The sequence below is a fragment of the Herpailurus yagouaroundi genome, unplaced genomic scaffold, assembly GCF_014898765.1.
Source record: "Herpailurus yagouaroundi ecotype Mexico unplaced genomic scaffold, PumYag 186, whole genome shotgun sequence".
Lineage (NCBI taxonomy): Eukaryota > Metazoa > Chordata > Mammalia > Carnivora > Felidae > Herpailurus > Herpailurus yagouaroundi.
Window position 1 is genome coordinate 32582633 of NW_024412417.1, and position 66706 is coordinate 32649338.

General features: G+C 39.4%; 1 protein-coding gene and 1 pseudogene across 1 annotated transcript; one reads left to right on the forward strand and one right to left on the reverse strand.

Annotated features, from left to right (window-relative positions):
- Positions 1–1143: 1143 nt before the first annotated feature.
- LOC121043210 (tetraspanin-3-like) lies at positions 1144–1938 on the reverse strand (annotated as a pseudogene).
- Positions 1939–10801: 8863 nt separating this feature from the next.
- On the forward strand, positions 10802–55357 carry FAM91A1 (family with sequence similarity 91 member A1). The gene is made up of 24 exons (XM_040494367.1): positions 10802–11112; positions 16044–16128; positions 17628–17779; positions 19389–19446; positions 20148–20215; positions 20784–20897; positions 22158–22248; positions 22587–22649; positions 27706–27812; positions 28817–28855; positions 29384–29496; positions 30006–30121; positions 31388–31500; positions 31858–31944; positions 33887–34019; positions 38375–38523; positions 39823–39957; positions 40117–40230; positions 44125–44197; positions 46918–47067; positions 49020–49124; positions 49631–49754; positions 51025–51094; positions 52415–55357. Exons 1-24 carry the CDS (start codon positions 11041–11043, stop codon positions 52598–52600), a joined length of 2517 nt encoding a protein of 838 aa, XP_040350301.1. The 5' UTR covers positions 10802–11040; the 3' UTR covers positions 52601–55357.
- The last annotated feature ends 11349 nt before the right edge of the window (positions 55358–66706 follow it).

The window sequence follows — 66706 nt, forward strand, 5'->3', positions numbered from 1 at the left end:
TTTTTTTTTTTTTTTTTTTAATTTTTTTTTTCAACGTTTATTTTATTTTTGGGACAGAGAGAGACAGAGCATGAACGGGCGAGGGGCAGAGAGAGAGGGAGACACAGAATCGGAAACAGGCTCCAGGCTCCGAGCCATCAGCCCAGAGCCCGACGCGGGGCTCGAACTCACGGACCGCGAGATCGTGACCTGGCTGAAGTCGGACGCTTAACCGACTGCGCCACCCAGGCGCCCCAACTACAGTATATGTTTTTTTAAAAGGACACAGACTAGGGGCACCATCCAGTGTTAACTTCAACCACAGCTTGGGCCCCCTCTCCACAAAAATCTTCGGCCGAGAGTTCTCCGTCGTCGTGAAGACTGAAAGGGCCCAGTGATACTCTGGTAGCATGGTGGTAACAGAAGCAGGCCCGGGCCCTCCTTTGATTCTCCCACACTGTGCAACCTGCACATGGTTCTGAAATTGGAACATATACCACCATACTTAAAAATTTTGGGACATGGACCATCAACTGATGAATGCATAAAGAAATTGTGGTGTATATACACAATGGAGTACTACGTGGCAATGAGAAAGAATGAAATACGGCCCTTTGTAGCAACGTGGATGGAACTGGAGAGTGTGATGCTAAGTGAAATAAGCCACACAGAGAAAGACAGATACCATATGTTTTCACTCTTATGTGGATCCTGAGAAACTTAACAGAAGACCATGGGGGAGGGGAAGGAAAAAGAAAAGGTTAGAGAGGGAGGGAGCCAAACCATAAGATACTCTTAAAAACTGAGGGTTGATGGGGGGTGGGAGGGAGGCGAGGGGAGGTGATGGGCATTGAAGAGGGCATCTTTTGGGATGAACACTGGGTGTTGTATGGAAACTAATTTGACAATAAATTTCATATAATAAAAAAAATTCAGGTTAAAAAAACAAAAAAACCAAAAAAACTTAGGGACATGGAGAGTCAGCTAGAATAGGGGGAAAGAAAGTCATAGGTGGTGGTGGGGGGGGGGTAGGTGGGCACATGTAGGGCCATGCTGATCTGTCCAACACCTGCGTGCGTGAGCTTTAACTAAATGAACTCAGGAGGCCAACAGCAGTAGACCTGCTCAATTCACCTTCCAAATCAGAACAACAAGACTTAAAAGCTGAGGCTTGCACTTTGCACCAGGCAGAGGTTTAGCCGGTGATGGGGGGCTCAGAAGCAGGATCTCTACTCGTCCTGCACAATCTGATGCATGCACACAGCACGCCCAGCAGCTGAATAGCTGTAAATGCCCGCACGACCCAGATGATACGCATCATGATTTCTCGTAGCTCCTTCGCAACTAGAGCCTCACATCCCTCGGCGTAGAGGTCGGAGCGGTGGGCCAGACCGTTGGAGCTGCTGGTGGTCTCTCTGCACAGCTAAGAGGGACACTCTGGTTTTTGGTTTCCTTGAACCGGTCTGGATTGTCCCAGTCTGAATAGTTGTGAATTCCACAAGAGTGCAGCTATCTCTGTACGTGATCAGCAGCCGGGCTAGTGTCACTGGGGTTGGTTCCACTGTAGGCCTTATATACACTTTCTGAATGCTGCAATCAACCTCATTTTTCACCTTTGCTCTGTAAACGTATCCCCAAACCACTACAACAACTTCTGTGACAAAACCAAGAGTAGGTTGATGACAAACGTGGCGAGTCCGCATGGCTTTCTCGGACCGTGACCCGCGAGCCAATGAACCCAATAATGACGAGCAGGGCTCCTACAGCTATGATCACTACGGCGGGGATGAGAGAGTTCACATCTTCAAAGAAACGGTCTGGTTGTAGTCCTTGGAGGTGATAAAGTCATAGCTTCCCGTGTAGCATAAAATGTCAGCTCTCCCCCCCCCCCCCCCCCCAGAAGATGAGGTTGAGAAACACCAGCATGGTCTTGGAGGAGGTGATGTTGTGCTGGCCCATGGTGCCTGCAACCTGCTAGGAAGTGGACAGCATGCAAGGCACTCACTGCAGCCCCAGTGCCCTTGGGCGGGCCCCGCCCCAGCCCCGCCCAGCCCCAGCTCCAGCAAGCTCCAACACTCCCGGCTTGGGAGAGTCACTATTTCCTGGTTCCGCTTTTGACCAATGGGAGGCTGAAGACAGGAAGGAGCCAACAGATTCTTCACCGCTCTGCCCCACAGTAACTGTTTTCAGGTACAGTCGTTTCATATTGCTTCTTGAGAGGCATCACACAGGACTAAGCAACTCACTGTGTTTCCTTGAGAAGCTGTGGGCCTGTTGAAGGAACACTGTTCCTTATATTTGCTTTCTGGCCTTTCCTGCCTTATGTTGTTTCTCTTGTACTCTCAGTGCCCTGGGATTGTACTCCCAATACAGTGTTAGCATGCACTGTATTCACCTGTTTGCTATAGAATTGGGGCTAAGACATCGTCTTTTAAAGGTCTGGAATATTATCCTATCCCTTGGTGCTATGAGGGGACCTAACCTAAGGTGCATGAGTAGGGGAGGAAGGAAAGGGAGAGGAAATCAGGGAAGGCCTCCAGAAGGAGGTAACCCTTGAACAGAGTTTAGAAGGAAAAGTAGGGTATCATCGGGCAAAGTGGGGTTAATAAAGGAGGATGAAACAACGCGAGCAAAAGTACAGAGACATGGAATTGTGTTATATTCAGGGACTAAAGTTTCCCCTTGGAAGGCTAGCAAAAAAATCTGGAAGTTCTGAAGTCTTACTAATATTGATTATTTATTATTGTTACTGCTACTTAATAATGTTTATAATTAATAGTATTATAACTAATTTTGCAGGAGTAGAGACAGGCTGCTTTAACTGCTCTCTCAGTTAAATCTTCCACTGAGGACACAGTAAGAGGTGAGAGCATTTAGGAATACCCTGGAGTTTGCATACGGTGGCCTGACAAATGAAGCTGACTGATAGGCATGTCCCCATCAGTATTGCCCACAGCCTGGGTTATTGTCTAATTTGAATGGGTTGCCCATCAGATTCACACAAAACTCTAAATCCCTGTTTCCCTTGAAAAATCAGACCAGATAGCACAGGGTTTGTATCCCCACATGGATCTGATCAGCAGGTGCCTTCGTTAGGTGAAGTGCAGATGTTCAGGCTGACAGGGTCCTCACTACCCCCTGACTGGGCTCACGTTTCTCTTCCACATTCGTCTTGAAGTTCTTCTAGCATTTAAGTCTGCAATTCTGGGCATTCACTTGCTACTGGGTCACTTGAAGTAGTGAGAACATTTCTGCCACCTTAACCTCCCAGGGCTGGATGCACCTGGAGCCATGAGAGCTCATGTTGTTGAGACTGAGCCCATGGACCCCATGCCTTCTTCTTTTGGTCACCAGCTGCTGATTCAGGCCCAGACAGGAGCACGTCTGTATGTTGAAGCTGAAGGCGCATGCTCACACCTCAGCTGCGAAGGCAGCTGAGAAGGAGAATATTTGGCATTTATAGCTCCTCTGATGGGAGGCGGGCTCTGCCTCCAAGTAAGATCCGTAATGTTTACACATTCAACAGTCAAATGAATGATAAAAGTCTGCTAGAGAGGGGTTGGCTCTTGAAGAATGGAACGTCTCCCAGTGGAGCACACGAGATGATCTTATGTGGAACACAAAAAAAAACGTTGCCACCCAGGTGCCCCTAGAGTACTTGTTTTTGTTCCAAGTGGTTTGTAGTCTAGGGGACAGTTCTCAGTGTTGACATTATTGACATTTTGGGCCAGATAATTCTTTCTGTGTGTGTATGGGGGAGGGGCTCACCTATGGATTTTAGGAGAGCATGCCAGCATTCTACCCACCAAATGTCAGTAGCATCTTCTCCAGTTGTGACAACCAGAAATTGCCAGATCTTCCCTGGGGGCAAAAATTGCCCCCTGGTTGAGAACTTCTGGTCTTGAGAATTCTGAAGTATCCCAGTGAGGAGATAATACCCGTAGGATGAAATGAGGTGACTAAGCAGTTCTGGTATGTTTTCCTGGGTGTTGTTGCACGATATCATGTCATTATTTGTTATTTGCAGGTGTGTCTACCTTCTCATATCAGAAGTATGCAGTACCAGCTTGTACCAGTTATCATCCTTTTAATGCCGTATGTGATAAAACCTATGTGTTTTACTTACAAAATGAACAGCCAGCTTCTTATTTTTCTAGAATCCAGTGGCATTATCCTTGGCAGGAAAGTACAAGTGATCTCAATCTCTTTAAACATTTCCTTCTTTGACTGGGTGTTAGAAATTCTTTGAGGGGGGGTTCTCTGTAAAAATAGGACAGATTATAAACTAGGTCCATTTGTTTATTAGTATTTTACTTATTTATTTATTGAGTTTTTGTGGTTTTTTTGTTTATTAGTATTTTCAATACAAAGATCAATATTACGATCATGATATATTAATATAGCATAAAACACTGAAGAGCTAAAGAAAGACAGCTCTTCCCTCAAGTGAGGTTTTCTGGTCACCAGGGTCTAACAAGAGCATCACTCAATCCTTTTTATTTTAGCGTGTTCTGGCCTCCATGGCATCTTCCATACCATTTCTTGCCAGCCCAAACACCTTCCCCTCCAATCCCTTAGGATCTCTTCAGGCAAAAACACTACCTCCTCTGTGATTGCCTCCAGAATCCTTAATCAGAAGAGCCACTTTCTTCCACTAGACCCTTTATTGTCTTATACTCATCATTGTATTCTACTTTGGTTTCATCAAATTAAGAACCTGGATTCTCAACCCTACAAAACTGTAAATCACTTAAGGGAGAGGATCATGCTTTATTCATCTCTATTCCCAAATAGTTACTATAGTTCTTCGCACATAGAAAGCACTTGGCAAATTTTTCTTGAAAGAATGTATCCTTTTGTTAAATTAATATTTCTCCAGAATCGGAAATCAATATTTGGCAGTGGGACAAAAACCAATTACTAACTCTATTTCTGTTGTTGGGCTGCAAGAATCAGGAGGGTGGTGAGATCCAGGCGGAGAATCTTCCCATCTTTCTCCCTGATGTACAGAGTGAGAGATTTTCCTCTGGGATTTTCTTTAGTCCCAATTGTTGTTTGCTCTGTGTTTCTTTCACACTCGGGGATTAATTGCAGTCTTTCATGTTAATTTCGTTGATCGAATCCATGAAGCAATCTTGCCCTCTATGCTCTTTTAGCCCCGGTCAGGGTTGTCTGCCTAGACAACCTGCCATAGGAACTTAATCCCTCAAAGGACTCTCATAGTTCCCTTAGATACAGGCCCTTGGTAAGTCACAGTTTGGGCCTTCTTAGCCATCCCACTTTCTCAGTGGCCCATGGAACCTGCCATGCTTCCCCCCTTGACAAACCCTGCTGTTGTTTACTACCTGGGATCCTAATATGTGGCTACTGATACTATCTTGGAAGGCAGATAGTGAGGGACGGTCCCTCCAGCTCAGCCTTGCTCCTTCTTATCCTCCATGTGCAGAAAGTAAATCACGGCTCAGATTAAAGCTGGCAGGTGTTTGGGAGGTGAAAATGTTCACATGTGGCTTTATGGACAACAAAAATGTAGCTGTTTTATTTTTGAAGATGGATTTTATTATCTTCACATCCTCATCCCACTGGGTAGTGTTAGGGGTGGGGAGTGGGGCCTTAAATCTACTAATTAAGATGCTCTTAAATCAACCTCTTTCTGTTTAAGTCCAGTCATCTCCCTGGGGTGGGAGGGGTGGGGGTGGGGGTGGGGGTGACTATTCCGGAAATACTCTACCTTGAAGATTTCATCTTCCCTTCTGTTTTTCCTCAAGATGTGCCAGTGGGAACTAAAATAATTTAAAAAACCTTTCTCAACCAAGCCTAGCTTCCAAGACTACTACTGTCTTGCTCACTCAAAAATCCTACTTTTTATTTCCAATGGTGAACCTTGACTTTCTCTTTCCCTTTCTTTGTAGTAATCCTTATCTTCTCAAAGGCAAATGGATGATGTTGGCCTTTTAATTGATTTTTTTCCCTGACGTTTGCTTTCTTGGGCCTACCTTTTACCTTTTACTGGGTACATGGTTCAGTTGGCTTCCTATTAAAAAAAAAGAGAGAGAAAGAAAGAAAAAGAAAATCACTATGCATTAAATCTATACCAAGTCTAAGAAGACATGTCACTAACCACATTTAACTATATCTTCACAAATTCTAAAAGAAAAGAGAATTCCACATTTTTGCAAAGTAAGAGAACAAATGTTTACAAAGACCTGGGCCAAGAAATAGATGATTTACATTGTTCTGGGATCAGTTGTAGATGTACCCAAGAAGGTATCTATCTCTCACTCAAATCTCACTAATAGGGGTCATGAAGCAGTTCCACTATATGTGAATTTAATCCCTGATCACAGTTTACACCAGTACATAAACTCTTATTTCTTGTTAGACAGTCAAGAGATTACGTGTTGCTAAAGGTATAAAATTTGGATGACATAATGTAAAAGGAAACAAAAAAATACTTCATTTCAGCCAAGTTCTAAGCCACTGTGACAATACACCCAAATAAACTAAAACTATCTGAGATGGACCCAGGTGTAACACAAACTCAGATAAGTTCCATTAGTCCAAGAGTGTGTAATTCTTTATTTCTCTCAGGGCTCTCCCAACATTATCAAGAGAAATTATGTCCTTAGTCTATATGAATGTGGAACAGATGCTTGTATGTATTTGTTTACAAAAAAGCCTGGGGCAGACTGGGAGAATTTTTTTGCATATGCAAAGTAAATTATTTTGGCTGGTCATGGAATTATTGTGTTGTAGAGTTAGAATGCGCGTTAGATGTCATCTTTGTTCATCTCCTCATTTTATAAATTCAGCAAATTGCTTATTGATTACCTGAAGCCCGAAAAGCCCTGATAAGTGGTTACCAACCTTTGCTGTACGTTGAATCATTTGGGCTCCAACTGAGGAATTCTGATAGGATTGATCTGGTGTGAGGCCCGGACATTGGTAATTTTAAACACTTCTCAGGTCATTCTCATGCTCCTAAGACTACTCCCTTCCCTTCATTGAAAAAACACAAAATCTGGCATTAAAAACTTTCATTCCATATCTTACCCACATACGTAAATGAACTTATTTGATGAAGTAAAGGGGACAAAAAATGAGAAGAGCTCTCCAGATGGCTTCTCACTTTCATAGGCTTTCATAACTTCCTCCCTTTGACCTCTTTATTTTTCCAGCGAGTGCTACCTTTTTATTTTTTTTTTTATAATTTTTTTTTCAACGTTTATTTATTTCTGGGACAGAGAGAGACAGAGCATGAACGGGGGAGGGGCAGAGAGAGAGGGAGACACAGAATCGGAAACAGGCTCCAGGCTCTGAGCCATCAGCCCAGATCCTGACGCGGGGCTCGAACTCCCGGACCACGAGATCGTGACCTGGCTGACGTCGGACGCTTAACCGACTGCGCCACCCAGGCGCCCCAAGTGCTACCTTTTTAAAAAGATACAGTTGAGGGGCATCTGGGTGGCTCAGTCAGTTAAACCTCAGACTCTTGATTTCGGCTCATGATCTCACAGTTTGTGAGTTTGCGCCTGCATTGGGCTCTGCGCTGACAGTGTGGAGCCTGCTTGGGATTCTCTCTCTCCCTCTTTCTCTGACTGCCCCCCCCCCTCCTCCCCAAGCTTACAAGCGCTTGTGCTTTCTCTCAAAAATAGATAGATGATAAATAAATAAGGAAAGAAAATAATTTAATACCAATGGTAGAATTCACAAATCCCATTCACCCAAAATGTAATTTTACTCCTCATCATGGATACCATGAAAATACTTTCAATTAAGGATAAACCATGCTTTGTAGCTGATGGATTTTCTTGTCTCCCTGGCCTACCAAGAAGCAGAAAACTTGAGGCTCAGGGGTGCCCTTGAGATTGTGCAAACCTCAGTTGGACCACTGCCCCACAGTCCTCACTGCATCAATTTCCAAGGAAGAACTGACAACATTTGGTGCTATCAGATATGGGAGAAAAGCTCCAGTAAATGAAAAACTTAAAGGACTTTCAGGCCTGAGAGATTGGTTTGGAAAAAAGTCAATAAAAAAGGAAGTGAAGAATTTGCAGGTTTTAGGTATAGAAATGTTGTGTGAGATCAGCCCCTAGTGGGCACTTTAACTATTACAACAGTTCAGCGTTTTAATTGTGTGGAATGTTCATTTCCACACCAGACATGTTCTAAACGCAGACTGACTTCAGATGGCAGAAATGTGTCATTTCCGATATTATAGATAAATATAGAATATAAATCGTTCACAGGCTCTATGACTCTGCCTCTCTCTAACACAGACTTGTAACTCTCAGTTGCTGTCCAACATTTGCGGAGGAAAATCCTAGAAACTCCCTAACGTAGAGAAAAATGGTCCCACATTTTTCTTGCCCCTTCCTGCTTCTCCAAGCTTGCCTCTTGATTCTTTAGTACTCTGTTCACAGTGTCAGGATGAGAAGTTTTCAATGTAAATAAAGTAGGGGGAAGCACACAAGAGAGGGGTTATCGTATTTGGCATATTTAGGCAATGGCAAATGTCTTCATGTTTCTAAAGTGTAAAATGCAAGAGAGGATGGACAGCTGAGCCTTTCAGTGTTTTTCTTGTCTTTTCAACTTTCAACACATAATAATACAGAAATATTTCTCCACTCCAAAATAAATACAGTGCAAGTGGGATATTTTCACAACTGATAGTCTCCATGACAGAGGTGGTAGGAAAGAGTCAGGAGTGTGGTCCATGGGAGAGTCCATGTTCCCTCTGAGCCAGATTACCTGTCCTCAGCTTCACTGACTGGTGGGAGAAGGGGGTCTGATGCTGTGGGATTTTTCACATTTGTATTTTAAAATAGGGAATAGATCTGGGTTTGTTTCAAAATAAATGTTGTATTTCTGAACTCTTGCTTTCTTAAAATATTTTCCCACTGATTGCAAGAGATCGAATTTCTCGGAAGACTTAACTAAACTTTATAGCATTTAAATATATTGATTACATGTGCTATGTTATAATTTAATTTTCATAATTAAAGAATATGGGGATTTATGTTTAGCATTACTTGTCGTACCCATGAGGAGTTCCCAATAATGTGCACATGAAGAAATCTGGACATTTTAGAAGACTTTAAGAATAGGTAATTTCTCTCTCTCTCTCTCTCTTTATTTTGCATGTTTCTAACAATGGTTGTGGGCTGTAAGAATAGAAAGTTAAGAAGTTTTAATGCAATTATAATTAGATTAAATGTTTTCTATTGAAGCATAATTGACATACAATAGCTTATGAGTTTCAGGGGTACAACATAGTGATTCAATATTTTTATACATTACAAAATGATAATAAATCTAGTTACCATTGTCAGAATACAAAGTTATTACGACATTGTTGACAATATTCCATATGCTGTACCTTATATCCCTGATTTACTTATTTTCTGACTGTAAGTTTCTAACTCTTAATCTCCTTCATCTAATTTGCCTGCCCCCACCAACTTCCTCCTTCTGGTAACCAACAGTTACCTGGACCTATGAGTCTGATTCTGTTTGTCTTATTTGTTCATTTGTTTTGTTTTTAGATTTCACATACAAGTGAAATCATATGGCATTTGTCTTTCTCTAACCTATTATTAGGTAATTATAGTACCCTCTAACTCCATCCATGTTGTCACAAATGGCAAGATTTCCTTCTTTTTATGGCTGAGTAATATTCCATATGTGGGCTGTTGTAAATAATGCTGCAGTGAACATTGGGATGTATGTATCTCTTTGAATTAGTGCTGTTATTTTCTTCAGATAAATACCCCGAAATTGCTGGATTGCACGGTAGTTCCGTTTTTAATTCTTTGAGGAACCTCCATATTGTTTTCCACTGTGGCCGCAACAATTTACATTCCCACAAGCTAGGGCTCCTTTTCCTCCACATCCTCACTAACACTTGTTATTGTCTTTTTGATAAAAGCCAATCTGATAGACGTGCATTGATATCTCATTGTGGTTTTGATTTGTATTTCCCTGATGATTAGTGGTACTGGGCCTTTTTTCATGTGCATGTTGGCCATGTGTATGTCTTCTTTGGAAAAACGTCTATTCAAGCCCTCTGCCCATTTTTTAATCAGATTTTTTAAAAAATATGAAGTTGTGTAAGTTCTTTATATATTTTGGACATTAACCCTTTATTGGATGTATGATTTGCAAATATTTCCTCCCATTCAGTAGGCTGCCTTTTAGTTTTGTTGATGGTTTCCTTTGCTGTGCAGAAGCTTTTAGTTTGATGTAATCCCATTAGTTTATTTTAGCTTCTCCTGCCCTTGCCTGAAGAGACTGGTCCAAAAAAAATACTGCTAAGACTGATGTCAAAAACCTTACTGCCCATGTCTTATGGTTTCGCGTCTAGCAGTCTTTAATCAACGTTGAATTTGTTTTTGTGTATGATGTAAACTAGTGGTCCAGTTTTCCCAACACCATTCATTGATTGAAGAGATTCCTCTTCAATGGGGTGGGGAGGAGCTCGCCGCTCTTTCATTATTTGAAGCCAGCTATGACTCCCTCCCCAAGCCCATCATTCTCAGACAGCTTACCCCTGTGCCTGAAACGGGAGCTACCTGGGTTCACACACGGAAATGAAGACATCCAATGGCAATGCAGACCCAGGAATGTATCTCAATTCATCCGGAGACTGACAGCCTGAGCCAAGCACGTGGGTAGGGGGCGGTTACCCCTTACTTTTTCCTGACCACCTTCTTGCCCCGCCCCACAGAGGGCAGGGGGCGGGGCAGGAGGCCTCTCGGCGCCCCGCCCCTCCGGCCTCGCGCCAGTGGGCGGAAGTGACGCAAGTCCAAAGCCATTTCCGGCGGGCCGAAACTAGGAAGAAACTTGGAGCTGCCGAGGCGCTCCTGGCGCGGGTCACCGCTGCTCCTGTGCCCCGTGGCCCGGCAGCGCGGAGCTGTCGGGAGCCCTGGCCATGGGGCAGCCCCGGCTCTCCGCAGTGTGAGGTGCGAAGCCTCCCGCGGGCTCCCCGACAGGCCGAGGGCGGGCAGGCGGGAGGTGTCGTTCCAGCTGCGGTCGCCGCTGCCGGCCCGGGCTCCCGGCATCATGAATATAGACGTGGAGTTCCACATCCGGCACAACTACCCCTGGAGCAAGTTGCCGGCCAACGTGAGGCAGGTACGGCCGGAACCTGGGACCTGGGCCCCGCCCTGCCGTCACCTGCTTGCCGTGCCCGCGGGGCCGGCGCTGCTGCTCGAGGCCGAATCCCGCCCTTCCCCCGCCCCGGTCTCGGGGAAATCGACCTGCAGGTCAAGGGTTAGGGAGGGACGGCTCTGGGGCCACAGGGGCAGGATGGGGCCGTTGCTAAAAGGGATGGACTCGCCTGGCACCTTTGCCCGCAGCCTCCTTTAAACTAGGCACTGGGCTAGGCGCTTGCGAAATCTGCTTAATACGGTTCTTGACCTCCAGAACTTTAGGATGGTGGGGAATAGACGAACGTTAAATAAATACGTTACAGGATGATAGCAGCTCATACGTATTTGTATTATAGTATATGTGGGTACACAGAGGAGGGAGTAAGAAATTGTCCAGGGAGTGTCTGGAGGCTGTGTGGTGGAGGCATTGAAATTGGGCCTTAGAGGACGAATGAGAGATAAGAGGAAATAAGATTTTCCGGGAAGTGGGAAAGTTGTTTTACGAGGCTCGCACGAGTGAAAGAGCATGTTCTGAGAGTAGCTAGCAACTTAGTATCACGGGAGGTGGAGTTGTGGGTATATTGGTGTTTGGAGGTGGGATTTTGTGAGTGCGTGGAGGTTGTAGCAGATGAGTCTGGAAAAGCAGGCAGGGCCAGATTTTGAAGGGGCTTTTGTACTTGGTTTTGTGGGACTTTATCCTCTAGGCAAGATAGGTTTATTAGAGATGTTGCAACAAGAGACTGACAGGAGGTTTTTTTCTGAGGGTTAACTCTCAACTGCTTGAGTGTCATTTCTGTTCAGCGCTCAACAGATAGTAATTGAACACCTGCACACTGTGCCTTCTTGTAGGTGCTGGTGGTTCATTTGCACCAGTCAACAAGACGGAGACCCTGTTTTCATGGATCTTACATTTTAGTAAAGAAAGACAGTAAACAAATAAATGAACCAGAGCCTAATACAGCAGGTGGTGTTGAATCTTAGGAAGGTAGTGATACGTGCTGCCTGTAACGCACTGTTTCTCAGACCATAGACCATAGATTGACCTTCAGGTTTCCTCCCTTTCCACTTGGTTGAGAGTGAAATTCTGGTTTCCATTGGTGCTGGAGAGTTATAATCGGAGTTTCGGGTGGTGGTGGTGATGGTATAAGGGTTATTTGCTTTTTCCCTCAGCTTGGGGGCTTAGTTCTAAGAAATGAATAGTTTAAGGTTCTGGTGATGCGTCATGTGGCAGGGAAAGTGCTTTCACTGTGAGATACCCAAAAAAACTAGAAGGTAGAAAGACAGAGAAGGAATTCTTGGTTGTCAGTGGCTGCCCATGTGGCATTTATCTTGACTTGAAAGAACAAAGCTCTAAACTTGAGTAAATTTCTCTTGTTAAGCTTGAATGAGGGCTTTGGTACTTTTGTTCTTTAGGGTTTTGTGGTGTATCCAGAGACAACTGGAGGAACCAACAATCTTTTTCTTTGTTTCCATCTTTTCTCTACGCTTTTCACAGAAATAAATGTAGCATAATGGAAGAAAGATGGATGATTCGATTATGTTCAGCATGAATAATTGATCCAAATTTGTATTGGCAAAAGCATATCTAATACTTAGTCATGACTATTAAAAATAATCACAGATCAGAGTTATAATTAGGTACAGATGTGACATTAAATTAAAATTAGTTTTGGTAAGATCACTTAAAAAAGAGTAGCCATTTTAGCTTAGAAGGAGCTTCCGCTTATAGAAGGTGTTGGAAAACCCATCTGTACAAGTTGCTTCCTCGGACTTCATGTAGCCATGCCACTGTTGGCCTAGGTCAAGCTCGGCCTTTGATTACTACATCACCTTTCTACTCGGTCTCTTGTCCGCAGGATGGGACTCTCTCCCATTCATTCCTCACATTACACCGGAGCGAGATTTCTAAATGCCAACTCAGTCCTGCACTACCTGTCTCCTCCTAGAGATTACTTGTAGCTTCTTGAATGTCAGAACTCTCCAGGGAGGTTTCCCTGACTTTCTACATGTGGAGCAGTTGATTCTCCACAGTGCTGTGTTTCTCACCCACAGCACTGACCCCACTGTGTTGCATTTGCTGCATACATTACTTGTGTTTTGCTTTTGCATTTTGAACACCTATCATGTGGTTGGCTTTTAGTAAACATTTTTGGAGTGAATGAGTGATGGTATCAGTCTGAGATTTCAAGGAGCTAAAGCTCAGTCACTTTCAAAGTGGGAAGTAGTCCTTGTATGGAAAGAATTTGTTTTTTTGCCATTATAATATTAAGTAGTTTGATAGCATTTCCAGTAAGCTTTGATGAGTTTAATTTGGAAATGACTCATTTCCCACTTCTGAAAACTGGGGGAAGGTGATTTCAGATTTTTTTTTAAAAGGTATGTCAAGCCAGAAGGTGATTTCAGATTTTTCAAAAATGTGTGTAAAGCCATTAGTTTTTATATGGGTGGGATGAAATGTTTTTATGTGATATGGCTATACAAAAACTTAAAAAGTACATTAAAAAGTTATAGATAAGGCCATTATTTCAGGATATTTCTGTAGTTTATCAGTATTTTGTATTCATGATTCAAAAACAATTTATAGGTGTTTTAACGGAAGTCTTATGATGAGGTTCTGTGTCATGTGAGAAAGGTCAGTTAAAGATTTGGTGTATTTTTGGGTGTGTGTGTGTGTGTGTGTGTGATTGGGGTTTGTAGGAGAAAAGTCCGTAGAAAAAAATTCCTTATGCTTTTAGCATAATCTGGTGCACAGTGGGTATTTTATAACCAGTACCTATGTCACTCTTTTCATCTGTTATAGTTCCCGTTATATGCAGCTCAACTTCATTTGTCAGATCTGGTCAGTATTTCTGCAGGGTCAGCGCATCTCAGAGTAAAATGACCTTTCTTTTAGTTTGCCTCCTGTAGTGGTAACAGTGTTTTAGTATGCGAATGGTGGGAAATTTGGGGTAGGAGTGGGAGGGAAGCCAAAGAATCTTTGTGAACAAAGCAGTTATATTTTATGTATATGGGTAGTGAAGAATAAAATCAACTTTTAATGTAGTTTTTAGATATCTGTGGGTACACATATGTATTGATTGATCAGGACCAGTCATTACTTTGAATGCCTGGCACAGAGGCTTGGGCATTTAAACACTGTATTCTCTAACTAGCTTAGAAATAACAGACCCTTCCATTTTGAGCGGCGTGATTACACTCTTTGTTCTCGAGTTACCAGGGATGAAGTTAGAAAGGGAGAAAATGCTTGTAAGTCATGATAAATGAAGAGATTTATTTTAAAACAGAAGCGCAAAACCTCATGTTGACGTTGCTGAGATTCTAGCAAAGTGGTGCTCTGTGTGTGTGTTTTGTGTTCCTTGAGAAGGAGACTTATGTGGCAGCGAAGCTGGAGGAGACCCTTTACAAATTTCACAGCAAGCCCAGTGTTTAACTCCCCTCAATGTCTTAATTACTGATCCTGGCTTTGGTGCTGGGTGGAGGATGTGGAGCGGTTTCTCCATAATAAACTTTGTTACTAACCACTTGTAACTTTAAAGAAGAATGAAACAATTTAAGCACATATATTCAGGCAGTAAAATGAGTCACGGTTTAGCCTGTGATAAACTAATTAATTTAGATGAAGGAAGAGAGATGTTAGTTTTCTCACATCACCTTTTTCTTAAAATACATCCCACCAGTGGGTCCAGTTAGGTGCTGGTTTATTTAAATATGAGTTTTATCTGTCTTGTAAGATGGCCTTTGGTGAAAGCGTGTGCGTGTGCGTGCGTGCGTGTGTGTGTGTGTGTGGACGTTTACCTCAGCTTTCAAACCTATGAGTAGGAAGTATAATAACTGAATCTTCTGATCTTTTTGCCATTAGTCTCCTGTGATGTCTAATTTTATTTTACAGCGTGTTGGGAAGATCATACCCAGTAATTAGAAGGGGGATAGCAGTCATATATTAAATTAAGTTTATGGTCGCACATTGAATATAATGTTGACTGTAATCAGACACACTTATGCTTTGCTTTCATGAGAATCTATCTTTGAGCTTAAAACACTAAAGCACAGTGGGAAAGTTTTTTGCTCTTTAAAAAACATCAAAATTCTGAAATTGTCTGGATTTTTTCTAATGTTTATTTTCAGACACACACACACACACACACACACACACACACACACGTGCATGCAAGTGGGGGTAGGTAGAGGCAGAAAGAGAGGAAGAGAGAAAATCCCAAGCAGGTTCCACGCTGTCAGCATAGAGCCCAACATGGGGCTCAGTCTCACAAACCCCAAGACATGACCCGAGCTGAAGTTGAGTTGGACATTCAACAGACTGAGCCACCCAGGCGCCCCTAAATATTTTTCAATGAGGCCATAAGGAGATGATGTTTTTAAGAAGTTATCTTATCATTTAGAGGTACATTTGAAATGTACATTCTCCAGAAATGTTAATTTTTGATAATTATAGCCATCAGCTGTAAACAATTAGCAGACAAGGTCTTTTGTTGACAGTCTTACATTTTAGAAAAATGTAGGTGCATGAAGCCATCCGTCCATTTATCCATCTGTCTATTCAACACACGAATTAGGAACAATCAGGAACGAAGTCTTTGTAAATAGAACTTAGTTTTTTGTTAATGAAGTTATATGCTCTCAGACTGCTCTTTTATTTGATAAGCACTTTAGGTAATTTCAGTAAGTCCTTTAAGGAAGGCAGGCTAAAAATAATAAACACATTGAATTTTTGCTCTAATGTCATAGCATAAAAATTAGTATAATAACATTTAAGAAAATATTCTGTATTCAGTTCTGGAAATTAGAGGTATGAGGATAAAATTAGAGGGAGTAGTTTTGAAATTGTATGAGGAAAAAGTACTGTTTAGTTCAGAGGCTATTTTTAAAACTTTGAAATTTTTATTTTATTTTTTTTAGAGTCTTGGAAATTCACAGAGAGAATATGAAAAGCAGGTTGTTCTGTACAGTATCCGCAATCAGTTACGATACAGAAATAACTTAGGTAAGTAGAGACATTTTTATACTGAGGTGGAAACGACTATTGCTGATTTACCGTTTTCATTAATCCTATCTTTAAAAAAAATTTTTTTTTAATGTTTACTTATTTTTGAAAGAGAGAGGGAGAAAGCACGCACGAATGGGGGAGGGACAGAAATGGGGGGGACAGAGAACCTGAAGTGGGCTCCGCCCTGACAGAGAGCCATATGCGGGGCTCAAACTCATGAACTGGGAGATCATGACCTGAGCCGAAGTTGGGTGCTCAACCAACTGAGCCACCCAGGTGCCCTATCCTGTCTTTTCAGTACATGTTTCACAGTACTGAAAGTATTCCATGTACAGACTCTAAGAAGCTCTGTACTGGGGTGCCATCTTCGGCTCAGGTCACGATTTTGCGGTTTGTGGGTTCAAGCCCCACATGGGGCTCTGTGCTGACAGCTCAGAGCCTGGAGCCTGCTTCAGATTCTGTGTCTTCTTCTCTCTCTGCCCCTCCCCTGCTCGCACTCTGTCTCTGTCTCTGTCTCTGTCTCTGTCTCTCTCTCTCTCTCTCTCTCTCCCCCCCCCCCAAAAATAAACAAACATTAAAAAAAAAATTAAGAAGCTCTGTACTGACCCATCTCACCAATAATTTGTAGTAGCAAGTAGATTTTTCTTTTGAGTTCTGATTAAAATTATTTTTTAGAGCATAATTTATAGATTCATTTTACCTTTACAACATTAATTTCAATTCAGATGGTAGTTTTTTCACTTTAGGTGAGAATATAAGCCAGAAGGGAAGTACATTCGTTCTTAATAGATTCTGATTTTGAGTATTGTGGGTTTTTTCCCATAAATTTTCCACACATGAGTTTAATGAAAACTCTTTCTGTAATTATTGAAACAAATTTTAAGCATAGTTGGTTCCATGTTTTTGTTTTTGTTTTGTTTTCTTTAACTTTTCTTTTTAACTGCTTTTAATTTGTCAGATGACTTTGATTAGTCTGGTCTATTCCCCTGCTGGTCTTCCCCTCCATGTGTTACTCTCATATTAAACACAGTATTTCAGAGAGAATCTTTTTATTTAAATGCATTTTGTGAAAGCGGGAGGTGTTTTTTACATTTTAGAAACTATCCAATAACTTTTTGAAATAGACTTCATTGAAAATTACCATTCAATTTGGTTCTCTTGTAAAGTCACAGAGTAAGGAATTTGATGAATTACAGGTTGCGTTTTACATCTTTCAGAGGGGACATTCCATGATTACTTTCTGTGCTTTCTGCTCTGGTAAGAATTAGTTCTCTGCTTCTCTGTCCTGTTACAGACTTTGCTTGTGTACTCTGAAGGGGGCTTCTTGTGGCCTAATTGTTTCTTTGTTCCAACTTGGAGTGTTTCGTTTGCTCTCTTCTAACTACTGTGCTTTTATTTTTTATTAAGGTTGGTTTATGAAGTAGTTCCTATTGCATTTGTAATTATATGTAAGTGTAAGACACCTGACAAAAACTGGATAATTTCTCTTTCCCCAGTTAAACATGTCAAGAAAGATGAGCGCAAATACTATGAGGAGCTCCTCAAGTACAGTCGCGATCATCTCATGCTGTACCCTTACCATCTGTCAGATATTATGGTAAAGGGCCTGAGGATAACACCCTTTTCATATTATACTGGGATCATGGAGGTGAGTTGGCAGTGTACATGGGCCATCACGGGCTACTTGTCAGGGACTCTGCCGACAGTGACCGGCTCTGCACATCTCAGCCACGATGGCCATCATTCTTGAGTTTACAGCAGAGAGGGGAGTGTTCGTAACAAGTTAACCGCTTGCACCACACTCATCTAAGCAGCTGCTGGAAGTTCCAGGTGTTCACGGCGGAAGAGTATCTGTTTCTCTTCTGGGTTCTCGAAGGCATTTGTTGACCCTTTGTGCTATTGTAGCATTAATGATTTATGTTAGCAGCGTCTCTATAAAACAGACTGCTTTTAACACATGATGAAGGTCGAAAATGCAGGTGATGGAACTGACCACCTGCTCAGAAAAACCATGCGTTTAACTCTTCACTGACTACAGAAAGAGTTAATGATGTAAATACGTGTGTCAGAAACAGAAATATGTTTCTAGTTCCGGCCTCTAATTTCTTTCCTTTATTATTAACTTTTAGATGTTAGCCTTTCTCCAAAAGCAGGTTTTTAAATACCAGTTATATACTGTTTTTAAGTGAGCTGTATGTAAAGATTGGCAATGTTTATGTAGTATTCATTTGCTACTTAATTTTATGTGAGTGCTGCTGTTTTGGGCCCACTCACTGCCTCCAGAGCAGAGAGAAGCCTAGAACTAAAGGAGTTGGGAACCTACGAGTAACAGTGAGGTTCCTTTCCATTGTGGCTTCCTTTGCAAGATGTCCCTTTGCTTTTCTCCCTGAGCCCCTTCTTCACGGGCACTTATGCTGTCCTGTGTCCCCATTCGGAAGGAAATACTAGAGAAATATTGAGGCCTGACAGCCCAGGTTTCTGTCAGTTCCTTTTCACTAGAACCAAGGCAGCATAATGAAGGCGGTAGCTAATCAGTAAGTAGCATCGTTATGGCCGTCTCTTTATTATTTTGCTGGTATTGACCACAAGGTTTAGGAGAGAAAATGGAGGTTTTTCCTCAGTTACCCGCTTTCGGTTACATCCACGTGCTTGTTGCTCTCTGGTTTCTGTTCTTACACCATGGGGTATAGCTGCTGGGCTGAAAATGGGCCCTATCTCCACAGTAAACAGTTGGTTTGTTATTGGAGAAACAGATGGGAGTTGAAAAAAGCTGAATACTGCGTTTAACTCTGCTTCTGGTTGGGTCTCGTAGGAGCAGAGATGACTAAGTGGTTAAAATCTTGGTTGGTAGCACTTGTCTCAGATGCATATTGATGGAGCTGTGAACCATCCTGCCCCTTGTTTCGGGGTACGCCTCTAGGGTTGGGTGTGAGGTGTGGAGAGGCTGGAGCCCAGAGCTCTAAATGCGGTATTCCTGGCACAGCTTCCAGAGGGCAGAGGTTACAGGGCAAATGTTTGGGGTTCATAGAGAGTGCTGTGAGAAGCCAGACCTGAAAGTCCGATCTTCAGTTACTAGGTTCGAACCACATAGTGAGTACCACAATGTGGCATGCGTGTTTTAGGTTGCAAACTCTAATCTCAGGGCTTCGTGCCAATAATTAATTATTATTCTGTTTGGCTGTAGTAATACATGTTTATACAAATTTTTATCTAAAGATATTTTGCATTTAGGATTTTTAATTGTTTTTTTTTGAAAGGACATTATGAACAGTGAGAAAAGTTATGATTCGTTGCCCAATTTTACTGCTGCTGACTGTAAGTATTTAATTATGCTGAAGGTAATGATCAGAGTCTGTCTTTCTGTGTGCATGCTATAGTCCGTATCATCATGTGTGTTTTTAACCTAAAACACTTGAAACATGGGAACAGCAGGCACCACTGTTGATAGGAGTTTTATCAGTTTTATACCAGTCAAGTGTAAGATGTAGTCTAAATGTCTACGAGGAATATTTTGGAGTGGTAGAAGGAGAAAAATGAGACTAATCTCTGTATTTCTAGAAAGTGAAATTCTTTCTGATGCTTGGGCAGTGTTGTGTGCCGAATGAGGGAAGAAGATTTGTGCACGGTGGTTTTGCAGCATTGACACACAGTTGTTACTAATACAACCTGCTGTGTTATGCTCATTTTAAGGAAGTGTGTATCTGACATGTGACACAGTTCTGTTGTGTAGGAAGAAACTTTTGCTGAGAAGGATGTCCTGACTTCCTGAAGTCGGGAGGGCTTCTGCTCTGTAAAAATTGGCCCATGTGACATTGTCACAAGTGTCAGCTTGAGTTCATCTTTCCCAGTTTGGGTTTTCTTTTATATTTCATTTGAGAATTCCTTTTAATTTGATATTGATTATCAATCAGTGGCCAAAAGGTGAACAAAAGCCAAGGGGTTTTTTCCTAAAAGACCTGAGTGTCCTGGCATTTTAAGATGCATTACATGTTTTTAAAGGAAAGGCTTTCTTTCAGGTCTAAGGCTCCTTGGCATAGGAAGAAACCAGTACATTGATCTGATGAATCAGTGTCGGTCATCAAAAGTGAGTTACTTGTTTTCCTTCCTTTCTCGTTTCTTCCTCCTTATCATACAGTCTCATTAATTGTTTTAAGTGGTAAAAATAATGAATTGAATTTCTTCGATCAAGTAAAATATGCATAATATAGAAATAATACCAAAAACACCTCTTCGGTATTCTCTAGGTTATGCTTATGCGATAGCTGAATTTTAAAACATTTAAGGAATAAAACATTTATTCTTAAAAATCAATTTTGCTCTGCTGGTCTTTTTACCTGCTGATTCCACTCCCAGGGTTCACTTAATGGTTGAAATGAGTACACATTTTTCAAATTTGTTTTCACTTGCTAGATTTCCTTTGGATTTCTGGATTTAGATCGAGACTTAATGATTTGTGTTTTGAAGTAATTTACTCTGAAATAATTTAAGAATGACTTTTTCTATTGAGTACATCTAGAGTACTTCAGATTTTAAAACATGGGAATTTAAAAAGGTATTTAGCCTGTTGGAAACAGTCTTACACTGTGATCAATAAAAAAGAAAGTAGTGATATCAGGGTGACTGCAAATTCTTAAATGTTTGTACTGTTGCAGAAATTTTTCAGAAGGAAAACAGCTCGTGATCTTTTGCCAGTGAAGCCGGTGGAAATTGCCATAGAGGCTTGGTGGGTGGTGCAGGCTGGGTATATCACAGAAGATGACATAAAGGTAGGTCTCTTTAGAAGTTAAACATGACTTTTATTTTTTAAATTGTAATTCTTCATCATAGTTCCATAATTTTTCTGAGAAGTAACACCGTTTGGTTTTCCTGAGAAAATTAAACTTAAGTTCAAAGTTAAATGACTGTAGTAGGGTAGCATATGGGTGGATTTGAAAGACACTCTTTAATAATGAGGAAGACTTGACTTGGTCCATGTACAGTAATCTGGGGACTTTAACTAGAAGTTTCATGTGAAGTGAAGTGATGCTGCCATGACACCGGCCAACACATCTTGAGCACTTGCTGTGTGCCGGCTCCACCAGGCTCTCCTGCAAGCACTTTTATAGCGTCTCATGTGATTCCTACAACACCCCAGAGTGGTGTATTATTCGTACTCCATTTCACATAGGAGGAAAGTGAGCACGGAGAAGTAAGGTAACGGCTCAAGTCACAGTGGTAGCGAACGTCCAGGGTTTTAACTCAGGCAGTTTGCTATGGAAGTTGTGCTCTTAATCACTCTGCTGAAGCACTGTGCTGACCAGGTAGGTGCTTTGATGAGGGATAGTGTCAAGATCAAGGGAAGTGATATTCCCGGTGGTCAGACCGCATTGGACGTAAGCCTTGGGCATGGTAGAAGAGATGCTAATTTAGAGGTAAAGGGGCAGGGCCGTGGACCAGAGGGCCTAGAGACTAGGTCATGTCTCTCTGTGGTTGAAGAAATGGAAGTGAGCAGGTGGACTTTTTTTTCAGTTTACATTTTATTTTACTTCAGAGGACAGATTAAATCCAGTGAGCAGAAGGCTTAGAAATTTTGCTTCAGTGTGAGAACAGAGCTATAGTGATGTACTTCCTGTGCTGATAATAGCCGTGTGGAATTTGAATAAACTTGTGATCTGAGAGATTCAGAATCAGCAAATGGATCTGATTCCCATTCAAAGACGATGATTAAATATTGGTATTTATTAGGTAACACTGCTTATCAGCAAATATTGGTACTTACAATTTGTCCTCGATTCTGTTGGTGGCATATTCTGGCACCTTAATCGACAGCTGTGTGCATAGGTTTTTCTTCTGAATTCCAGAGCAATAAGAGAAAAAAAATATGTAGTACATTAGCTAATGGCACCTAATGTTACAAGCATACATAATAGATAATATATAATCATATATAATATCATGATAATCCTTGACTTAAACATGAAGAGATTTCAAGAGACTTATAAATTAATTTGGACAGAATTTAATTGAAATTATTTTGTTTTTCTTAGATATGCACTTTGCCTGAGAAATGTGCTATTGATAAGATCATCGATGCAGGCCCTCAGCTGTCTGGATCACTAGATTACAATGTAGTACATAGTAAGTGGTTAGTAGAAGTGGTCTTTTGTCAACATAAAAACGAATTTTAAACCATCAACAATCAATAGCAATTTTTATCAATCTTTTATTCACATACACTGCAAATTTATACAAATGAATCATAAGTAAAAAAATGTTTTTAATTTTGTAGTTCTGAGCATATGAAGGAAACAGATTTGAAAACTTTAATTCTTTTCCTCTTCTGTTTATTTTTTTTCTCCTTTACCTAGTATTCAGTTGTAAGAATCTTTGCAGAAAATCAGGAATCAATTTTGGTTTCTTTTTAAATTTACTGTTGTTTAGTATTCCATCTAAAACAGCTACTTTTGCTTCTGTAGGCTTATATAACAAAGGATTTATTTATCTGGATGTACCAATATCTGATGACAGTTGTATAGCAGGTAAGTATATGCTAACACTTTCCAGGGTTTTTTGAATGGTTACTAGGTGCTGCACATTGCATGTATCACCCTAATGAATTAGACACATAATCTAGGATCTATGATGTTAGAATCTTTCAAAGAAAGACATTTCTCTTTTGTTACGTTGTAACACATTGTGGTGGTTTTATTTAAATTCCTTAGTTTTTATCTTCATGTTATTGTACATGCTATGTTAAAATAATGGAAGTCTGAAATAAATTTCTCACATCCTAAATCAGGTTAATGTTTTTGTAAGTTTATGTCCTTTTAGTCTTTGTTCAGTGCATAACTGTTTTTACAGATGTTCAGTCCTATCATAGCTATTATTTTAACTCCACATACCTGTCTTATTTTGTCATGTTGAAGTCATCTTTTTTGTCTTTATCTACTCCTCCCTTCATCCTTCATCCATTCCCTAAGTTAAACCAATATTAAGGCCCTTGTGTATTTCCTTATGGATGTATCAGTTTATTAGAACATCCTCCTATTGCTGGTTATTTAGGTTGCTTATAATTTTTCTTTTTCTTTCTTTCTTTCTTTTTTTTTTTTTTTTTTCCTGTAGTAGTGATGTGCTTAACATCCTTGAACACAGTGAAGCTTTTTTCCTATAGGTTAGATTTTTTAACAAATTTAGGTTGTGTGTTACAGGTATGTTTTTATGTTTCCCAGCATATCTTTGAGCTATGGTTCTTTTTTTTTTTTTTTAAGTTTATTTATCTATTTTGAGAGAGAGGGAACACAGGAGGGGCAGAGAGAGAGAATCCCAAGCAGGCTCCTCACTGTCAGCACAGAGCCTGATGTGGGGCCAGAACTCACAAACCTGTGAGATCGTGACCTGAGCCGAAATCCAGAGTTGGAGGCTTAACCGACTGAGCCACCTAGGCGCCCCTGAGCTATCGTTCTTATTTGTTGGTATCTTTTACCATACTAAGATACTTAATATTTGTGTAATCAAATATAAATGTCAAGAATTTCCAGGGAATGACTTTGAGTGATGGTAGGGGCTTATTGCAGAAATCCTCCTTCATGTCAGTGTTGAATCTTTACAGGTTATCATGCTGTATTGTATCCTGACCTTTATCTGTGTTACCATGTGTTTGCAATTCTTTAATAAATGGATTTTGAACCATGTACAGACATGAATTCTTTAAATTTGGAAAGAAAATCAAAAAGGAATGAGATACCAATTCTTGTTTATATAATTGATGCTATAGCAAATAAAATACTAGTTTTACAATTTGAAAGGTTTCGACAGGGAAGAGATTTCTGGAGGACAGGGCTGGTAGTGGTTTCCTGTCACTATGGGAAAATATGAAGGCATTACTCTAGTCTTTACTGTCGTCGATCAACTGATATTGACTCATTTGAGAATCCCCTGAAAAGATAGGTTTTTGATGAGTTCATTTCAGTCCCTGTTGACTGATAGTTTGAATATTGACTCACGTTAGCACTAAGTGCATTTAAAAGATGTAGTCATAGAAGGGCCAAGTGGATGGCTACTCCATTACAGTGATGGGTTCTGCCATGCTTTACCTACTGTCTAGCAATGTTTGCTGGTGCGGACAGACTCAGGCTCTTATTACTGCTGAATTTACCTTCCTTATCACCGTGGAACATGGAATGTTCACCAAATTGTAATAACCTATGAAAAGCAGTTTGACAACGTGGAAGCCATCAAATTCAGCACAAAAGACACCTGCAGTTGATTTCAGAGAAAGCATTTCAGCTGTGTTTCAACAAAACCAGCACTGTGGTTGGTGGAACAAATAAATTGGGGGAGACAAATACTTTGAATAGTCACTAAAGGGTCTATGGTTTTTTAAATTTTTTTAATGTTTATTTTTGAAAAAGAGGGGGGTTGGGGGGACAGAGAGAGGGGGAGACACAGAATCTGAAGCTGACTCCATGCTCTGAGCTGTCAGCACAGAGCCCAGTGCAGGGCTTCAACTCACAAACCGCGAGGTCATGACCTGAGCCAAAGTTGTTCGCTTAACTGACTGAGCCACTCAGGTGCCCCTAAAGGGTCTATTGTTAAAATATGTTTAGTCCATCATTCATCAAACTGTATACTTGTTCAACTTATGTCTTCCCTTTTGCTTATAGATTCTAGATTTCTGTTATGCTTGAATAGAGTACTTTTAAGATATATGTGTATGTATATGTGTGTGTGTGTATGTGTATATATGTACACATATATGCGCATATATATGTAAATAGTCTAAAAATTCTTAAAAACTTTTGTCATACAAATTCAGACCTGTAGTTGGAGCTTATTTTTGTATTTGATGTGAAATAAGGGTCCAACTTGGTTTTTTTTTATTTGGAAAACCAATAGCATTTGGGATTCCAGGACTGTTTATTCAGTAACCCATTACCACGGGGTGGAAATGTAACTTTTGTCATACATTGAATTCCCCTCTCCACTGGAGCTAGTTCAGATAGTCTTTTGTCTTCACGGATTTGTTTTTATTTCTATACCATATTGTTTTGATTACAGTGACTCAAAATAATCTTTAATGTTAGTTATTGCCAGGGGCACCTGAGTGGCTTGGTCGGTTAAGCATCTGACTCTTCGTTTCGGCTCAGGTCATGATCTTCCGGTTCGTGAGTTCAATCCCTGCATCAGACTCTGCGCTGACAATGTGGAGCCTGCTTGGGATTCTCTTTCTCTCCCTCTGTCTCTGCCCCTCACCTACTTGCACGGTCTCTATCTCTCTCAAAAACAATACACTTAAAAAATTTTTTTAAAAAATATATTAGTTACGGCCAGGCCTTCCTTGTGAGTTTTTTATTTTTAAACTTTCTAGGCTATTCTCAGGTATTTTTCTTTATACTTACTAATTTTTATTAACATGTTTAAAATTTTTATTTTGTTATTTCTTTATTGAGATATAATTGACATACACACTGTGTTAGTTTCAGATGTAAATTGTAATGTTGATAGTTATATATTGTGAAATGATCGTCATGGGCCTGGTTAACATCCATCACCACACATAAAAGCAGAAATCTTTTTTCTTGTGGTGAGAACTTTTAAGATCTATGCTTTTAGCAACCTTGAGATATGCACTGTGGCATTGTTAACTACAGTTGCTGTGCTGTACGTTACATCTCCATGACTTACTTATTTTATAATTGGAACTTTGAACCTTCTTATTCCTTTTACCCAGTTTGCCCATCCTCCACCTCTCATTTCTGGCAGCCACCAGTTTGTTCTCTGTGTATGTTAGCTTGATTTTTTTCAATATATTTTTGAGTAGGCAATATTATGATATAATATTCTAAATTTATAAAAGATTATAAAAACATCTGCTTCTGACCCCTGTGCCTGGCTACACAGTTTCTCTCTCAGTGGCCACTCTCTCAGTGGCTCTCTTAAATTTCTTGTTTATCTTTCCAAAAGTATGCTAAGCACATAGGCATGTATGCATATATCCTTTTTTGTATGGTTTTTGTTTTACGCAGATGGTGTGTTGTAATTCATACTTTTTTTTAACTTTGTATTGGAGACTATTCAGTATCTCTTTACCTAGATGTAAATTGTGTGTTTGTAACCTCTTAAGTGTCTTGGTTTCTTCGTCTCTGAAATACAGAGGTATAGTATTAGACAACTCATGAGGTTAAGAGGATTAGATGAAATTGTGTGTGTCAAGTACCTGGAAGTCATCTGGCACTTAGTATGTGCTCAGTAAATGTTTGCTATTATCCACACAGCTGATAGTGTAGGAAAAGAGTTAAGGATATCAAATAGGGGGTTTCTAAAATATTTCAAAAGAGAAACCATTGATCCTTAAAAGTACTTGGATGACTAGAACTATAGGTAACACTAAATTAGAAAATGACCTGAGGGGCGCCTGGGTGGCTTAGTCGGTTGGGCATCCGACTTCGGCTCGGGTCATGATCTCACGGTCGGTGAGTTCAAGCCCCGAGTTGGGCTCTGTGCTGACAGCTCTGGGGCCTGGGGCCTACTTTGGATTCTGTGTCCCCCTCTCTCTCTCTGCCCCTCCCCTGCTCAAGCTCTGCCTCTGTCTCTCTCAAAAATAAACATTAAAAAAAAAAAAAAAAAAAGTGGCATGAGCCAGATCTAGAAAGTGAATAATCTGTCATTGTGATTTTTTGCAATGTCTTCGTTTTGACCACTTAAGTTTTGTCTTAACTTCTCTTTGTTAGGAATAATTTAGGTTTTGGGTGCAATAGATGCTATTAGGTCCAGGAGACACAGGACCCCCAAGTCCTTTGATGGCCTAAATACTCTTCCTTCCCAGAATATTTTCAAGGGAAACGTGCACAGTGGAGAAGGGTAAAGGAAAGCATAGTGCCTCTTTATTATCAGCTGGGCAGAGTGCTCTAGTAAATTGGATTAGAGTTTCTGGACCAACGAGATGGAGAGAAATGAGTATGAATCCACTTTCAGGTGAACAGCACCTGCTAGGCTGCCTCCTGTGATGAAGAAGGTCTTGCCCTTCTTAATACTGAGGCCACTGAAGAGGGTATAGAAAGAAAGCCCCAAAGAATGAATTAGTGATTGCTGGTAAAAGTGGCCGTCGTGCAGGTGAATTTCTTCTCTTCTCAGCATGGAGCGGGGATGGTGGGAGAAAGGCAGCCAGTGCAGTCTTTGTATAGTCTCTCAGTCTTTTGCTTTTCTGCCTTAGCCTAGTCACCCCTGCTGTCTCTCAGGCATTACAACACACCCATTGCAGCCTTCCCCATGCGGAAGCAGCCCCAGTGCCCCTGCCTTTCTACCAAGTTCGTGTCCTCCAGCACTTCCTTTGCCTCAGTAATCTGAGAGTTCCATGGGATTAAATTAAATTAACTCTTTGTAGGATTTGTGCTCTACTGTCAGAGTCCTCTGTGTAGACTGGGTTGTAAATGTCCTTAACTTTGGGGGTTTTAGAAAACTTGCTGTGGAGTGGATAAAATCAAAAGCTGAATTCAATCTCTAAGGTAGAGGTTTTTTTTTTTTTGAGTAGATATTTGAATTATGCTTTCTTATTTTATAAAATTGTATCACTAAACTAAGTCTATTTTGTTTTAGTTCCTCCTCTTGAAGGTTTTGTAATGAATCGGGTACAAGGTGATTATTTTGAAACTCTACTTTATAAGATATTTGTCTCAATAGATGAGCATACTAATGTTGCAGAGGTAAGCATGAACAGTGTTTTATGAAAGACTTGGCCTCGAGGTTATAAAATAATCTTTGTGTGAAGTAAAGTTACTTAATGATGGTTAAAGTGTTTTTGGAATCTATACATGGTAGATCATAGACCATTAATATACTTACGTCACTGTTCTTATTGTTACTTCTTGTATATACATACTGAGGTTTTTTTTTATTTTTTTTTATTTTTTTTAAATTTTTTTTTCAATGTTTATTTATTTTTGGGACAGAGAGAGACGGAGCATGAACTGGGGAGGGGCAGAGAGAGAGGGAGACACAGAATCGGAAACAGGCTCCAGGCTCTGAGCTGTCAGCCCAGAGCCCGACGCGGGGCTCGAACTCACGGACCGCGAGATCGTGACCTGGCTGAAGTCGGACGCTTAACCGACTGCGCCACCCAGGCGCCCCATACTGAGTTTTTTTTTTAGTAATAACATAATTTGGTAAATAACTTTTTATATGACTTCTTGGTAAAAGGACTGTAGGCTGTTGATCGATACAGGCATTTTCTTATTTTAATTTTTTTTTTTTTTTCCAACGTTTATTTATTTTTGGGACAGAGAGAGACAGAGCATGAACGGGGGAGGGGCAGAGAGAGAGGGAGACACAGAATCGGAAACAGGCTCCAGGCTCTGAGCCATCAGCCCAGAGCCCGACGCGGGGCTCGAACTCCCGGACCGCGAGATCGTGACCTGGCTGAAGTCGGACGTTTAACCGACTGCGCCACCCAGGCGCCCCGGCATTTTCTTATTTTAAATGAAACTCAATTAAAGAGAAAAGAATCTTCCATTGTTATGGTCCCTATCTAGACTCCTACTACTCTAAACATCTTAGACATAAGGAAAGGAGAAAGTTCTGATTTCAAAATTTATTCAGTCTTTCAGTTATTCTTAATTTAAAATTTTGCTCTTTATGGTTCAGTTGTTTATTACAAGCTGTGTAATATTGATAATTCTAGGAATGTAAATAATTTTTTTTTATCTTCCAGCTTGCAAATGTCCTTGAAATAGACTTATCTTTGGTTAAGGTATGTAATTTTTATATTCTTTTTACTTATAAATACTGAATGGCTTTTATTATAAGCCATTGATAAGCTACTGAGAGATAGAGACAGTGAGATTCTTATCGCGCTCCAAGGGAGTGGGGACAGTAAAGGGGTCCTTGCAAAGATAGAAAGAAATAAGGATCCTGAAGTGGAATTTCACCCCATGCAGTGAAAGCCGGAATTCACATTCCTGTGCACGCAGGAAGCAGAGTGATCAGTGTCTAGTAAGGAGTAAGGAGGTCAGTTAAAGCAACAACTTCTGCTAAACTGCACCACTTCAGCCTCTTGCTTCGTAGACAGCGGCAGGCCTGAGGGTTGGGAGCATTCGCTCTTCTACGGATGTGAAGACCGTAGCAGATGAACAGGCCTACTGAAAAATGGCTTTTTCTAGTTATGGGATGAAAATGTGTGAGGATCACTGTAAGCATAGTCCACGGTTATATTTTCTCTCTGCAAACATTCTGATGTCTGGTTCATTGTAAATGCTAATTTCCTTTCTGTTCCTTTCAGAATGCCGTTTCAATGTATTGCCGATTGGGCTTTGCCCATAAGAAGGGACAAGTAATAAATTTGGACCAGCTTCATTCATCGTGGAAGAATGTTCCATCCGTAAACAGATTAAAGTATTTATTATATATATAATTATATATATAATTTAATAAATTATTTAGTATGAGATATTAGAGTTTCCTCGTAGGAAAAAATACTGTTTTATGTACAAATATTTTACTTACCAACCTGTCAGTTGAGGTGAACCCTATATATTAGTGGTTTTTAATCTTTTGTTGTGTGATGAATCTTTTTTAGGATGATGAAAACAAGAACCCTTTCCCCAGAGAAAAGTACATACAGTATTTTACATACAGTTTTTTTGTTTTTGTTTTTGTTTGTTTTAGTATTTTACATATAGTTTTAAAGAGTTCTCAAATTCCCTGAAGCCTGTCCATGGGTCTTAGTTAAGAACCATTGCTGTATGTGGGCAGAGCATTTGGGGGCTACGTCTCAATTTCAGGCTTGAACATAAGACTGGATTTGGATGGATATTCATAATTTGAGTACTGACTTTAGTAGCTATTTTTATATAAGATAATTTATATGACTTTTAAAATGTGGATGTATTCTTCGTTAATAGGAGTACTTTAGATCCACAAAAGATGCTGCTATCATGGGATGGTGGGGAAAGTAGGAGTCCTGTACAAGAAGCTTCATCGGCTACTGACACAGATACTAACAGTCAAGAAGATCCAGGTTAGCACTTACTTTAATTTAGAGTGTTTGTAGATGATGGCCTGTGTCTATACATACACTCACAGAGTTAACTCTCCTAGCTTTGTTCTCGGTATCATTTGTTTGGTACATAGTCGTTGAGTACTTACTCATGTGCTGGGTACTGTGCTAGGTCTTAAGGGTATAAAATTGACAAGAATATGGTACCTTCCTTCTGAGAATTAAGTCTAGGGAGAGAGAAGGCAGGATAACCACAAAACCCACAGCAACGTGAGAAGTGTTTTGGTGCTTATGGGAGCAGAGGGGAAGTGCTCCCTTGTTGCCTAGAGAGGTTCAGGAAGCTTTCCTGGAGAGGAGGATAGTTGGGCTAAAAATGAATAATAGCTTGCCAGCTGGTGAGTGAGGGAAGGCCTCAGTATGGGCCAAGCACAAGGGGAGGCAAAGCTAATGGACGAGGGGGCTACATGTGGTTTATGTTGGGGTGGGGGGAGGGGAGCACAGCATAGGCTCTCATTCTAACCCCAGCCTCTTACCTGAGCCAGGTGACTCGTCTGAAGAGTTTAGGCTAGCTAGTCTTAATGTTCTGTCAGTTATCAAGTCTTGGTTTATTATTGGCTTTTAAGAAGTTTATTATAGGGGTGTCTGGATGACTTAGCTGGTTAAACATCCGACTTTGGACTTTGGCTTAGGTTGTGATCTCGCAGTTTTGTGAGTTCTAGCCCCACATCGGTCTCTGCACTGGCAGCACAGAGCCTGCTTGGGATTCTCTCTCCCTCTCTCTCTGTCCCTCCCCTGCTTGCTCTCTCTCTCTCAAAATGAATAAATAAACTATAAAAAACAGAAAAGAAAAAAGAAGGAAAGAAATTTATTATAGGGGTGCCTAGGTGGCTCAGTCAGTTAAGTGTCCTGACTCTTGATTTTGGCTCAGGTCATGATCTCATGGTCGTGAGATTGAACTCTGCTTTTGGGCTCTGCACTGAGCGTGAAGACTGCTTGGGATTCTCTCTCTCCCTCTGGCCCTCCCCTGCTCGCACGTGTGCTTGCTCTCAAACAAACAACAACAAAAGAAATTTACTACACAAATACCTTAAAAAAAATTTTTTTTAACCTTTTTTAGTTCGAGATAGGTGGGACTGGGACCTTTTGGGGCTGCAATATTGGATTACATTTAGTTATGTAATTTTTTTAATTATCAAAGTTGAAAAGAAATACTTTCTCATTCTAAATGATAAGCAAAGAATAATTTTCATTTACTCGATTTTACATTATGATTTTTTTTTTTTCTAGCTGACACAGCCAGTGTAAGCAGTTTGAGTTTGTCCACAGGATATACGAAGCGTATTGCTTTTCTCTTTGACTCAACTCTCACTGCCTTTTTAATGATGGGAAATCTTTCACCAGTAAGTCAAATTCTTGTTTAAATATGACAGTGTTTAAAGATTAGAATTAAAATAGTTCATGCTTTTAGGTCCCTTTTTAAGAATTAGATTAATTTCTAAAAATGCAAAATGCAACTGTCTTTGTTTTATATTCCTTAGAGGAGCATAGTAAGTCTTTAGTGAGGGTTACTTCTGTAATCAGAAGACTCAGCTTCACATGTCACTCACTTTTAAGTGTAATTATATTAGACAGCATAGTATAAATGTGAGATGTTAATGCTTCATATAAGAAGAGAAAACTAGGACTTATGAACAGTAGACTCATGTAAGGTGTTTAAGCTCCATTTTAAGTTTTTTTGTTTTGTTTCTATATTACAGAACTTGAAAAGCCATGCTGTCACAATGTTCGAAGTTGGCAAACTGTCAGATGAGTCTCTGGACAGCTTTCTTATAGAACTAGAAAAGGTAAATCTGGACTGGTCAGTATGGGATGTCAGGGCATTTGGAACCATTTCTTGATACAACATCAGTTATTGATTGTATAGGTTTTCATATATTCTTGCTCATTCCTGCCTAATTCCTCACCTTAATACTGCAACAGTCATTTAGACTTTAGAATATCAAGTGGATGAACAGATTTTGTGATTTAAAAAGTGATTTGTGGACCTTATCTATGCCTTAGCGTGATTTGGTTTAATGAAATGGGGTATAGAAATAGTGTATGTAATTTTTTGAATTACGTTTTTCTAAAATAGCTTTTAATTTTCTTTAGTATGATTTTCCAAGATCTCCTTTCAGCTGTTTTATTTGAAGTTTTTGTTCCCTTATCTTAAATCTGAAACAGTGTCCCTGGGTATCATGTTTATGTCCACTCTCACCATCCCCTTTATTATCTGGAAGACTTCAGCCAATGCTCTTAGCCACCTTCTTCCCCATGAGGACAGCCCTACTTGGCCTTAGCTCTAAATCTGGATTGCCCTTTTGGGGGTTTCCATTTCCTAGGTTTTTTGGGTTTTTGGTGGTGGTGGTTGTGGTGTGGTAGAGGTGTGTGTGTGTGTGTGTGTGTGTGTGTGTGTGTGTGTTGTGTGTGTTTGTTTTCGTTTTTGTTTTTGTCCTCTGTTTTCCTGTCTGCAAATAGTTTATATGCTGAATCTGTTACTTGACTAATAATTTTGGTACCTTTTGTGTTTTAGTGGTGAACTCTGTGTATTAAATGTGCTACTTAGAGGATTTTATGATTCCATTATCCTTTATGTCTTAAGAAAAAGACCATGACATTTTTTCACTCTTCCTTCTCCATAAATTTTTGTTTTTTTTAGGGCAGAAATGTATTTGAGATAATCCTTGCTATTGGTCTCTTATTGTTACCTTTATACATCCATTATTCCCTCAATACTTTTAACACCTTGTTAACCCCATTTCTTGTTGTGTGTTATCTTGGCAAATTTGCCAATAAATTTTTTATTTTCTAACACATTCTAAGTTCTGTTTTTCTGATTTTTATTTTTCTCACCTCCACTAGTCTTTTACCACGTTTAGCAAATTGGAAGATCACTTTATTGTTTATATATCTATATTCTCTTATATCACATAGTTATTTTTGGGAAGGCCTTTTAGTCTGAAGTCTAGTTTTTAAAAATAGTTTCTTAGCTATTTTTTAAGAAGCTTCATCTTGATGAGGCTTAAGTGGTTATCTTATTTTTTAATGCAGATCTAATTTAGTTATTTTCCCCTATAGACTTGTCTTTCCATTTCGTGTGTTGTTTCTGGGATATATGTGTTTTTACATATGGAACAAGTACCTGACTCAGTGTCAGAAGAACATGCGTTAAAATGAAGTCCAGTGAGCATAGTGGTTTTGTCCACTATTCAATCCATACATCCTAGACAGGTCATCCATAGCATATAGTAGGGACTCAGTGAATCCTCGTTGAATGAATTTAAGCTGTATATTTAGTAGTGTTGAAACAGCCGTGTTGAATCACATACTCCACTGAGCCTTGCAGCCAGTGATACAGAACTGTGGACACGGTGATGAGAATTAGGGGCGTAATTGGTGACCATGGATTGGAGTACTCTTCTGGAAGAAGCAGAATGTAGAATGTAGATCTTAAGAGTTTTTTTAAGCACTCCATTTGAATCATACGTGAGACATACAACTTATATAATGGTGTAATTTAACATTATTTGGTTTGTTAGTTTTACTTGCTGGGATAATTTCTATCATCTTCAAGGATGTATTCAAATAGAAACTCAACTGAGATTTAAGCTAATGTTTGTTTCAGTATTGCCTGGGCAAATTTGTGGTTTATTGATTCTTAATGTCTTAATATCTCTACTGTATGGTTACATATTAGGATGAATGGTTTGAGAGTGGTGCTGCAAAACTTATTTTCTCTTGGTTTAGGTTCAGAGCACTGGTGAAGGAGAAGCACAGAGATATTTTGATCATGCACTTACTCTGAGAAACACAATATTGTTTCTGCGTCATAATAAAGATCTAGTTGCACAAACTGCACAGCCAGACCAGCCCAATTATGGTATGATAAATGTACTTGATTTTGAAGACATGATCCTATGGAACTTCTTTAAGAAATTAAACAGGTCACGCTCACTTATTTAATACATTTTGTGTAGATGGCATGTCGAGTTTGCAACTAAAGGCTTGTTTTGTGAATTTCTTTGCTCGTGAACTCTTTCTTACCTTATTTTACTCTTTCTCCTTTCTTATGTGCCACTGTAGTATTTGTAGCATTTAAATCTGTTCAGTACCTATAAGAAGGGTTGGAGTGTTTAATTTGTTTGAGTGGCTGGACGGAATTTAGAACAGTTTGAGGGGTGAACAAGTGCCAAAATGTAGTTGTTTTAAGAAGCATAAAATTTCATGAGTGAAAGATTCCATTGTATAAAAATAATAAACAGGAGCTTCCTATTGAAATGCTGCTGTAATATTTACTAAAGTATTTTACTTTAACAAATAAAAGAGGACAGAGAACCTTTTTAAAGAGTAAAAGAAGTAGTGACACTTGTAATCTGTGATGAGCCCTGCTGTGGCGATCACCTGGCATGCGCTGTCAGTGTTGGGATAGACGAGGGTTCCCAAACTGGGGGTCAGTGGATGGTAGGTCCTGCGTTGTGCAGCGCCATCCAGGAATATATGTTTTGAAAAGATGACGTGGCCTGGGCACCAGTGAAGAGCATTTGGCTCAGATCCTCAGACATTCGCAGGAGCTGCATCTCGGAAGTCTCTGAAATCTTGGCACCACGATAATATTTACTCTCACTCATTCTTTCATTCACTTGGAAGTTCTGTTTTCTGGCCAAGAACCTTTGAGTTTCTTAGTGACATCCATTCTCATTCTACTTCTTTCACTAGCATCTGGCTTTCTTTTCAACTCCATTTAAAAATTTAAGGACGGAATCAGTTGTCACTCCACAAAAGTGGTTGTGGAGGTGACCGCAAAGCTGCCAGGTGGTTGAGCTGAGTGAGGCTGGACACGCTCAGTTTCCTGTGACTGGGCTCTGCAACCTTTGCGTGTCAGGTGCAGAGACAGACGTGAGCAGAAAGAGGAACGGTCCCATGCTGGGGCTCTTTTTGAGATTGTTCGTAAATAGTTAAAACTGAGAATATTAAATCAAATGCCAAGCGGCCAAAGCACTTACTCATAAGCGTTTGTTAATAGTAACCATTTTTTGGCTACCAAATGTTAGATCATGTGACCTGAGCAATGAGCAGCACAATCTTGAAGATGTCTTTGTACGTAAAAGTTACCGGGACTTTTTAGTGACTTATGGAGATAACAGGTTAGAGTATTTGAAATACTCTGCTATAACCATCTTAAAATATATCATCCTTCCGTGCTCATGATAGAATGCAGGGATGTTGGTGCTAGTGGCCAGGCAAGTTTAACTCATTTTATAGATAAAGAAATTGAAGGTTGTCTCAGTCAGATTTCCCGCCCATATAAATTATGGTCTGTATGATCAGTCACTGGAAGAAATGGGATTTAAATCCATGTCTCTTGAATTTTTTTTTTTTTTTTTGCTCTGTCCCTTTTATTAACTTCTCTTGAGCGCTAAGCTTTTTTTTTTAAATTTTTTTAATGTTATTTATTTTTGAGAGAGAGTGAGAGAGAGAGACAGAGCATGAGTGGGGGGAGGGGCAGAGAGAGAGGGAGAGAGAGAATCCAAAGCAGGCTCCAGGCTCTGAGCTGTAAGCGCAGAACTCAACACGGGGCTCAAACCCATAAACCACAAGATCGTGACCTGAGCTGAAATCGGACGCTCAACCAACTGAGCCACCCAGGTACCCCAGGCACTAAGCTTTTTATTGATTTATTCATAAACGACCTCTCAGTAATCTGGACTAAACTTTTTCACCATTAATTTATGTACCAAAATGTATGTTAAAGGGAAAACCTAAACCTTATCTGTGTGAAAGTAGTTAAGTTTATTTTTCTAACCTCGGAGGTTGGCTTGATACTTGACGGGTTTTGGGTACCAGTTAAAGCTTTTGTTGTTTAGTCTCTCCTCTCTCAGATTTTTTTTATCATTTTTTCACTCGTGGCTGTGATTTTTCCATTTTATTAAATTTGCTCTTGAATTGTTGTACTTAAACATAAGTTTCTCTACTCTTTATAGAACTTTTCCCCTTCTCTCCTCTTCCTAAGCCAACTGCTCACCTCTCATTGTACTTCAAAATGAGCATCACATCTGGGTCCAGCCAGTCTTGTCTTATAGCTGCTTTCGGTTCTCTGTCTTTCCTTTGTTTGCCAGAGGTGTGGACCCGATGTTCTTCCTGACATCTGTAGGACTCTCTCTCCTCCATTAACATTAAATCACAGACTCCCTGCGGTTTTTATTTTTTTAAACATCCTATTTGGAAATATTTTAAATTTACTAAAACGAATAAAAGTAGTATAGTTACTTTCAGCCCAGAATTTGGGAGTAAGTGAAGTATCATGGTGTTAACTCCACTAAATTTTTCAGGGTATGTTTCTTTTCTATTTTTTTTTAGTGTTTATTTTTGAGACAGTGCAAGCGGGGGAGGGGCCGAGGGAGAGGGAGACAGAATCAGAAACAGGCTTCAGGCTGAGCTGTCAGCACACAGCCTGTCGAGGGGCTCGAACTCACGAACCGTGAGATCGTGATCTGAGCCAAAGTCAGACACTTAACTGACTGAGCCACCCAGGCGCCTCCTCTCAGGGTATGTTTCCTAAGAATAGGGCTATGCCCTCACATCAACTTCAGAAGATGTAATGTTGATACAGTAATCTACCGTTTGTATTCCAGTTGACCTAATCATGTCCTTCATAGCATTTTCGCCCTTCAAGTGCAGGATCTGGTTTAAAATCAGATCTGCATGAAATTGTTGTGTTTCCTCTATCTCCTTTATTCTGGAACAAATCTGTAACCTTTTTAGTCCTTTAGAACATTCTTTTTTAAGAATATAGTCCCTTTTTGTTGGTTTTACCAGAAAGTTTCTCACCTGGGGTGTAGGTGATGTTTCATTGTGATTAGTAGATTCAGGTTGTGCGCTCAAGTCTAGAATATCAAATATCATGTAAGTAATGTTATGTTCTAAGGGTATGACATCTGGATGCATGTGATTTCCATCTGTCCCCCATTGTGATGGTAATTTTGATCACCCAGTTAATGTGTTTTCTGATATTTCCACTGTACAGTTAATTATTCTCCCCACCCTCAACTACTAAGTAATCTGTGGGCAGATACTTGAAGACCATGCACGTATCCTACTCCTCATCAGTATTTCCTCTCAGATTGAGCATCCAGTGATGGTCCTGTCTGAACCATTCTTTACTGTGATGGCTGCAGATTGATCACTTTTTTCCAATTCCAGTATTTCTTCCTGTAACAGCTGGGACTAGGCATTCTTTTATATTCTCAGTATGGATTGATGAATTCCTATTTTTTTCAGTGGCTTATAATCAGTCATTGCTCTCTTAATTCGTATGCTGCATTTGTCTCAGATTTTGCCCGTGGGTTTCCCTTCAAGCCGGCTCCTGTTTTCTTGTGCCATGCCTCCATCCTTTAAATTTTTTTTTTTTTTTTTACTTTTGTCGCAGTTCTTTGCTCTCTGGCAAAACAGTGTTATCTTCTCTTGTACTTCTATCCCATTCCTGGAATCAGCCTTTTCTCTTAGGAGCCTGGTTTCTCATACTAGGGTGTGATATTAAAGACCAAGGTCCTGGTGCTAGTTGTGCTCAGTGCTTCTGTGCCCTTCCAGCAGGCCATGTGTTTTTTGATTCATTCTTGGCTTGAGTGAGAGATGGGCCAACTTGACCTTCCAAAGTTTCTTTCAGCCTTAAATATCTCTTTTTAGAGGGCAAACGGAATTGGTATTTTCCGAAAGGATTAAGAATGGGGACACTTAAAATCTGTTGCGTGCTGAGTGAGTTCGTGCTTTACTGACCGGCAGTCTTGGGTACATATTGTTAGCTGAGGAACTCGTTCCTCTGCCATAGTCAGAACTTGGTCTTGAAGCTCTTTGTAGAAATCAGAAATTGGGGGAGGCATGGTGACAGCTTTTTTTGTGGCGCTTAGGTCTTCATAATATGCCATTGCCCTGGAGTGGCTGGGGATGGAGAGGAGGCAAGGTGGAGCAAGCACATACTTTTAACGGAAGAGGTGGCCTCACAGAACACCAGTAGACCATTAATCTTTCTAGACCAGGGAATAAAGACCCTTAGTTTTAAGTCTTAAAGTGTCTCAGTGGTCTCCAAGGAAATTGGGCATTTTTAATAGAGATAACTCTGTGAAAACAATGTTTAAATATCAAGGCAATATTTAAATATTTTACCAATATTTTGTCTTGGACATTTTTGCTTCACATTGTCAGTCTTTCACTCTATGTGTATGCTTGATCATAATTCAGGTTTTCCTCTGGATCTCTTACGCTGTGAAAGCCTTCTTGGTTTGGACCCTGCAACTTGTAGCAGAGTTCTGAACAAAAATTACACACTACTCGTCTCCATGGCTCCTCTCACCAACGAAATCCGGCCTGTGAGCAGCTGCACCCCTCAGGTAAAGAGCCACCTGGAGTGTCACTAGCCATGGCATTTCAGACTTGCTCATGGTGACTTGAAGAAGAGGCTTTCCTGTTTGATTGTGTTATCTCAATTTGCTGATACCAAATATGAAGATCAGGGATCAGTAAGCAGCTTTGTATTTTATGCTGTTGTAAGAAGTTCAGTTCGTTGGGTAGAGTTGGTGCATTTTATTCATGTATCATCTCGTGATTGGTGCCACATTGAAGTTTTCTTGATGAATGCAGTATTTTAAAGAGAATGTTTTGGATGCTCTAGGAAGGAAGCCTGAATGCCTAATTGACTTGAGGGATCAAGTCAATTAGGAAAAATGAAATGTTTTAGAAGTGGGGCTATGATGGTAAATAAACGGGAACGATTGCGCTTGAAAGCTAGAACTTTAGTTGTCTCTAAAACTGACTTGTGAAAATTACTGCTGCTCTTTTACTTTTTCAGTGTAATGAGTTGTGTATTTGTGTACTTTGCAAGGATGCCATTTGGGGGGGGGGATCACATAGCTGTTCTTCAGGGCTGCATCCTGCCTGGTTTCCTAGATATGCAAGGTTAATGGTGTAGAAGAAAGGAAGGGATCCTTGAATAAGGTTGATTTCGTTGCTGTGCTGTTCTAGCTGCCCTCGTGAGCACACCTCCCTCACCTCCAAGTTCGTCCTCTGTTCGGTAGGAGTGGTTACAGATTTTACATTGACCAACTTTTTTTTTTTTTTTCATAATTCTTTGTGTGTCCCCCCAACCCTATCCCGTGTACACATTTCCTCCTGTTCTGTAACACGATTTCTAGGCACAGTAGGAACCCATGAACTGAAGGAATGGTAAGATGGATGGAAGGTTAGATAGTCCCTTTGTGAGGAATTGCATGTGACTAATGACAATGACTGACTTTGAAATAGCCCTTATTATTTGACAGGCACTGTTTTAAACCCTTTTGAGCAAGCGTACAATGTCTTTACAGGGTAGATGATTTGTCACCACATTACAGAAAAGCAAAGAAGTAACCTTCTTAAGGTGATACAGCCGAGGGGGTGAGGCCAAGATTCAGACCTTGGTGTTTTCCTCCAGGGTCCATCTCCCAATTACGGTGATAAGACGTGCTTTCTCAATTCTGGAATAACATGGAAACCGCTTGGATGGAGCATTTAAAATTTATTTTCATAAGAATAATAGCAGTGAGCATTTATGTGAGGCATTAGCTGTTTGTAAGGCCATCCTTGGTCCCTTGTGAAATTTGGCTGCTTTTGAGAAGTATTACAACTTTATCTTACTCGTTTCACGATTACAGCACATTGGACCAGCTATCCCAGAAGTCAGTTCTGTCTGGTTTAAACTATACATTTATTACATCACCGGGCAAGGACCACCATCTCTTTTACTGTCCAAAGGTACAAGACTTCGAAAACTGCCAGATATATTCCAGGTATGTTGTGTGAGGTTTGTTTCTTTAGTTGTTTTTGAGGAGGGTAGAGATTGGTAAGCAGCATTATAGCATTGGATATAAACTGAGATCTTCTTAGTTTTTGTTTGTTTTTTAAAATTTCTAAATGCCATTTTATCTTCATTCATTTCTTTTCCGTAGGGTTATGATCGATTACTAATAACATCTTGGGGTCATGACCCTGGGGTAGTCCCTACGTCCAACGTGCTCACGATGCTGAATGATGCTTTAACACATTCGGCAGTTTTGATTCAGGTACAGTTGCTTTGTTTGAAACAACCAGTTTTGGATTTTTATTTTTAAAGATTCTAATTTGTTAAGTCACAGATGTCGGTGATTTGAAATTTGTAAAGCTGAAACATAAGAGATGAGATACGGATTTTTGCCCTGGCCTTTGTCTGGCAGTGTGGGAATCCCAGAAACAACATGGATTTTGTAGTGAGACCCAGACTTGAATTCCAGCTTCACATTTGCTACCTGTGTGGCCGTAATTGTTTGATACACGTAATCGCTCTATCGAGGTATAATTCACGTAGCGTACAGTTCACCAATTTAAATTGCACACTAAAGTGTTTTTTAGTGTAGTTGCAGGTATCCACGGCCATCATCAAGCTCAATTTTAGAACATTTTCATTACCTCAAAAAGAACTCCCGAACCTTTAGTTCTCAGTCCCCTAGTCCCCAGCCCAAACAACACTAATGTACTCGCTCTTTCTCTAGAATGCTTCTTCTGGGCATTTCACACACACAAAGTCACGTAATGTGTGGTCTTTTGTCACCGGTCTCTTTTACTTGGCAGAATGTTTTTGAGCTTCATCATGTCGTAGCGTGTTATCAGTCCGTCATGAATCATTAATGCGTTCCTTTTTATGGCCAAATAAGAAGTCCCTTGTACGAATATACCACGATCTGTTTTTCCCATTCATTGTTGATGGACACTTGGGTTGTTTCCACCTTTTGGGTATTAAGAATCATAGTAATCACTGTTGTAACTGTTCATTTATAGGTTTTTGTGTGGCCGTATTGTCATGTCTCTTAGGTATGTGGTTAAGAGTGGAAATGCTGGATCATATGGTGATTCTGTGTGTAACTGTTTAAGGAACTTCCAGGCTGTTTTCCAGAGTGGCTGCACCACTTTCCATTCCCACCAGCACTTGGTATTATCTGACTTTTTAAGTTAGAACCCACCTGGTGGGTGTGAATGGTATCTCATAGTGTTTTTGATTTGTGTTTTCTTGATGCCTGGTGATGGGGCCCTCTTTTCACATGCTAATGAGCTGTGTAACATTTTGAAGATACTTCTGTTAGTTTCCCACCCATGAAACGGAGATGGTGACATTTACTGTATAGCAACAAAAAATAATGTAGCAGCTAATGGTGAGATAAGCAATTTATAGTCCTAGGATTGTTGAGAGAATGAAATAAGAATGTGCTGAAGTGTGCGGCACACTTTCTGTTTCATAATAGGTTCTCGATAAAGATTTCATTGGTTTATTCAACTATCAATCGTTATGTGCCATATTCTGTGCTAATTAACGTGGATACACAAATAAGTCACGGTCCCTGTGTTCAAGGGATTTAAGTCTGGTGGGAAAAGTTGCATAAGCAGCCAGTTTCAGTTTTTTGCTGAGTGCTGAATAGAATTATCTACGCTGCAAGCATTAGAGAGAAGTACCTAGTTCAGCCTTGAGGCAAGGAGAAAGGCTGAGGGGACACTCAGAGAAAATGAGACTCAGGCTGCATACAGAAGGATGATACAGAAGAGAGCCAGGTCAGGCACAGGGGTTAGCATGAATAAACCTGTGGGCAGAGATGTTTTTCTTTTCCTCCACTGCTATTTCCCTAGTGCCTAGAACAGCACCTGGCTCAGAGTAGCTACTTATGAGTGTTTTGATGTAGGCAGGCCCTGGAGAGTAGTGTGCCTTGACCCTTTTGCTACTGAGCTTTGACTGTACCCTATAGATTGATGAAAGAGAGCAAAGGGTGCTGAGCAGGGGATTTATGTGGTCAGTGTGTCTTGGGAAGATCAGGTTGGAGAGTATGCTGAGAAGGGTTGGGTAAGGTAAGATACTTGAAGCAAGAGGACCAATTAGCATTTGGTGTAGGAGTCCTGATAAGAGGGGAAGTCAGCCTAGATTAGAAGAATAAGTACTGAAAGGAGAAATTGGATTCAATAATTCTTACAAATTAAAATTAATAGAATTGATCAGATGTCTGAGAAGGCTAGGAGAAGAGGAATGGGTAGGATTCCTGGGGGATTGGCTTGTGAAGGTGGAAGAATGGTGACATCCCTGCTTGAGCAAACAGAGGAGGAAGAGCCGGTTGATGGGGGTCAGATGATGTGTGTTGTGTTTGGGGCAGGCTGAGTCTAAGGTGTCTGTGGGACATTTGGGTGGTAGGGCTATCTAGTCGGTAATGGAAGACATTTTGAAATCCAGACGAGAGTTGAACAGGAAGCATTGACTTGAGTGTCTGCATCAGCACGTGGAGGTAGTTGAAAGCACGAAGAACAGGATGCGTTCGCCAGCAGGGGGGACACCTAGCAGGGGTAGTGGTGGCAGATGACCTCATAGGATGGGTGAGACGTGGGCTCGATTCAGTCTGCGTAAGTTAAAATCTTGATTCCACCATTTATTAGGAATCTTGGGCAAATTAAATAATCTTGAATTCCTTCACCTGCAAACTAAAGATAATGGTTCCTAAGGTCGTTGAAATGAATGAGCGAATTGCACCATCTACATAAAATGCCTGTACCTGTGCCCAGCACACGGGACGGTCCCAGAAGGCGTTAGCCGTGTGGCGGTAGTGGTAGCAGATGTGGCCCAGTTTTAACGTGTTTATGAGGAGTTTTGTTTTTGCTAAAAAAGAATGCCTCTTTTATTTTAAGTTTTATGGGAGAAATTTATCTTGCTGGAACTTAAAACACAATTTTGATTAAAGCCACGCTTTCATTGTAACAGCCTTGATTGGGGTATAAATCACAATGGTACCGATGAGGTAAAAGTGGGCTACCAGAAGAAATACATTCGGGTTGTTATACGCACCATTGAAACGAGTGCAGTTTTTCTCTGAAGTAATTTTTTTCTTGTGTATCAGAGTACTTTGAATTTAAATAATGCAAAGGGTTTTTTCAATGGAAAAATGTATAGATCCCCAGTGTTAAATTTTCTCTTGTAGCGATACTAAATACACATAAACATAAAATTAAGTTCTTCATTCTTACTAAACAGTTATAAAACCAAAATAAACCTGGGGACTTAAATTAAAAAAAAGAACCCTTTAAAACTAACAAAATTCAAATGAACATTAATTGAAAGTAATAGATAAAACTAAATTATTATTTGTAGCATGGGAATGGGGTGGTTAGACTCAGATTTTTTTAATTCAGTTTTTGAGTTGATAGAACCTTCTCATGATTCAGAAATAAAACACTGTTAAAAGATGCATGGAGGAAAGTATCACTACCCTTCCAACACTATCTTCCCAGTTCTCCCCATTTCTTTTCCTAATCAGATACATTTTTAGTTTCTGCTGTACTCTTCTAGAATTTCTTTATGCAGATGCAAGCCAACACACAGTGCTATATCCCCATGCTTTTTTCACTTAGCAACTGGAGACCTTTCCATTTCCGTTCATAGGGAGCTTCCTTTTTTTTTTTTTTTTTTTCTGGTAGTTGCATTGAAAATACATACGTTGATTCTTTTAACCCCAGTTGGGGGCATTCATAATCATATAATTTTGAATATGTCACTGAGTACAGGTGTTTGAGTTTTGCATTCCTAGCTCATGATATGCCAGGTGACTGATGATGGGATTCCTTCACCACTTTTCCTCTCTCGGACCTGCAGCTAACCCTTGTATGAGTGTGCCTGATTTCAGTCTTCAGTTGTCTCACACGTGATGTACCTGTTCAGTCGGCCTCTCTTTATCGTTAGCCGTACACTCATTTAGAGACACATTGTCCTATAAGTTAATACACACTTAAGGTCTTTGCTTGCTGAGAAAAATTAAAAATTGTTGAAAGATTTTTGATGGTATGTTAGTGTAGAATATGCCATCACATGGCACAGTCTTATTTATTGTTTGACTATCTGTTACTGGAAATACAGATTTCTTGTATAACTTTCAACTGTGTTTCTTCATGTTTAGGGACATGGTTTGCATGGGATAGGAGAAACTGTCCACATACCTTTTCCATTTGATGAAACAGAACTACAAGGAGGTATCTTGCTTTTAAATTATATCCGAGTTCTTTATCATTAATCTTTGTCAACAGTTTGGTAGAAAACATAGCAGGAAGTGAATTCTTAAAACTTTGAGTTCAAGGGTCTTTAAAAAAAATTTTTTTTTTAATGTTCATTAATTTTTGAGAGAGAGAGAGAGAAAGCTCAGGCCCATAAGTTGGGGAGGGGCAGAGAGAGAGGGAGACACAGAATCGAAAGGTCTCAGGCTCTCAGTTGTCAGCACAGGGCCTGACGGTGGGGCTCGAACCCATGAACCGTGAGATCATGACCCGAACCGAAGTCAGACACTCAACTTACTGGGCCACCTAGACGCCCTAGTTCTAGGGTCTTATCATTGCCACTTTTAAAGAGTATTGGCAAAGGTAGTTTTCTTTCTTTCTTTCTTTTTATTATAATTTATTGGCAAATTGGCTAACATACAATGTATAAAGTGTGTTCTTGGTTTTTGGGGTAGATTCCTGTGGTTTATCGCTTACATACAACACCCAGTGCTCATCCCAACAGCAAAGGTAGTTTTCTGTCATGTGCCTTTTCCCATAAAGAACTAGTAGAATAAGACTTACTTAGGATCTTTGAAGGAATACTAGTTTGCCTTGGAGATGAAGAGAATCAGTAGGTCTCTGTTTAGGTGAAAGACTAGATTTTCCTCTCTGTTTAGCCTTTTACTTTTCTTTTATTGTTTATTTGGAGGCTGGGGGAGAAGAATTCACAGGGAATTTTTTTACCTTAGAAAGCCAATTTTTTCTTTCCCAGTGTTACATACTATTTGCCTCCCTCTTCCAAACCAGGAGCTTTTTTAAGTGATTTAGAAATACATGCCATTGAATATGGGTATAATACTTTACGGTTTACAGAGTACCTGCATGTATTTCCTCTTTCAGCATTTGATTTTGTTGTTAAATGTTACTTTTTGCAATTAGGATTTGAGTGGATTATAGAGTTTGAACTAAATAAAGCTAGTTAGAATCAAGAGCAGGGGGAAACCCCGTTTAAAGTGTTCTCTTTCTAGAATTGGATGTGAACTAAGTACATTTGGTATAAGATGTTCAGAGAATATCTGTTAAAAGCAAATTTATTCTTCCTTTTGTTTAATATAGGAGATGACCCTTTCTCTGTCAAATATTAGGAAGGTATATATGTTCAAAAGAAAAATAATACGATTAAAACTTAACATATATCTATATAGCACTACTCCATGTAAAATTGCTGTTGTATAATCTTATTTTTCTGGTTCTTAGAGCCATCTTGCTTGAATTTTTAGAGAGCAGTGAATGAATGGTTCAAGTAATCTAATTTTTGTTAGTTTATATAAGAACTTAATGTTCTCCCAAAATAATAGAGTGAGGGAAAGGAAGATTTTTAAAATATCTTTTTCCTTTTCACATAGCCAGACTGCGGAAGCCTCATGTTTGAAATTAAGTTCTCTCTCTTGCCTGTTGTGAATAAATGTGTACAAAGTTTAGAGAAGAGTTTTCTCTTCCAAAAAATAGCCCCTTTTCAATAAGTACTTCTCTGCAATTAAACTTTGCTATTTAATCCTCTGATCCTTTATAAATTCTGTGGAGGGGCGCCTAGGTGGTTCAGTCGATTAAGTATCCGACCTAGGCTCAGGTCATGATCTCATGGTTCGTGAGTTTGAGCCCCACATGAGGCTGCACTGAGAGTGCAAAGCCTGCTTCCGACCCTCTGTCTCCCTCTCTCTCTCTGCTCCTCCCTTGTTTGCACACACTCCCATTCTCTCTCTCTCTCTCTCTCTGTCTCTCTCTCTCTGTCTCTCTCTCTCAAAAATAAACATTTTACAAAAATAAATTCTGTGGAAAAATATTAGTTCACCTGAAGATACAGGCTAGTGACAACAGGATCTTAAAATTTATACAAAATCTCAAAAACTGATTAATAGCTCTCTTGTCTTGAGAGATTGTGTGAATTATAAAAGAATCTTCATATCTGAGTATAGAGCATATTTCTGTTATAGAAGTTCATGTATTTATAAAACTTGCACTGGTATTTGAATAATTTATTAAGGATATAATTTCAAGTCCTTTTTGGCTTTTGTCTAAATAGGAATAATTTTACTTTAAAAAGGTTTTCAAAAATATAATGTGTATTTAATACATTTCAAAAATGTAATGTGTATGTAGTACATAGAAGCCCAACAAGGAAGCATTTGAGGCAGAATAGAACCACGAAGAGAAGTCTAGAGAATTTGCCACTGACCAGCCCAATTTTTTATTTTATTTTTTTATTAAAAAAATATTTTTTTTTAATGTTTATTTGTTTTTGAGAGAGAGAGGCAGAGCATGAGTGGGAGGGAGACACAGAATCTGAAGCAGGTTCCAGGCTCTGTGCTATCAGCTATCTGATGTGAGACTTGAACCCACGAACTGTGAGATCATGACCTGAGCTGAAGTTGGACACTCAACCAACTGAGCCACCCAGGCGCCCTGACCGGCCCTGTTTGCTTGCTTAGCACATAGTTTGTTCTGATACCGTAAATGCCTCCTGGAGGCTATAAATAAATCTGTGTATGCCAGGTTTTTCCATTCACAAGTAGGTTTTTGTTGGAATCAGTGTTGATAGATTCAAGTATAAAAGGAGTTCTAAGAATTGTTCAATAAAGGTATATTTACATTTTTGATGTTGTTTTATGTTACAAAACTGTACTTACAGTGTAATAATGTCACCTCTTTGTTCTTAGAGTTCACTCGCGTCAACATGAGTGTTCATAAAGCCTTGCAGATATTAAGGAACAAAGTGGATCTGCAGCATTTTTGTGGATATGTCACCATGTTGAATGCTTCGAGCCGCCTTGCACACAGAAAACTCAGTGACGCTTCTGATGAGAGAGGTCAGCCAGTGGTTGGGTTCTCTGAATTAAGGTGGTTGTACTGAGTTTATTGCAATCTTAGTATTTTAAGAAGTAGGGACTCTTGTGGGGATGTCGAATTATGTAATACTTAGTGTTTTTTCACTAAGGTGAGAAAATATTCTGTGACATCATTTGGACTAATATCAGTTGTTCAGATGGAGAAAATACAGAAGTACTGACCTGGGGTTAGAGTACGGAGTGGTTTTTAGGTTTTAGCCCTTTCTTTACTGTTGGCTCTGTGGTAATAGGCTTTAAATTAAGTTCCTCTGTGAAGTGATGGCTTCAGAACTTGAGCCTCTTTGTAAAGAGGTTTCCAAAGTAGAATTAACAGGTTTTTTTTTTTCCCATTCAGCCTTTCTTTTTCCGTCAAAGGCACCACTGTCTCAATGACCCAGGCCTAAAATCTTGTCTTTGCCTCTTCCTTCTTTTTTCACGCTGTCCACTTTGTTTCCACGTTCTGGGGAATTAGTCTTTAGAAGTGTCTCTCATATCCTTTCTTCTCTTCTCATTTCTTTTGAAATTCTCTGTAACTGTCCTTCTAACCTGCGTCTCAATACTGTCATCCTGAATCACTGCAGCCATTTCCTGCCTAGCCTTCCTGGCCTCATTCTCCTCTGTCTCCAGCCCATCTTGCATATTGACAACAGTTAGTTTTCCTTTACTTTCTTAATTAAAGAATTTATTTGCATGTCACCTTCTCATGCTCACTGATTGTTTGCACTCTGGCCTAGTTTTGGCTTGTATGTGGCTTTGGTGGCCATAGTGCCAGCTCTGGTCCATGACTCTAGAAAACCTTTCAATTCAAACGTCTGTCGTTGATTGACTATATTCCCTGAGCCTCTTAGTGTGCAATCCTGAGTAGATATGATTGATGTGCTAGCCATCCAGTGGATCGGATTGGCTCCCTCTGAGTTAAATATCCACCCCAAATATCCTTTACCTTTGGCCAGAAGATGTGAGTAAATTTTAACAGTTGACTGCCACGTATCACAGGGGCATTTCCATGTTTTATTTTTTCATTCCACCAGCATTTATGGAGTACCTGCTGAGGTGCTAGAAAGATAGAAATTAGTAAGACCTAAGGAATGAAACCCTAGAAAGGGAGACAAGCAAGTGAGTCAGCCTGCCGCGTAGTGTTAAAATCTGTGCCAAAGCTTGGCATCAGCTCCATGTGCTGATGTAGGGCTGAGAAGGCATATCTCAGGCCAACTGAGCTATCAGAAAAGGCCTCTTAGAGCAGGTAAAGCTTGAAGTAAGTCTTGAAAAGTGAGGATTTGGGTACGTAAAAGATGGTTGCTGTGTATTTGAAGGGTAGCAGCCTTTCAGGCAGAGGGAATCCAGCAGTAGAGTAAGCTCATCTTGGCAAAAAGGAAGAATTTGTTGGAAAGTAGTAGAAAACGAGAGTAAAGAAGTTGGTAAGATCAGGAGATCTTGGAGGATCTTCAGTGCTGGAAGATACGAAGAGTCAAAGAATTTTGAAGAGGAATAACATAATCAGATTGCATATTTCCATGGGGATAGAAGCGACTTTGGTAAAGATCTAAGTGAAAGTCTAATAAACTTATGTTCTGCCTTTTGAGTCCTTGTTTCCTTTGGCCAGGGTTTTACAACCTCAGCGCCATTTATATTTTGAGCGGGATAATTGTTTGTTTTGGAGGACTGTCCTGTGCATTGTAGGATGTTTAGCATCCCTAGATATCAGTAGCATCCCTGTCCCCATTCACGACAACCGCATAGGTCTCCAGACATCGTCAGAGGTCTCTTGGGGGACAAAATTGCCCCCTCCTTGGGAACTGCTTTAGGCTGAAGACTGTTCATTATTCTCCATTGTCATTCCTGTTGCTGGAGTCTTCTCTTCCGTTAGAACCGATTTACTGACGACTTGTGCCGACTACTAAACCCTAACATTGTGTATGTCCTTTAATTACAAGGAGACCCTGATTTGGCTTCTGGCTCAGATGTAAATGGGAGCACAGAGTCATTTGAAATGGTCATTGAGGAAGCAACTCTAGACTCGGCAACAAAACACAACTCTGGTAAGGCTTTAAAAATTAATTTGTAGCTTTAGACTAGTTTCTGATGTTTAACTCTTCTGTTACATCATTTGGATGGCATCTGTCTGCTCTATTTATCTACAGTGGGCCTTTTAGTAAGCATTTACCAGGAAACATTTTTTTATGTTTAGAGTAACAATTAAAGTATTATATAAACATGATCTGAGAATGACTTCAGTTGCATTTTTCCTATGTTAAATTCTTTCATCCTGTAGTTGTCTTATGATATCTTTTTTGGGGGGAAAAGACCATTTTGAACATCTGATGAAAGCTTTGTACCTTCTCCCCAGAAGCACGTACATACTCAAGAAAGATTCTTTCCTGTTTCAGAGATTCACTGACCTCTCTGAATCCTCTCCCCCGTTAAGCCCATTGCTGGATACCGCGGGGGTAGGAGGAATCTGAAAATTTATGAGCCTCAGGTAAACCCTGGTCAGTCATAACATATGTGACTACCTATGTGACTAACAGCTGTGTGCCCTTTGTAGCTGCCACAACAGAAGCGGATTGGGTTCCTCTTGAGCTGTGCTTTGGAATTCCATTGTTTAGTTCTGAATTAAACCGGAAAGTTTGTAGAAAAATTGCGACACATGGCCTTTGCAGAAAAGAGAGGTGAGGGTTTATATTCATTGTCATCTTTTCATTTGTGAGACTTCTAGGCTCTCAGTTGTTACATCTTATTTTCTTTTATTTCACACATGAGCATGGTAATTGCCTTGAGTATATTTGTTGATTGAATAGAGATTGCTAATTAAGGATTTTGCTATATTTTTCAAAATTAAACTTAAGCACCTCAAAAATCTGACTTATGCAAACATTTGGGACACATGTTTTGGTTAATTTTAGTTATGTTAACTTAATTACCAGGTCTGGCGAGGTATATGAGATGATAAACCTAGTGTTTGTAATATGTATGTGTCTAGAACATTTCCCTTGTGCACTTCTGTCACTCTTAGCAAACACACGTTCAAATTATGTCATGTAAATAGTGGTTATCTATTATGGTGGAATTATAGCTGAATTTCTAAATTTTGTTCAGATTTCCATGTTTTCTAAAATGAGCACGTATTACTTCTCAGAGATGGTATGTAGGTTTTGTTTCCCATGCCTACTCTGATCTGTTGGGAGCAGTTGCTAAGAGGCAGTGTTGTGAAAGTTCTGCGACTTTGGAGCATATGGGAATATTCCTCAATCTCATCGTCTTGGTAGGGTGGCTGAGAGAGAGAGCTGATGTCCACAGGTCTCCTTGACTTCTTTTAGAAAACAAAGTTGTAGAAGTAATTCATTTAATTGGCTTAATATAGTTTATCAGAAGATTAAAAGTGCTCAGTCAACAAATAATTTCAGCAGTTCTCTGAAAGTAACATACATGAGTAAAAAAGTAGAAACACTAATAACAGCTTTAAAGATGGCCACCATGATTGTTACCAGTTTACTTATTTGAAACATACTTGATTTAGGTGGGTTGATGTGTATTAAATCTGTCAGGCTTTTTATCAGGATGTATTTTAAAATTATATTGGGTATTTGAAGTTTGTATCATAATTGTCATTCCTGCCTGAATTTTCGTTTTAAAAATTTTCTTTCATTTAACATTTATATTTGCTAATAGTTTAAACTCTTCCTCACAATAACTTCTCAGTTTTCGTTTTATACATGGTTTTTTATTTCAGAATGGTCCTTTTATACACTGTTAAACTCCCTACTCTTAAAACTGGCAGAAATTTCACGGATGAGAACTACTGAAAAATGTTTTAATTTTTTATGTGATTAATCAGAATGTATTTACACATATAAATGCATTTAAATTGCTGAAATTATTGTGAGATATTAGTTCTTGCCATTAAAATTATATTTGTCTTAAAATTTCCCTTTTTTTCAGCCTTCAGAACCTCTTACATTCCAGTAGAAAACTCTCTCTACAAGTCCTTAACTTTGTTCACTCATTCCAGGTAACAAAACCCAAAAAATCCAAATGGTATTTGCATAGAGCTTTATAGGATGCAGAGCAGTTCCATGTCATGCTCAAGTGCAGAGTGCAAAGTGGTGTTATTTAAAGACTTTTAACTGATGGGGCGTGCGAGCGGGGGAGGGGCAGAAGAGAGTGGGGGGTGGACAGAGGATCCAAAGCAGGCTCTGTGCTGACAGCAGCAGCTGGATGCGGGGCTTGAACTCATGAACTGTGAGATCATGACCTGAGCCGAAGTCAGATGCTCAACCAACTGGGCCACCCAGGCGCCCCAGTTGTTAAAGACTTTTAAATAGGAATGACATTATTTCTGATTGCCTGTTTTAAAAAATTAGTTACTGTTCAGAAAGCAGATGAAAAAGGGACAAGCATAAAAGCAAGACTAGTTCAGAGAATGTTATAATAGCCCAGGTGAGAATTTTTGGTAGCTGAGCTCCCCTTTTCATTAAAAATAGCCCCAAAGTTTGCATGTATCCATAATAAAGGTTGATTGCACATATATACTGTTATATCAACAAATGATATTATAAAACATACACAAAAATAGAAATTTTGTAAGGATGTAATAGTCGATAGAGCATTTGTAAGATTTTTACAGTCCCGTGCCCTGCTTTGGAGTGAGTACCCCACTTTGGAAACCACTGGCCCAGACTGGGTGGCGGGCTCTGTTGACTGTATCAAGCAGTTTGGGATACACGTTGGATGTAGACGGATTGACCTGATTAACTCAATGTGAGGAAAAGATTGAGGGTGTGGTGAGGAAGGGAAGACTCAAGAATGAGTCTCCTGTTCCTGGACTAGCTTCGTGTGTGGAGTAGGGAAGGCTGGCGAGGAATTGGAGAATTAAGGTCATGGACATGGTAAGTGTGGAACGTGTGGCGAAACATCCAGGAGCAGATGTCAGCTCGGTGCATGTTTGAGCCTGGAGTCCTGGGGAGAGGTCTGTGCTAAGTGTTACGGGAGTCTGAGAGCCTTGGGAGCATGGAGTGTTCTGGGTGCTTAATGTCACGTGAGGGGTTTTTAGAGATTGTTGAAGAATTAACTTTTTTCTTGTCCTCTGGCCTCCTAGCCTATTTTTGTTTATTTCTAAGCGCTTATCGTGGTGTGACTTGTGTCAGTCATTACCGCGTACAGTAATTCCCCTGATTGATTATTGGGGATTGTGACGTAGATCTTGGCATCTCCCACAGTGCTTTGCATCCCAGAAACATTTCTTGGGCAAAGTCTGTATTTGTAACTAGCTATGTTCAGTGGTTTGGTAAAGTGTCGAATATGGGATTTTTTCTCTTCCTTGGTCTTCTAGGAAGGTGCTTCCACACTGGATGTTCACACAGAGGCCAGCTTTTCCAGTGTGCCTTCACAGTCCTCCTGTGCCGACACGGGAGTTCCGCTTCCTGCAAAGAACTTAATATTTAAAGATGGTGTCTTATCAGAGTGGAGTGGACGGTCACCTTCCTCACTTCTTGTTGCTAATCTCCATTTGCAATAATTTCGTTCCACCATGCATTGCTCACACTTTCTGCCTTTTTTTTTTCTTAACGTAGCTTTATAGTGCCCGCCACTAAGAAGCACCCTGCTGCTACAGTGCACTTCATGCTTAACTGATGTGAAGAGATTGGGGAACATGTTCATGTTTTCTAAAGTTTTCCTCATTATTGCACCTCCTAATGCAACAAAGAGCTTTTTAGCAGCCTGCACTGTATTTTTTACCTTGAGACAATCTGCATTTCTTTTATAAAACTGAGGATATACTTTATAGGCTTTATGATGACTGTTACGTTTATAAGCAGTCACTATGAATATTGCAGTGGTAATTTTATATGTTAGTTTATCAAACATAAATCTTGTTTAATTTTATATTTTGTTACCTACTCTTTAGGGGATCACAGGAAGAGGTGGAACTCTTCCCCTGAAAAGGCTTCTTGGTACTTAAAAGTAGCAAAACTATAAAACAATAAACATCCAGTTTTGAGAGATGATATGATGGGGCATTAAGAATTTCTGTGGATGTCTGTAAATTATGTATATGAGTTGAACATTGTTGAAGGTATGTAAATCAGCATAGTTATGTATAACTTAACCTTGATTTATAAGGTCTTAACTCAGACTCTGACTATACATTGACATCTCATGAGAAGCTTTGGAAAACATTCTATTTTTAAACAACATTTATATGTGGACTTCTGTCGTCACTCACTTTGGGCTTTATATTTTCATAGAGTCTTTATGGAAAAATAGAATTTGTTTTCCACTGTTGTAACTGTGGCTGCTGCACGTTTTTACCCTCATTTATTTTTTGTTTAGTAGCTTTACCAATGAATTGTTATGAAATCGAATTTGGTGTTTAAAAACCAAGGATTGTGATTTTAGGTTAGAATTACATATTTAGAGGCATTAAGGCTATATGTCTTCTGGTCAAAACACTTGGTGATAAACCTACTTTGAAGACATTCTTAGGCAATCTGGACCTTAAATTTATGTGAATAGTTCTGGAGGGACTGATAAAGAAAAATTGAGCAATTTCAAAATGTTTCTCGAATCATTAATTCTTTTAGATCTCAAATGTTAATTAGAATAATTGGAATCACTTTCTAGATTTTTTAAGTTACCTTCCTTGGGAAGTTTGTGCAGTGTTCTAGTTTAGTGTAGCTCTTCTTATAGGATAACGGTTTGCTTGTTTAAAACTGTAACCAAACTAACTGGTCAAACAACATATATCTAAAAACACTTAAAGCATTAGAAAATTTGGGAATGTTATAACCTAAACATTTTTGCTGATAATTTTTTGTCATTTATAGAACTGATATTTGTGTATTTAACATACTTCTGGAAATATATGCCTTTCTTAAAACTGTTAACATAACCATGCATTCAATACCATGGCCTACCTATAGAATCGAATATCTTGGAGCAGGTTACCTGTGGCACACGGTCAGTGCTGTGTTTGGGGTAAGTGCAGTAATGTTTAGTTTTCTACTTTGTCTTATATGAGGTAGAAATCAAGTGTATGTTATAAATGTTTGTCTATAAAAGGAAAAATACGTACTAATATTAAAATAATTTCTTATGACTGTGAACCACTCATTTATTTTTCCAATAATTGATATTGTACATTCCTAGTGCTATTAGGTATGTATGTAACTTACAGTTTTTCATCTGAAAGTTGTAAGTATTTCATTTGATCAGGGCTCTTTAATCTCATTTTCATTTGCTTTGTTTATATTAACTGTAGTTATTTTATTTATTCCTGTATTAACAGTCTAAGCCTACTGTAATGACATGTACACTAATAAAGAATCGAATAATTTGTAGTTGTTGGCAGTGAACCCAGTTGGTGGTTAATTGAAAACTTAAAATATGGGAGTGATTTGCTGCTATATTACCTTTGAGAGAATAGAGGAAGAAATAGAACCTAACAGTGATCATGAATTTTAGGGAAAATACTGGAAAACATGTGGACAACTCTGATTTCTCCGGTGAATGGAGAAAGTTCTGATTCCCAGCTGGAAACCTCTCATATGTTTAAGGAGGGAGAATCTGCTTTGTAGAGCTGTTAGTAAAATGTGAAAGCTGCTTTTGTGCTTTGCTTTATGAACTTGGCTTTGTTTCATTCGTATGTTAACTCACGTAAAGATGTATCTCCTAAATCTTATAAGTTTTGATCCAGTTCAGCAACATGTTAAATTTTCAATACAGACTTTATTATTTGCCAAAGAAGACTTAAGAAAGAATTCTAAAGTAATTTCATTTGGCTTTGTGCTACCTCCCCATTCGATTCCCCCCTTTTAATGTAGCTTAAACCATGGGAAACGTTCTTTAGAAACCAAAAGAAAACAAAGTCACAGAAGACATAGAATTTAGCATGGTCCAGATTAACCTCTCAGGTGGGTCTAAAGAAATACAACTTTATGTCATTTACAAACATACCAGGTTTTCTTGATTCCTTTCTTTCTTTCATTTTAAGTATGTAATCAGATGATTTTGTATTTGTTTTTTGGGGGGAATATCACTTTTCTTTTACTTGATGTATTCAATATTCTCTGCCATTCATGTTTCTATTTTATGTTCAGTGTTTCAAATACAGTTTGTATTTAAAGATCTTAAAGTACCAAAACTGTAAGTGAGTACAGTGGACTGTTTTCTGGTATGATGTTAATATTATACAACAAAATGTATAAAGTGTTGTCAATTTGATTATTGACACCTTATAATATGTTTACAATAAACTGTGGTGTTGATCAAATTACTGTGGACATGTGTATATAATCTAAGTCCCTTTCTCAGTATTAAATACAGCACCTCAGTACTAAATGCTTTCAGTGCTGTGGCTTTCCTACATGTTTTTTTAATGACCTTTTTACTTTAGAATAATTTCAGATTTATAGGAAAGTTGCAGAGAGTCCAGAGATGTTTCCTCTACCCTTCCCCACGCTTCCCTTAAAGTTAACACCTTGTGTAAACTATGGCATTTATTTGTCAAAATTCAGAAATTAACCTTGGGACAGTTCTGTTAACTGTGTCTACTACGGACTTTATTTGGTTTCTGTTTTCCACTAATGTCTTTCTCCTGTTCTAGGAGCAGTCCAGGACAGCACACTGCATTCATTTATTTAGTCGTTAATGCCTCCTTTGTCTCTTCCAGTCTGTGACAGTTAGTCTTTCAAGACCTTGACACTGTGAACGGTACTGATGGGTTATTTTGTACAATGATCCTTAACGTAGGTTTGTTGGACGTTTTCTTGTGAGTAGATTTGAGGTTATGCTTTATCAGGAAGGAGAGCACAGAGTTGATGTGCCCTTCTACACTGTATAATATCAAGTACATGATGTTAGTAGGTATTACCGGTGATATTCCTTCATTGGCTAGGTTGGTGCCCACTAGGTCTTTCCACTGTATTTTTTCACTTTCCGTACTTTTTTTTCCTTTGGAAGTGAATTACTAAATCTAGTCCACAGTCAAGAGGAGGGGACAGTATATATATTATTTAGCATTTTTCTTAAAGAAAATTTGTTCCTGTTTCCTATTCACTTGATACTTTGTATTAATGTGTGATTGTGGCAGTTTATTTTCTACTTTAGGTTAAAATCTAATACCGTTGTAATTTACTGGGTGAATTATTTCAGCTTTGGGACTCTTTGAGGTTGGCTCCTAAATTCTTTTGACATGCCCTTATTTTTCTAAGACCATATTTTTACCTTTTAGCACTGCCAAGTATTATCTGAGTGCCATTCCTAGAATTAGCTATTTCTCCAAGAAGCCCTCATTTCTTTCATTGGAGAACAGTATTTTTTTTTTTTTTAATGTTTATTTATCTTCAAGAGAGAGACAGAGTGCGAGCTGAGGAGGAGCAGAGAGAGAGAGAAAGACATAGAATCAGAAGCAGGTTCCAGGCTCTGAGCTGTCAGCACAGACCCCAACGCAGGGCTCGAGCCGACAAACTGTGAGATTTTGAACTGAGCTGAAGTCGGTCGCTTAACCAACTGAGCCACCCAGGCATCTCTAGAGAATGGTATTTAGAAACAAAGATCTGGATGTTGGATGTGCTCACTGCTACTGCTGCTGTGGTTTTTCAGTGAAATGTGCTAAGAGATGACAAATATGCATACTAACCAATGTACAGTACACGTCTCTGTAATTATTTCTAGATCTGTCTGTATATATATTAAACATTCAATTATACTGACTCAGCCAGCACTACAAGGTTTTGCCTCCATGTTTATTTGTAACTTTTTTTCCTGAGAGTGAGAACCCTGACTTCTTTATCTACAATTTATTTGCTTGTTGAACCTTAGAATACTTAAAAAGTGGTTTCAGAATAGTTAAGTTGTACCCCTGTGAGAAAAATGGACCAACAAATGGAATTCGATGTTCAAGTCCTTGTCTTGTCCTTAGCTTTACAGTATCTGCTCAAAGTACCACTTTCCATAGTAACTTAGTTCAGCTCCCTTTATTTCCCACTTTCTTCGTTGAGGTTATGTCATACGTTCGTGAAACAGATTACTTGTCACAGTGCGCACCCCACTTGAGGTCTCTTGACATCCCTGTTGGGTTTTTCACACCATAAAGTCCACTCTGCATGAGCTTTGACAAGTTTGTGATTATGTACCCACCATCTCCGTACTACCCAGAGCAGTCCCATCACCCTAAAAATTCCTCTTTGTACTCAGCCCCCACCCCACCCCACCCCTCACAACCACTTATCTGTTTTCCATTCCTATAATTTTGCTTTTCCTGGAATGTCAAGTAAATAGGTTGTGCAATTCATAGCTTTTTTAATCTGGCCTCTTGTAAGAGCAATGCAGAATGCATTTTAAATTCATGGTGTCGTGTTAATAAGTAGCTCGTCCCTTCTGTTGCTGAGAACTTTGCTGGGTGGATGAATCAAGATGTGTTTATCATTTAACGGTCATGTGCAGGTTCTTCATAATAAACATAATTTGGTTTGCCAGGAGTCGGTTTGTTAACTAACTCATTTGGTAAGTGTACATTTAATCTTATAAGAAAGACACTGCCACCCTGTCTTCCAAAATGATTGCAGTTTTGCACCCCGCCAGCGGTGAATGAGAGTTTCCGTTGCAGTGGTAGCTCTTTGTGGCTGAAATACTCATTTCCCTGAGGAAAAATGATGTTGAGCATCTCTGTCTCCATATGCTTACTTGCCACCCATATGCCTTCTTTGCTGAAGGGTCTGTGCAGATCAGTTGTCCGTATTTTAAAAATTGGGTTTTGCTGAGTTTTAAGAGTTCAGTATATTATTTTGAGTACAATTCCTTTGTCAGATGTATTTTGCAAATATTTTCTCCCAATCTGACTTGTCTTTTCATTCTCTTAATAGTATCTGTTCAAGAATAAAAGTTTTTAATTTTCATGAAGTCTAGCTTTTTTTTTTAATTTTTTTTTAACGTTTTATTTATTTTTGAGACAGGGAGAGACAGAGCATGAACAGGGGAGGGTCAGAGAGAGGGAGACGCAGAATCTGAAACAGGCTCCGGGCTCTGAGCTGTCAGCACAGAGCCCGACGCGGGGCTCGAACTCATGGATCGCGAGATCATGACCTGAGCCGAAGTCGGCCGCTTAACTGACTAAGCCACCCAGGCGCCCCACTTTTTTTTTTTTTTTTTTTTTTAAGGGATTGTGCTTTCTGTGCTGTTACCTAAAAACTCCTCATGAATGCTAGGTCATGCAGATGTTTCCTGTTTTCTTTTGAAAGTTTTATAGTCTTATGTGTAGGTCTTTGACCCCTGCTGAGCTCATTTTAATATATGGGGTGAGGTGTATGTCAAGGTTTGTTTTTGCACATGAACATCCAGTTCATAGAACGCCATTTCTTGAGAAGACTTCTTCCCTCATTGACTTGCCATTACACCTTTATCAAAAGTAAGTTGATAGGTCTCTAGGTTGGTCGTTGCCACAGGTAGAAATGGGGAGTGAGTGCAAATGGGCAGACAGCATCTTCCTGGAGTGCTGGAAATGTTACCAAAAAATAATTGCATTGTACACTTGAAACAAGTGAATTTTACTATATGTAAGTCATACTTCAATAAAGCTGTTTTTAAAAAACCAGTTGACATTTGTGTGGGTGTGCTTCTGGGCTGTCTGTTCTGCTGCACTGATCAATGTCTGTCCTTCCAATGCCACACTGAAATTGGATAGTAGGAGTCTTCCCCAACTTTGTTCTTTTTTTTTTTTTTTAATTGATTTTGGCTCTTTTAGTTCTTTGCCTTTCCATATAAATTTTAAACTCAGCTTGTGAGTGTCTACACACAAACTTGCAGGGGTTTATTCAAAGTGTTATTGAATCTATAAATCAAGCTGTGGAGAACTGACACCCTAATCAGTATCTGTCCACTTATTTAGAACTTCTTTTTTGGTCACTGTTTTACAGGTTTCGGCAGACATGAACTACATCTTCTGTTAGATTTCTTCATAAGTACTTCATTTTTTTGTGCTGTTGGAAGTTTTTTAATATTTCAATTTGAAATTGTTCATTACTCATGTATAGGAATATGACTGACATGTACATTTTGGGCTTGCCAAGCTCAGTGAATTTTTTAATAGATTCTTGAAGATTTTCTACATAGATGATTATGTTGTCTGTGAATAAAGACATTTTATTCTTTCTAACATGTATGCCTTTTATTTCTTTTTCTTGCATTATTTCACTGGCTTAACACTACCAGTGTGATACTGAATAGGAATTGTGAGAACAGACATCCTTACCTTGCTCCCCCATCTTAGGGGAAAGCATTCCATCTCTAGCTATTAAGTATGATGTTAGCTACAGGTTTTTTTATTTTAAAAAGTTTTTTTAATGTTTATTTATTTTAGAGAGAGAGAATGAGCTTGGGAGGGGCAGACAGAGTGGGGGACAGGATCCAAAGTGGGCTCTGTGGGCAGTAGAGAGCCCGATAAAGGGCTCAGAACTCACAAACTGTGAGATCATGACCTGAGCCAAAGCTAAATGCTTAACCCACTGAGCCTCTCAGGCTCCCCTTAGCTATAGATTTTTAAATAGATGACCATTAGGTTAAAGAAGTTCCTTTCTAGTTCTACTTAGGTGTTTGGTTTTTTTTTTGTTGTTGTTGTTGTTGTTGTTAAATCATGAATAGATGTTGGATTTTATATGTTTTCACTATCATACGGTTTGTTTTTATTTAGACTCTAGTGAATTCCACAGATTAATTTTTGAATCTTTAATCAGCCTTACATCCTTGGCATGAATTCAACTTGGTCACAATGGATTACCCTTTCTATCTATTGCTGGATTTGATTGGCTAATATTATTTTTATATCCATATTCCTGAAGGATGCTGTTTTGTGGTTTTGTAATATCTTAGTCTGATTTTGGTAGAATTTGCTAGTGAAACTACCTGGGCCTAAAGTTCTCTTCTTTGGAAGATTTTGAACTATAAGTTAAATTTCTTTAATAGATATACTCAGGTTAGCTATTTCTTTCTTTCTTGAGTTTTGGAAGTTTGTGTCTTTCAAGGAATTGGTCTATTTCATCTAAATTATTGAACTTATGGGCATTTATTATACATGGTAGAGGCATACCTTGTTTTATTGCTCTCCACTTGATTGTGCTTCACAGATAATTGCATTTTTTACAGAAGGAAGGTTTGTGGCAACTGTGTTAGGAAAGTATCGGCACTATTTATCCAGTGGCATTTGCTCATTTTGTGTCCCTGTGTCATATTCTGGTAATTGCCTCAGTATTTCAACCTTTTTATTATTATGTTTGTAATAGTGATCTGTGATCAGTGGTTACAAGTCACTGAAAGCTCAGATGATGGTTAGCAGTTTTTAGCAATAAAGCATTTTTTAATTAAAGATATGTACATTTTTTTAGACAATGCTATTACACAATTATGTATAATGACATACAGTATAATGTAAACATAACTTACATGCACTAAGAAACCAAAAAGTTCATTTGACTTTATTGCATTCTCTTTGTTGCAGTGGTCTGGAAGCAAACCTGCAGTATCTCTGAAGTATCCCTGCATTCCTATTGTCCTTTTAGTCTGTGGGATCAGATAAGAAAATGAAAAGATGAAGTGAGGTAGATTCCAAAGAGAAAATGTTTGAGAATTGTCCAGAGCAGATGAAAGATAGGAATCTGGAGATACAGGAATCCAATGCATATCAATAATTAATTTAGGAAACAATTCAATCACAAAAATACTTAGAAAAAATGTTAGCCTACAATTGTCCAGCAAAAATTATCTTTCAACAACAAGGGTGAAAAAGACCTATGTTTTAAAGTATGCATTACTGAGTTTATTATTGGACTCAGCTCAAAAAAAAAAAAAAATCAAAGGAGAATTATTCTAGAAGGAATTCTTGCAATGTGAGGAAGGCTTCTCTGTGCAAGATGGTGATTAAAATGTTGATTAATCTCAATTTTTTCTGAATAAATATAAAAATGTTTAATTTGGGAAAGGAAACAGGACAATAATCCCCAAAGATAATAGCATGTGAGTCAGGAGAAGTTTTACGTAGAGTTCACTCTATGCTCACTATACTTTTGAAATAGTAAATAATACTCTCACTTGCACGCCCAACACTTACTGTACACTTACTAAGTGGCAAAATACTAGTTTTTAGGAATGGATCAGTGCATTAATTCCGGATATCATAGAGCTTACATTCTAGTTAGTGGGGATACACACTAAACAAAATAGGAGAGCACATTAGAAGGTGGTAATTGCTATAGGAAAAAAGTCATGGTGAGAAGGATGGGAAACACCAAGGAATGGGAATGTTTTTCATCAGTAACTGGTCAGAGAAGACCTCAATGAGAGGGAGACATTTAAATGCAGACTTAATGAGAATGTGAGCCATGTGGCCATCTGGGAAAGAGTCTTGAGGGAGAGGAAACTACCGGTGCAAAGGCTCTCAGGTAAGAGCATGCATATCATGTCCAAGGAACTTCAGGAAATGTGATAAGACTGGGTAAGGAAACTAGGGTGGTTGTCGGATAAATCTGGTAGCAGGAGAAGAGGCCAGAAGGTTTGGTATCTTACTGGCCATTGTAAGCACTTGGACTAAAGTGTGAAATCATTAGGTTTTGAGCAGAAAGGCACACAATTTGGCCTTTTATTGGTAACTCTGGCTAGTTGAGAATAAAAGGGGCAAGTATGAAATTTGAGTATATGCAACAATGTATGTGTGATGTACTGATTGCTTCTGTGAAGATGGTTCATGGAAGTAGCTAGAAATGATTTGGATTCTGCATGATAAAATATGAGTAACACTAAGGGAATAGAGTCTATAACTTTGAAATTGGTAGAAGAGAAATATGGAACAGGGAAATAAGGAAAAAGGTTGTGGGGGGGAGTGGGATAGAGAAGGAAAAGCAGGTCAAATAAAAAGCAGAAATATGGTGAAACAGCCCAAATTCATGGAATCACAGTGCACATAAATTGACTAAATTTGCAAACTTAGAAAAAAAAAAAAAAGAACAACCAAATTGTTAGGTTGAATTCTATCCCATATCCCCCAAACCTGTCAACTTGATGTTTATGGAAGACACCCTAAAAACACGAAAGGGTTAAAAGTGAAATAATGGAAAAGATAGACAAGGAAACTAGGTACCAAAAGAAACCTGATATTTACATAAGACAAAGTAGACCTTAAGCTAAAAAGCATTATTGGGGATGGACAGCTTATCAGTCAGGCCCCCAAATGGAGGCAGATAACACATTAAAATCAGGACCATTTAAGGAGAATTCTTTTATAAAAGGATTAACTGCTGATATATTAATGAGTTAGAAAACAAAAAATACAAACAGGAAGCCCATTGCCAAAAGATAAATTAATCATAAGAAAGAAGAAACCAAAGTAGCATTAGGAATTAAAAAGGGGTCATCACCATAGATCTGGTAGAGTTTAAAAAAGTACAAGAATATATGACAGTTGGGGTGTCTGGGTGGCTCAGTTGGTTAAGTGACTCTTGATTTTGGTTCAGATCATGATCTCAGGTTCATGGGTTTGAGCCCCGTGTTGGACTCCACTCTGACAGCATGGAGCTTGCTTGGGATTTTTTCTCTTCCCTACCCTCTCCCTCCCCCCCCCCCCCCAACTTGCTCTCTCTGTCTCAAAATAAATACAACTTAAAAAAAAGAATGTATGACAGTTTATGCTGGTAAATTTGAAAGCATTGACAAAATTATAAAAAGTATAAGTTAGTAAAATTGTGATTCAGGAAGAAACCAAAAGTCTGAATAGTCCTGTAACTGTTAAATCAGTAATTTAAAATCTTACGAAGAAAACGCCTAATCTAAATAATTTTATAGATATGTTCTACCAAACTTTCAAAGAATAGATAATTTCAACTTAGGCAAATTCTTCTGTTAAGTAAAAAGGAGAGAAGACTCATTCTATGAAGCTAGTATAACTTTCAGGGCAAATTCAGAGAAGCGTGGGCCAAGAAAGGCCAACTACAGTCTAATCTCACCCATGAATGTAGTTGCAAAATTGTAACCAAAATATTTAGCAAATTGTACCCCTGTGAAATTTACAAAATATAGCAAGTTGAGCATATTCCAGGAATGTAGGGCTCATTTAACAAATCTATTAATACAATTCATGTCACTAAAGTTAAAATATATCTATATGATCATCTCAATAGATGAGGAAAATGATTTTGATAAAGTGCAACACCCAATTGAAGAAAAAAAGACAATGATATTTTTAGCAAATTAAGAGGAGAAAGGAACTTCCTCAATCTGATGTACTACTAGAAACCTACAACAAACAGCATTTTAATGGTGAAGTGTTAGAAGCATTGCCTTTGAATCCAGCAACTAGGATACCCATAATTCCTACCTTTATTAAATCATATGTGGGAGGTTCTAGCAGTGAAGAAAAAAAAAAAAAAAGATTTGGAAAGAATGAAAGAAAAAGCCATTATCCAGAGATAGTATAATTTTATATAGGAAACAAATTAACCTGGTGGATTATTAGAAATAATAAGTACAACATGGGTAGATGTATAATCACAGATCAAAATTAATTGCATCTCTATTCACCAGGAATAAACAAAAACTAAATATCTTAAAAGATCCTATATAGCAAAGGCATAAAAGTTCCTAGCAACGACGTTGTAAGAATTTATGCAGAACTTCTGTGGAGAATTTCATTTGTCTATCAGAGTTTATTTAGAAAACAGAAGCCACATTAATTATTTTATTTTTATTAAAAAAATTTTTTTTAATGCTTATTTATTTGGGGCGGGGGGAAGGGCAGAGAGAGATGGAGACAGAATCCGAAGCAGGTGCTAGTCTCCATGCTGTCAGCACTGAGCCCATGGCGGGGCTCCCAACCCACGAACTGTGAAATCATGACCTGAGCCAAAGTCGGACACTTAACTGACTGAGCCACCCAGGTGCCTCAAGAAGCTGCACTAATTATTTTAATAGAGATAAGTAAGATAGAAGGAATCAGTGGAACAGTTTTGGGGGAAAAAAGGAAAACTGAGATAACACAGTTAATAACTGCAGGAACTCTAGCACCCCCAGGTCTGAAGTAAACCTGGAGAGGTTAGCCCTTACCAGAACCTAGACGCATGGAGGAGGAGCCCTCGGGAGTCAGGAAGCTGACCACTAAGGAGAAGGCGCCACCCCCCCCAGGAGCTGGGAGGAGGTCCCTGGTGATACTAAGACTCAGACTCTTAGGACGGGGCACAGCCTGGCCGAGGGAGAGAAGCTGGAAACTGGAACTTATGTTGCCTGTTGTGTGGTAGTGATTCAGTTTACCCTCGGTGGTTAACCAGAGTTACTTGGCCAGTTCAGTGACCAACCCCACCCACCCACCCACCGCCAACCTTTGGTTACCTGTTCTTTCAATGACATGAGAAATCCAACGTGGCCAGGTGGCAGCCTCAACTACCAGTTCAGTGGAGGCTTTGTGGTGCTCCCTGGAGGAAGCATTCCTCCTTGGGGAGCCTAAAATCTACAAATGGCTTATTAGCATAGTAGTGAAGGAAGCCATGCCTGTCTCCCCTCCTTGACTCCGGAGACCACCTTCTTTGCAGCTGGACAGCTCTATGAAGGGAGATTGGAGGGCTGCATCTCTGTGCCTGCTGCATTTGCTATACAAAAACCTCTTTTAAGAAAAAAAAAGGCAAGCTAGAGAAGAAAAATGGGAAAAATATATGAATAGGCAGTTCATAGGAAAAGAAATAGAATAGCTAACAAAAATTAAAACACATCAATTCCTAATTAAACACAAACTAATACTACTGTGAGGTACCATTTTGCACCCAACCAACACATGGGCAAAAATGAAAAAGATGGTAATCCCCAGTGTTCGTGAAGTCTAAGGCAGCATGCATAGTATTAGCTGGAAGGTAAATTATTGTAACTTTCTTTGGAGGGAAATTTGAATATATCAAAATACACTATGCTTTTTGATACATTATGACCCCTGGGCATATTATTTTTAGACATATTTGGACATATGTGTAGGAGGATATGCACTGCAGTTTTGGTTATAGTAGCAAAAAAAAAAAAAAAAAAAAACCTAAAAAAAATGGTGGGTGGCTAGGTGGGTTAAGTGTCTGACTTCCGCTCAGGTCATAGTCTCACTGTGAGTTTGAGCCCCGGGTCAGGTTCTGCGCTGCCATTGAGAAGCCTGCTTGGGATTCTCTTTCTTCCTCTCTCTCTCTCTGCCCCTCCCTGCCCCTCTCTCCCAAAGAAAAAAAAAAAAAAAACTTAAAATTTTTTAAAAAAGGGAATATCTGCCATTATCTGAAAAGATTATTAAATTCCTTCCTCTCTTTGCCAAATACGTATTTGTTGTGAGGCAAGATGTTCCTCCTGTACTTTAACCAAAATAATGTCTCATGACAGGTGAAATCAGAAGCACATGAGAATCCAGCTGCCTTTAGTAACCAGACATTAAAGAGATTTGCAAGGACATACAACAATGCTAATTTTCTCACTAAAGTACTTTTTCTTTGGAAAATAGTTATTTTTCATTCAATATGTTGTTTATGTAAACATGCAGTGGATTTATTTTATTTTTAGCTGAATTTAAAAAATGGTCAGACTTTTTCGGTTTTAATTTTATTGAATATCAATAGATATAAATATAATCCATTCAAGCAAAAGCTCTTTGCAGGCCTCAATAAGTTTTAATATTATAAAGGAGCCCTGAGACCAAAATGATTACAACTGCTGACCTAGACTATTCCAACTGTGGCAGCAATTAGGGATATTGATATGCCCCGATTCGAGAGACCCCCCGAAAACAAACCACCGGAGTCCAGAGTCAAGGCTAAGCGGCAAGGGTCGTTTATTGCAGGTTCGAACCCGGTCCTCCGCGCACTCGTTGCCGGTGACGCTAAGAGGCCCCGAGCAAGAGTCTTACAGCTTCTTTTATAGACAGGCACAAACAAGTTAGGGATTTTTTGAGGTTACAGAGCTTTTAAATTTGAACGCTCAGCAGAACTTGATTGGTTCCCGCCTTTATTTCAAACCACAACCGGGCACGCCCTGGCTGGTTTCGGGAATGGGGGGGCGGGGGGAGGTCTTTTCTTTGCAGTTGTGAGTACACCTGGTAATTTTTCTCTTAGTCTCTCAATATACACGTATTTTAAAATCGCCATCAGCCATGGCCTATACAATCGCTTAAACTTTTATATTATTTTTATTTAAAAAATTGTTTTTAATGTTTCTTTTTGAGAGAGAGAGAGAAACAGAGTGTGAGTGGGGGAGGAGCAGAGAGAGAGGGAGTCACAGAATCCGAAGCAGGCTCCAGGCTCTGAGCTGCCAGCACAGAGCCTGAAGTGGGGCTGGCACTCACGAACTGCGAGATCATGACCTGAGCCAAAGTCAGAGGCTTAACCGACTGGGCCACCCAGGCACCCCTATATTATTTTTAGAAAGCTTTTTAAGTCACAGGTTTTTTTTCTAATTAGGACACAATTCGCTTTCACTGTGGTAAATTGGAAAATGCAGGAAAAAATGAAGAAGACAATGTCAACCATAATCTCGCTGCGCAGAGTTGAACACTGGGAGATTTTGGTGTGTTTCTTTGCAGGACTTGGGGGGGGGGGGGGGGGGGGGGGGGGGGGGGGGGGGGGGGGGG

Coding starts and splice junctions, on each gene's coding strand:
- FAM91A1 (XM_040494367.1), top strand. CDS start 11,041: ATGAATATAGACGTGGAGTTCCACATCCGGCACAACTACCCCTGGAGC. Junction 28,856..29,383: donor TAGACTTATCTTTGGTTAAG/GTATGTAATTTT, acceptor TGTTCCTTTCAG/AATGCCGTTTCAATGTATTG. Junction 29,497..30,005: donor CCATCCGTAAACAGATTAAA/GTATTTATTATA, acceptor CTTCGTTAATAG/GAGTACTTTAGATCCACAAA.